A 72,089-nucleotide genomic window follows, 5' to 3' on the forward strand; every position below is an offset into this window, starting at 1 on the left:
TAGATGCCCGAGAGCGCTAGACTTGGAGCGATAGATAGCTTAGTCACCTTGTCTAGACGTTGTGTTTTGATGGCATGTTAGCCTTTTGAGCGGCCTGTGTGCCTTGACTCTTTATACTTTGTTGAATGGTTTAGTTTTCCCTCTTGTGCATCTTTAGTATTTAAGATGTGGCATAATGCCTCCGTATAGACTTTCTTCCGCTTAATGAATATGGATGATTAGATTGTTTATCTCTTGCATTTAAGTTTTTAAAATGTGGTAAAAATCGAGGGTGTTACAGTTGGTATCAGAGCCTAGGTTTGAGCCTAGGATGTTAGAGTCTGGACTTTAAGAAGTTAAGTGTGGTTTGAGACCATAAGATGACCTTTAAGTATCTAAGTGTTTAGGACTTAGGACTTCTAGGACGCGTGGTGAGCTGTGTGTTTTTTACCGTTTGTTCTTTTTGCTTTGTTGTTTCTGCTTAGCTTAGCATTCTTGTAGTTAGCGCCAGGTAAGGGTGTGTTGTTTTTTTGTGCCTACTGTAACCCTGTTGTTTCTGTAGAAGTTTCGTCATGGCTCTGCCTCGTCACCGCGCCTGTACGCCCGAGACGCCGACCAACGAGCAGTTGGCCCAGAACTTGCAACATCTAACGCAAACGATGAAGGCCTTGAGTGAAGCCCTTCTGCACAACAACCACCATGCTCCTCCGCCGCATCCTGCCGGGAATCGGGATGTGGGGTGTTTAGTCTCGGGACATAGGCCACCGGTGTTCGCTGGAGAGGAGGATCCAGTGATACTCGAGGAGTGGATCTGTTCCCTCGATAAGATCTTCACCGTTGTGGGTTGTCCCGAGGATCGCAGAGTGGAGCTGGCCTCTTTCTACTTCAGTCACGAGGCTGATCTCTGGTGGGTACACGAGGACCCCGCGTGTCAAGAAGAGCCCGATTTCGACTGGACACAGCCTTGGAGGACAGGATAAGGGAGAGGATTTATCCATCGCACGTCCGAGCCGCCATGTACGAGGAGTTCTTGCACCTTCAGCATGGGCCGTCATCTGTGGTGGAGTACCACAAACGCTTCTTGGAGCTTGCCCGTTTTGCAAGGATGCTGGTTCCCACCGAGCTAGCAAAGGTGGAGAAGTTCGTGGCAGGGCTCAACTATGAAGCCCGGAAGGCGTTAACTGTGAGCAAGCCTAGAACCCTGAAGGAGGCTTACCTGAGCGCGGTCAATCTGTATCGAGTGAAACAGCTGCAGCGAGGGTCGTTTGAGTTCGCTAAGAAGAAGAATGAAGGCAGTGGGTCCCACAGTTTCAAGAAACTGAGACAAGACTTCCGAGCCAGACCCGCACCCACTCCGCCTCAAGGATCAACCCGAGTAGAGTTTGGAGATCAAGCTAAGGCTTTTGGATGCAAGAAGTGTGGAAAGGATCATGTTGGGAAGGACTGCCAGGGACAAGCGCTTCGATGCTTCAAGTGTGGGGAAAGAGGCCACAAAGCTTTCGTGTGCGCTCTCCAAGCTAATTAGAGAGCCTTGCCATCCGGTGTGAGACCTAGTGGATCCTCGGGAGGGAGTGCTGGCCGAGGTGTAGCTGGAGCAAAGCCTTCGGGCCGAGTGTTCGTGATGGGCCGGTCTCAGGCCGAGTCTGAGGGTTTGGTGGAGGAAGAGACGGCAGGTAACTCTCCTTAATCCTACCTTTACCTTGAGAGTGTGCTTTTCTTGTGTTTTCCTTACCTTTGTTGTGTGATTCTCTTGCATCTTTCAAGTGCGTATTCTCTTGTGGTGTGCTTGTTGATTCTGAGTGGTTTAATGTTAATTTTAATCCCGAAGCCTTACGAGTGTACTTTTGATTTTGATTCAAACCTCGTTCCTTTGGGTCATCCAAGCCTAAGTTGTTAACTTAAAATTTAGATAATCCCTACAAGTGAAGCCTAAAAAGCTAAAAGAATTTAATTCGTAGCCATTAAGATTCAAACCCAAGTGTCTAAGTTTCTAACCTAATCCTTGAACCATCTAAACCAATTGTATTTCTTAAACCTTATCCCACTTAAACTCCTTTTAACCTATAATTTCTAACCTACCCAAAATCCCCAATTAAAATCTTTTTCCTCCCAAATTTCCCCAAATTCCCAAAACCCTTTCCCTCTTGTCTTCTCCCCCACCCGCGAGTAGCAGCTGACCCATCTCCACCCGTCGACAACACTCCACCCGTCGACCACCCGCTTGCCCGTCGCCGACCCTCCCCGTCGCAGCCGGAGTACGCCGCCGCCACGCCTGCCCATCGCCGAGCCTCACCGCCATGACCTGCTGTCGGATTCGCCAAGAAGCCGAGCGAGAAGAAGAAAGAGAGAAAAAAAAAAAGGAAGAGAAAGAAGAAGAATTTTTGGGTCATCTCAGAATCATGCTTAGGAGGACTAATTTGATGAGAAGAGTGGAATGGGTGGATGCCCACTACCTAGTTTTAGAAGGTAAAGCTTTTGACCCTGACTCTTTTTCGAGTTCGTTGTTGGAAATATTGAACTACCAAGGGTTGTTGGATGGGTTTCTCGCCAATAGGACCGAGACTTACCCAAGCTTGGTGAAAGAGTTCTACCGTCACATGAGTGTGACTAAAGATAGTGGAAGGTTGGAGGTTACCTCTAAGGTGGGAGGTGTAAAGCTTGTTTTGACTGAGAAAAGGTTGGCTCAGCTTTTGAGTTTAACAACTACAGGAGTCTCGCAATATAGTGGTGACTCTTGGATTGAGACGGATAACATGAGTTATCGGAATTATCTGAGTTACCTTTTGGGAAGAGCTAGTGGTTTTACTCAAGCCACGGGACGGGAAAGAAAGTGGTTATCTACTGAGCAAAGGATTTTGGTCATGCTCATTTCTGACTGTTTGTTGCCCAATAATAATAAGAGTCGTTTGTTGGGAAAGTTGGAGTGCACGTTTGTTTTTTGTCTGAAGAATATGGTGAAGTTCAACTTGCCTGCGCTAATGCTGCAACACATGGTCTATTGTCGAGATCATAACCGCAAGAGTTTGCCTTATGGCATGGTCTTAAGTTGGATCTTTGCTAAAAAGAGAGTGAGTGTTGTTGGTTGTGTGCCTAAGCCGGTGGGTAAGATGGTTTTGGATGCCACAAACCTCCCCAGTTGCAACCTGTTTCAGCTGGATGATGGTGACTACATTACTCTTGAAGAGGTCACCAGAAAAGCCCCTGCCGAGAGGAGTTTGCTGGTTGCAGAGCTCGAAATTCCTGTTGGAAAGTTGAACCTAGGGGTCCAGAGCTTGGGAGGAGATGATGGGGGTGCAGGTGAAGAGGAACGGGAAGAGTAAGAAGGTGGAGAAGAAGCCGAAGAGGTCGAGGAGAGCGACTCTGAAAGTGAAGAGAACATACGGAGAAAGGAAGCGAGAACCAAATCGGAGCATGATTCTATGACACACGAGGAGCGTGTGGTCACCCTTCTTCGTCAGCAGAACCGGATGATTGAGGAAGGTTTCGCTTTCATGAAGACGCAGTTCGTCACTGTCAACCAGAGGTTAGACCAGTTGGAGGCCGGTTCTAGCCGTGGTGGAGCTAAGGAAGACTCGGACGAGGATGCCGAGGAGTCGGAGAGTGAGTCCTTCTAGATCGGAGCTGGGGTATGCTTGTTTCTTTTCTCTTTTGTTGTTGTTGTTGTTGTTTAGTAGTTGTGATGGTTGGCTGTGTTTGCGACTCTTTCTTGCTTATCCTGTTTGTTAGTTAGCTGCTTGGATAGTTAGTTTAGTGTTTTGCCTAGGTAGAATTCAGTTGCTTGAGTTTAGGCGTGGTTTAGAAGACTCTAGTTGTCGTTGTCTTGGCCTTAGTGTTTGTGTTGCTCAAGGAATTCCTTTTGTGATCTTATTGAAACCTTGCAATGTCTTGACCTTTTGCAAACCATACACCATTTGTATCCTTGAAGTTTTGGTTAAACAGTATTCTTGTTTTCCCTTTTGTCACAAGGTAGATTCGTTGTTACCCGCTTGTTTGAACTCGTCGTGCCCAAGCTTCGGGGACGAAGCTTCTTGTTAGGGGGAGAGGATGTGACACCCCGTAAATCCAAACTCTAATCAAGGATTAATTAAAGAATTAATCCTAGTCTCTTTATTAATTTATTCCCAAAAATACTGAAATTCAATAGTCGAAGGACTAGAATTTGACTAGTCATTCAAGGTCAAAGGGTTATACCTTATGCTTCTTGGGTTGTGCCCTTGTTTCCTTATTCTTCCAACTTTAGTAAGGGTAGAGATGTCTTTCTACCTAAGGTTTGTGGTTCAAGCTAACCTAGCAACATCCCTTCATTTCATTCACCTACAATCTAAACACAAAATCTCTAGCTTCTCTCTAGAAAAGTGTGGCTTCTTCTCTAAGCTAGAATTTGGGCATCCCAAATCTTGCAAGTTGTCTCCCAAGATTCCTACTTTCTTTACCTTGAGCATAGGGGAGGGTAAGATCCTTGATCTTTTGGTGTTTTTGACCTCCTTTTAGATATCTTTTTCTAAAAATAGAATCTTTGTTGTCTTTTGGTTTGTGTATGAAGTTGGTGTGGAAGAAGAGCTTTAGGAAAGACTTTCTAAGGGTGAGAAAGAGAAGTGTTAGGCTACAATGGTAACCCATGCTTTACAAAACCTATTTTTTTACTTATATGGTGATTTCTTGGCTTCTACTTGTGATTCTTGTGTTGATATGTGAGATTTGATGCCTTATCTTGTGGTGATGCATGTTTAGAGCTTGTTCTTAGGGTTCTTGAATGCCAGTGCTTGCCTATTTCTTGGGTTCAAGTCATATTGTTGTTTTGTGTGAGATTTTGGGTGTTTTGGACTTGAATATGGACTTGTTGTTGAAAATCCCCGAAGGAATTATTTTGGAGTACAGGGTGTACCCGCGGGCGGAACGGCGGGCAGAGGACTACCCGCCGCCCCACCCGCGGGGAACAGATGACTCGTGGGCTTGGTACCCGCGGGTGGTTGTCCACCTGTGGCCCCACCCGCGGGGAACGTTGTGGAATGTGGCGGGGATTTGTTCCCAGTGATTCTTTGACTCGGTATTGATGTTTTGACCTCCCGATGTTGCTTTATTGGGCTATTTGTGAGTCTTCTTGATGTTTCGTATGTCTAGAACAGCATGTTAGGAATCCATGTAGGATTTGGTGTCATGAATCGTGTTAAGGGTCCGACTTTGTGATTCGTTGGGCTAATGTGAGTCTTGTATGTTCCTTGGAACTACTTTTGGTTTACCCGTTTGATAAGCATGCTAGTTTGATGTTGAAATGCTAGTATGTGCGGTTTGTTCTTACTTGAATTCTTGTTGGGATTGGCAACTTGTGTTGACCATCGTTTGGTGTCGAATTGTGATCCTTCGTTGTTGAGTATGGTTTCATATCTTTGTTGTGATCCATTGATTGATTCCTATGATGTGAACGTATGTAATCGTTGTACCCTTTGATTGATGCTTGATTAAGGTTATTGTTGAACCTTAGTCTTCTTGGTAATGATGATGACTTGTGTGATTGTGATTGAAATTGTTGGTGTGTTACTTGAGCAAAGGCTCATATGTTGGAGGTTGTGTGATCGAAATTAATGGTACCCTCGTGTACTGAGAGTTCGGCGGTGAATATGAGATGTTGGAGGGGGGACGACGGTCCTCGGAGGCACAAGGTTGGACTCAGAAGTACAGGGTGGCACTAGGAGGTAATGGTTGGAACCGAAATAAGGTCGGGGGTAGCCATAAGGTTGGAACAGGGCATAAGGTTGGAACTATGAAACTTGTGACATGTAGTTGTCACTATGGCATGTAGTTGCCAATGTGTGAATGGGTACTCTTCGCTAATGAGCATGTCTTGATGTATTCTACTTTGTGATCAGTAGAATGCATCATGAGTTGTATTGTCTTTCAGGATTCTTGTCTTGTTGTTGTAAGGATGGTGATTCCTTTTCCTTTTGAGAGTGTGAATGAGTCCTTGAAGTTGACTTCTCTCTATGGCTTTTGAAATGATATATACTGTATTCCGTTTCAAAATGGTTTTGACTTATACTTATCTATATATGTTATTTAACGTGTATTGATGGGTTACCAGCAATGTTCGCTGACCGGGTGTCATCCCCATGTTATGTTTTCCTTGTTCCACAGGTTTTGAATAGATGTCCGAGAGCGCTAGACTTGGAGCGATAGATAGCTTAGTCACCTTGTCTAGACATTGTGTTTTGATGGCATGTGAGCCTTTTGAAAAGCGGCCTGTGTGCCTTGACTCTTTATACTTTGTTGAATGGTTTAGTTTTCCCGCCTGTGCATCTTTAGTATTTAAGATGTGGCATAATGCCCCCGTATAGACTTGCTTCCGCTTAATGATTATGGATGATTAGATTGTTTATCTCTTGCATTTAAGTTTTAAAAATGTAGTAAAAATTGGGGGTGTTACAGGTTGTTCTGAGGGGGCGAAGTCCGCTGAGTGGCATTAGCAGTTGCCAACAACAACTGGCGTGAATCATCTGCATCCTTCAACTGACGTTCATGGTCAGTTAGGACATCGGCTAACTTTCCCAACGAGAGGAGTTTTTCACGAAGGCGGACTGCAGAAATAATGGGTTGTACTCCTCTCCTAGCTGAGTCAGGATGTACACGAGCAAATCTTCCTCAAACACCGGACACTGAGGCAAGGCAAGATCGTCAGCTATGGGTCGCATGTCATTAAGATATGCTGAAATAGACCGAGAGCCTCTTTGGTTTCTGGTTAGCTTTCCTTAAGAGAGATAATACGTCCTAGGGAGGCACTAGCATAACCTGCAACAAGGCGTTACCAAGCATCATGAGCCGTCGTGGCTGACGAGATGAGCGGCTCAATTGTATCAGTACAGCTTCCTAGAAGTGCACTAACAATAATTTGGTCATGACGGTACCAAATTAAGTTATTAGGATTGGGGACGGATTGAGCAGCATCAGAGAATTTGGCCGGTTCCTTGGTGGAACCGCCAATGTAGCCTAAGAGATTGAGGCCAACAAGGGTGGCGTGAACCTGTCGGCGCCAAACTAGGAAGTTGGTGGTAGTGAGTTTGATAGGAAAGTGTGTGGAAACATTTAGTTGAATGATCTCATTGGTGTTGGTAGTGGTGGCAGGAATCCATTAGGAAAAAAAAATTTCTTTCGTAGGAGATTTCAAGCTCTGGATACCATATAGAGTTTATGAATTGAGTAGTTTATTAATGTAAGCTCGGACAACAATAAATAGTGTACAGAGGAGAAAAGATAGAAAAGAAGTTACAACAACTAATCAAACTTATAAACCTATTCAACAGGCGCTAAATTAGAACAAATACAAAGATGAATAATGTGAGCCTCATATGTCCTTAATACGACCAAGTTTGACAATTAACAAACAATTAATATTTTATAGAATTGTTTTCATGCTTTAATTTAACAGACAATCGCCGGCCAAATGTTTCTTTAAAATTTGCTTTTCCGCAGGGGCAGCAAGGAAGGAGAAGATTTAGCATAAAATGACCATTTTTGTCCCTATGAATAAACAATTTTAAAGAAATTACATTTTTCCGGCAACATTCGGCCGGGAGGACCAAATGTGTTAAAATTGCATAGTTACGGGACTAAATTGATAGTTTTTATAGTCAAGTACTCAAATTAATAAGAACACAATAGTTACAGGACCAAAAGTGTAATTTTACCTTTTAATATAAAATATAATTTTTGAAATAAATAATAATATTTTAAAATGGGATTTCTGTTGGGAAAATGACCTTTTTCCCCATGAATTATATGGTTATAGCATTTTTCCCTCAATTATCCAATGTGTCCACATTAGTTAGCCCCTCAATTATTTTGAAATATCGATTTTCCCCCTATCTATTAAAAATAAGGACAAATATGTAAGAAAGTAAAAATAGAATAGAGAGAAAAAGGGGAATCTCATATTCATTCTTTTATTCATTCTGTACAATGGTACATTATATATAGGGTACAAGATAATCTATACAATAAATTCCAGAAACCGTTTCAACCGTTACAAGGATAAATACTAATAATGTCCATTAATAATATATATTTGTAACACTCCCCCTTGGACATTATTTGTCCACAACCTTGCCTCGTCAAAAACTTGCTAGGAAAACCCTGTGGGAAAAACCTAAACAAGAAAAGAGTACAAGGTATATCGATAGTATATTTAAATACATTCATGCCTCATTAAAAACTTCACTAGGAAAACCACGTGGGAAAAACCTAGTTGAAGAAAAGAGTACATGATATATGTAAGAACATATATTGTACTGATTGCCTCATTAAAAACCTTAAGCTAAGAAAACCCAGTAAGGAAAAAGCTTAGTTAAGGAAAAGAGTACAATCGTTAGTCGTCAAGACCCAATCTTCAGGATTGATTCATGTAAAATGATACTCCCCCTCAAGATAACAATCTTTAAGTCCATACACTAAATTTCCAAAATATATAGAGAAATTTAGTGAATAAATATGTACAATTGTCAATACAATGAATATACTCTATAATAATCTTGTGACTCTTCTGGAGCTCACGTAGGTATAATATTGACATCATAATGTCTAGTCAAAAGGATTTCATTATATATCCTGTTATCATTTGTGCAATACAATCTTTATTGTTCCTTTATAGGACAATGGGGTAAATATAGTACAATCAGTTTTGAAACTTGGCATTATGGGGATACAAAAGTAATAGCTAGTACCCAAGTAGCCCATTTTATATTGACATACTGGTGTATAAAAATTCTTTAAAGAAAAACTCGATCTTCAAGTCGATATAATACTTATAGTTTTCACAAGCTTTTTATTTCAAAATCTCAGTCTTTAAACATGAACTGACATCATCAAGTTCTTTATATATTTCAATGATGTTTACACCACAAATATTGACTGAGATAATAAGTCCATTATCAACTCTTTGTTAAGCACATAATGGTACATATTATTCCTTCTATATGAGGATAATAACCCCATTCGCAACTCTTTAAAGAGTAAATAATGACACTTAAATAAATCCTCATTTCGGGAATTATAAATCCATTAGGGCTTTTTCAAGATAAACTAGAGGATATATATTTAGGATATTTTCAAAAGGAAACAATATTTAAGTTTCCCAATCACATATAACATTACTTTGTTCTTGGGGAGAAAATACCTTTAGTCAATTTATTGACTATAAGAAAGATCGTAGTTAGTAACTTACTAACTTTTATACTTCTTATTTTTGTGATTTTCATTCACCACATTTTGAGAAAATCCATCAAGGATTTTAAATATAAGTAACAAGTTACCGATATAAATATGTGATAACTATAATTGTTAGCTACATATCTAATTTATTTGCTGTTAGTTTTATTGAATAGCGGAATATAAAGCCATGACTAATATTGGGTCTCTGCGAAAACCCTCAACTTGCCTTTTATTAGCGAATTTTGATTTGTATGCCTTAATTGTTGTTTTCTATCAAAACAGTTAGCACGCTTCGGGCGTTATACTACTGTTTTAATTTCTGGATCCAGATTTATGAGCAATAGAGGCAAAATATGTTGTCAACAACTGTAACAGCTTTGTAAATATCTTTTATACACATGGCAATTTTGTAACAACCAAATATATGGCATTTCCCTAGAGTATTTGAATTTGGTTGTTCCGCTTCCCCAGTATTTTAGTTATTTGGTGCACCTATAATTTGACAGGGGGTTTTCGCCTTCTAGACGAATATCTTCAGGATAAAATTTCTATATTTTTGGAGTGACGAAAATTCTATACTAGATCTAGTTTTGTAAATTCTTAAACCAATACATGCTTCTGGCATAATGGTAGAGATGTTTAGTCATAGTTGGGGATTTCAACTCTTAAAATATTTTCTATGGACTTAGTCACTCCTTGGGATTTCTAGCAGATAATTTGTTCAATGTCTGAACTTCTGGTTCTATAAGGCTAGTACATGGGTTTGAAGATTTTTATCAATTTCTCGGCATTTAATTAATTAGAAATTTCAAATCTCCCCCTAATGCCGAGAAAAGATCTTATAATGCAACCAACATCATTGTTGATTTCTCATGATGGGATATAGCTAGAAGGGTTGCATACTAAAAAAAATGAACGCAGATAGGGAAATGCATCATGTACTAGCGTATGTGATATGTAGTGGATCACCATATTGATTTTTCAATTTTGAAGGTCCCCAAAAAATATTTCCTCCAAAAATGCTTAATTTACTTTCTGAAAAAAAAATGTCATAAATAATATGAGCAAAAATATGACCTGCATACATGGAGCTAACATCTCGTAGTATGTTGATGAAATTAGACACCAAACATTCAAAAAAAATCTTGTCGAATTTTCACTTATGGTGAAAGAGTACCCACAACTCTCATAATATAATCCCGCTCCATATCATTGTTAAAATTTTTGCTTGAGCAAAGCCAAGAGCGTTGTACAATGCTCGAGCAGCAGTACGCCTAACAAATTTTATGCAAATAAATTTAACAGGTCATAGTAGCATTTAATCACATGTAATCTAAGGTTTAGCAACGACAGGTGCACCTTAATAGAACTATCTCACTGTTTTATGATTTAAAGCTCAATAATACTAAGCCTTTAAAAATATTTGTCTTAAAAGTTTGCTTCACGTTGTAGCATTCATTCATGGCCTATAGCAAATATTTGTTATCAACAAGAGAAAACAACAAATCCTCTTTGTTTTATGGTTCACATAGCTACAAAGCAAATTTGAACAAAAAGAAGTTCTCAAATTCTGAGCACATTATGAACAAATGAAACTGTGTTGCTAACATCATAATTTGTTATCCCAAAAACCAATTAGGCATTCAAATACCAAGTCTGATGCAATGTGAGTATTGCTATCATCATGCAAATATATGTGTATATTCTCAAATAATCAACTTCTCAAGGTGCTCAAATAATTCAAGATACTGAAATTGATAGCAAATTTCAGCAACTTTGACCCAAATTGCAGAATTTTCTGGGGGGGAAACGGTAACACATTTTGGCAAAAAAAAAATTGAGATACGAAGTTCAGCAAATCTATAATGTACATAAAAATTTTCATACCAATCAAAGGTCTGGAAGTATTTTTTCCAAAACATTTTCCAACACTGCGCCAAGCAGAAAAATAACTGGCAGGACACTGTCAGAACTTTACAGAATTTTTCTGGAACAACCAAAGCATATTTTCGAGAAAATATTTTTAAAGACATCAAATATCATAAGTGTAGGTTCTCCAAGAAAAAATTCATGCCAAAAGGAATTCAACAAGTATTTTTCACGAATTTAGTTTTCAAATTGCGCCGGATCAAAATTTTTTTATGGCAATGATTACCATGTGTGAAGATCGTTCTTTCTAGACACCATAAAATCAAAATGAAATCATCATAATCTTTCGAACAGGGATCTACTCCACTCCAAATGTAAACCAAAGCATGTAAAGCAGTCATACTCTTCACAGTTAACTTGTCAAAACCTCCTAACAAGCAAAACACACACTTGTGCACAATTTCAATCACATTTTCAAATCCCCATGTTCAAACTTGTCATATAAGCCTTTTACTACTGATAATTGAACTTTGGCTATATCTATACACTAGTTTCTGATGCACACAAATCATATGCCATTGTAGCAGTACTACCATACATAGACAAAAATCGCACAAGGAAGCTATAACATTCAAATCATTAACAATATGCATAGATATAATTATATATCACCAAATATAATTATATATCACCAAATAGCATTCCAAAATTAGATAAATTGATAAGAGGGAACCTGGTTGGCTTCTCAATTGCTGCATACAATTGGGCCTCCTCCTTAGGTCACTGGATTATAGCATTATAACATTTTGTGATGGTGTATTCAGGCTTCCCTTTCGCAGGTTCACCAGACCAAGGAGAGGCAAAATTCTTATGAAGATTTTCTGGGGCAGTGATGATGCCGCTGTGCTGCAGTCCTGCAGTCGCAATGAAGAGGCAACGCCATCCCCGGGTGTGACCTGCAGCCGTGCTGGTCTTGATCTCCACGGAAAAAGAAGCCGATCATGAGTGCAGAGAGGAGACAGATCTGGTCACCGGATTGTGAAGTCCGATTGCCGACTGCGGAGAGGTCGATGATCTGGTCTGGTCGTTCACCGGGGGGTTGATGGAGAACACTCAATCGATCGAAGAGTCGCCTGGAACGGCCAAGCAGACCTCGCTGATCGCTTGTCGCACGCCTCTTGCCGCAGTTGTTTACAGAGAACAGATTCTCATCCCATCGCCGGTGATCCGGCCGTCGGATTAGGGAGTGGGTGATGGCCCTGGGTTCTCCTCATCAACCGGGTAGTTGGAGAATTATCACCGCCGCCCTGGATCGCGATTTGATAGTTGGGGAATTGATGATTGCGATGATGTTGTTGGCTGTTGGTGACGCCTGTTGACTGTCTCGGACCTTCATCGCCAGCCAGAGGCCGACGGATCGCCAATGGAGATAAACGGACGCTTCTACGACCCAAGTCTGCAAGAATGTCGCGAACACGATCTAGGTCTTGTTCCACCGAGTTGGGAGGCAGCTGACCCACCTCCATGATGGCCTCGACAAGACGAAGCTGATCGCCGATTTGAGGCCTGCCGACGCCGGAAATTGCGGCGACGCGTCTCGACCGAACCGAGATTTTTAAGGGAGAAGAGCCAGTGTTTTTCTGGTAGAGCAAAGTGTCGATAACGTGTTAGAAAGTAAAAATAGAATAGAGAGAAAAAGGGGAATCTCATATTCATTCTTTTATTCATTCTGTAGAATGGTACATTATATATAGGGTACAAGATAATCTATACAATAAATTCCAGAAATCGTTTCAACCGTTACAAGGATAAATACTAATAATGTCCATTAATAATATATATTTGTAACAAAATAGGTATTTCAAGTTACTTCCCTTCTCCAACAAATTATTATGTATATGTAGGAATAAGAATAAATGTGAAGAATAACAGACACCATATGCATTCGGATAATGTTTTCATGTGCATAATTAGTTATTTGTGAATACACAATTAGACATTACAACTAAATACATAATTAGTTATCTGCAAATGCACACTAAAAAATTATTATTATTATTATTATTATTATTATTATTATTATTATTATTATTATTATTATTATTATTATTATTTATAAATGACAGTCATCCCATAATTCTTGTCCAATATTATTTATAAATGACAGCTGATGGGGTAAGAACCCCGGCCCAAGAGATAGGGGCCCAAAGAAAATAGAAGTGGGCCAGCATCGAGAGGAGCCCAAAGAGCAATCGGGCCGAGTCCAGGAGTCGGCCGAGGCCCAAGCCCAGGAAAAGACTCGGCTCGAGGAGCCATTGAGGGCATTAAAGGGGTTCCTTTAAAAGAGAGTCGTTGAGGCATTGAAGGCAGGACCCGGTCGGGCTGTTACAAGCCTAGGAGAGCCGTTGGTCGACCGAGTAATGGCGTCCAACGGCTCCATATCTTAATTAGCCTTGAAGTCGGCCATTAAGGGCCTTCAAGTCGGCAGAGGAGGAGTCACTATATAAAGGCTCCTCCATTCTTGTAAAAGGTAGACATTTTCGGACACCCGGGAGAGGGGTAAATAACAAAGAAATTTCGAGCACTAACATTACCTCTGAGTTAGACGTACATTTTATTGAGAGGGGTATCCTCCGACCAAAGGTTGTGTTGGACCTCCTTGGGCCCGAAAACCCTAAAACCATCACTGGCGCCGTCTGTGGGGATCGAAACGAAGAGTCACGTGTCCTCTTGAGTGAGGCGAGTCCGAGGAACGACAACTAGAACCTCAGTCGAATTAGGAAAACTCCAGACATGGCAGGAAGCGAGGAACAGTCGAGCCGCCATGACAACGGACGGGAGGCTGACCTGAGAAGCCAGCTGAATCGGAGAAACGCTCGGAGCCAAGAAAACGAGACGACACCGCCGCCGACGCCGCAGATAAACCGGCAATTGCCTCAGGTGCTGCTCACCCCGGAGCAGTTACGCGCAATCGGACGCGCCTGCGCCGAAGCGAGCCTAGGAGTGAGAGAACAGTCCGTCACTCGCCAGCCGCAACGCGAGTTGCAACCACCTCAGAGGCCCGACAACCGGCAATTGAGCCGACGGGCTGAAAGCCAACCGGTACAATCCGTTCATTCCCGGCTGGGTCCCAGCGTTGGGCGTCGGTCGGCAAGAGAACGATTAGGCCGGAAGGAGCCCAGTCGTGCCCCACTAGCCGCCCGCGATCGACAAGCTGCACGAGAGAAGAGCCGAACCAAAAGAGCCAGGACTGAGACTCGTCGCGTGGAGCAACCCCCCCGCAACCCCGTCCAACCGGCTGAGTCTGAAGTCGGCGAGAGCACGGAATCCACGGGAAATCGCACCCGGGAGAGGGTCGAAGTGGCAAACTTAGTACAGGAGGTGCGAAATCTGAAAGAACGGATGGAGGGAAAAGCCAAATCCCCAGGACGTACGTTACTGACCGCCTTACCCTTCTCAGACGAGGTTATGGCTTTTAAGATACCGAGTGACTTCAAGTTCCCGGAACAAGCCACGTTCGATGGAACCGGCGATCCCCGTGAGCATTTGTTGAGCTATCAGGCTAAGATGCAGGTTTTGGGGGTACGAGATCCGGTCATGTGTCGCGCTTTCTTACCCATGTTGAAGGGGTCGACACAAAGGTGGCTGGTGGCGCAGCCCTCAGGGTCGATTCACAACTTTGAAGAGCTGGCAGACCGCTTCATGAGCCATTACGCCGCTAATATCAAGCCACAAAAGGACCTAACTCACTTGGGTGACATCCGTCAAGACGAAGGCGAATCTTTGAAAACCTATCTGGCCCGCTGGCAGAGAGAAATCCAGTCCATAGAGGAGGTCGAGGACCAGACGGCGCTCACCTTCTTCATCGAGTCGCTGCGGTCCGGCCAGCTGTACCGAGACTTGAGGGACAATCGTCCGGCCACCTATGCGGAAGCCATTCATATGGCTAACAAGAGGGCCAATACGGAGCAGGCTATGAAGTACAAGCGACAGCGCGAAGTCGGCGGATCCGGCAGCGGAAAGAGAACGCGAGCGGAAACCAAAGAAAGGCGCCCGGACGTGGCTCGGCGACCCGAAGTTAGACGGCCGTACGACCGACCAGTGGTCCACGCCTATCGGCCGATTCCCGAGCGTCCGGCCCACGAGGTACAAGCGGTTGCCCCGCCTCCGCCTCCGCCGACCGACGATCGCGCGACAAACGAAGAGATGGGTAAGAACTCTAAGTATTGTCGTTATCATAAATCTTATACTCACAGTACGGAGGAGTGCTTCTACCTGAAGAAGATCATGGAGGGTATCATCCAGCAAGGAACCCCGCCTCCTAACCAATGGAGGCGGAGGCCGGGCAGTCGAGGGGATGAGGAACCCGCCGCCGTTGCCGAAAGCAGTCGAGGCAAGCAGCCGGTTCCCGAGGAGGAGGAGGCTCAGTGGCGCCAGAAACCGGTTATCAACATGATAGTCGGCGGGCCTGAAGGTGGTGATTCAGCGAACACCAGAAAAGCTTGGGCCCGGCAGTTGTACGTCGGGACAGTGTACGGGCGTGAGGAGAACTCTAAAAAGGTGTGTCGAGAGCCCATCGTGTTCACCGACAGAGACTTACCAGCCGGAGAAATACCGCATCGAGATGCGTTGGTTATAGCCATGGACATCAACGGCATCGTCGTTCGGCGAATCCTGGTGGACACCGGGAGCAGCGTCAACGTGCTATATCTAGAAACCTTCACCAAAATGGGGCTGACTCGAGAACAGCTGAACCCCGTCAAAACTCCCCTCGCCGGCTTCACAGGGGACTCGGTGGAGGCGGAGGGGTCAATCACACTTCCAGTTGAGATTGGCACGTACCCGGACGTACAGAGACTCAGCATGAAATTTATTGTGGTAAACCTGGCCTGCTCGCATAACGCTATACTCGGTCGACCGGGTCTTGAGGATTTAGGAGCTTTGATCTCAATTGAGCATCTCTGCTTGAAATTCCGCACACCAAATGGAATAGGTACGGTGCGCTGTGACCGAAAGGTCGCCCGCGACTGCTATCTGCAGGCATGCAGAGGGATGGGCAAACGCGAGATGCAGATCCATGAGATCACTGAGAGGCCCCCGAAGAAGACGATACTACCTCGCCCAGAGCCTGCTGTCCAGTTGGAGGAAGTCGAGATCGACTCTACGCAACCGAACCGACGGGTCCGAATTGGAGTCGGCCTCTCTGAGACATTGAAAAAAGAAATTGTAAAGGTGCTCCGGGAGCACCGGACGGTTTTCGCCTGGGGCCCAGAGGACATGCCTGGCGTCGACCGATCAATCATATCGCACAGACTTGCCGTGGATCCGGAGCACCGACCGGTCGTACAAAAGAAACGAAACCTGGCCAACGACCGGAGGGAATTTGTGAAGAAGGAAGTTGGCACGCTACTAGCGGCCGGGCACGTCCGCGAGGTTAAGTACCCGGAGTGGTTGGCAAATGTGGTCCTCGTACCCAAGCCCCCGACGTGGCGAATGTGCGTGGATTACACCGATCTTAATAAGGCTTGCCCGAAAGACCCGTTTCCCCTACCTCGGATCGACCAGTTAGTCGACGAAACGGCCGGGTCGGCGCTACTGAGTTTCATGGACGCCTTCAGAGGGTACCACCAAATATTTATGCACCCGGCGGATGAGGAGAAGACCGCCTTCCTGACACCGGACGGAGTTTACTGTTACCGAGTCATGCCCTTCGGACTTAAAAATGCCGGGGCTACGTACACCCGAATGGTCGCCCGGTTGTTCCAACACCTGCTTGGGAAATCGATGGCCGCGTACGTCGACGATATGCTCGTCAAGAGCCAGGAGGAGGACAAGCATGCGGAGGACCTGGCCGACTGCTTCAAGGTAATGATGAAATACAACCTTCGGCTGAACCCCAAAAAGTGCGCGTTCGCCGTCCAAGGTGGCAAATTCTTGGGCTACATGGTCACCAAACGAGGCATCGAGCCTAATCAGGAGAAAATACAGGCCATCATCGACATGCAGCCTCCTACCACCGTCAGGGACCTAAAACGGTTGACTGGCCGATTGGCCGCCTTTAGCCGCTTCTTAAGCAAAGCGGTGGATAAGACCGTGCCTTTCTTCGAAGCCATGAAGAAGAAGGAGGGATTCGCTTGGACTGCCGAATGCCAACAATTGTTCGAGGAGTTGAAACAGTACCTCTCAACGCCCCCAGTGCTGTCTACCCCCCAGGTGGGTGAGCCCTTATTCTTGTACCTCGCCGCCTCAGCCAAAGCAGTGAGTTCGGTGTTGGTCCGAGAGGAGGACCGAGTCCAGCACCCGGTTTATTACGTAAGTCGCTCGCTGAAGGCCGCTGAGACGCGGTACACCGCTCTGGAAAAGATTGTGTATGCATTGGTAGTCACCGTGCGCAAGCTGGCACCCTATTTCCAAGCCCATACCGTTCGAGTTTTGACAGACCAGCCGCTCGGAATCGTGCTAAGAAACCCCTTGTCCTCCGGCCGACTTGTAAAATGGGCCGTAGAGTTGACTCAGTATGGGATTGAGTACCAACCCCGGCCTTCCATTAAGGGTCAAGCCTTGGCCGACTTCCTGGTCGAATGCACAGCAAGTGAGGAAGAAAAGGAACACGCCTCGGAGAGCTGCCCAGGCGAGTGGTGGGAAATGCACTCGGATGGAGCATCGAGTCGACAGCACTGTGGAGGCGGTGTCATGCTCATTACTCCGGAAGGATTCCGGCTATATTACGCTCTGAGATACTTGTTCTCGACATCAAATAATGAAGCCGAGTACGAAGCGGTATTAAACGGCCTCCGACTCGCCAAGGCCCTGGGAGTCGAGCGGCTGCGAATCAAGACTGACTCCAGACTGGTAGTCGGACAGATCTCGGGTACGTGTGAAACTAAGAATGCAAGGATGGTACTATACAAAGAGCGTGCGGTCGAGATGTTAAAAGGGTTCGGGGCTTACGAGATAGAGTGCATACCCCGAGCGGACAACATGGAAGCCGACCTATTGTCCAAAATTGCCCTGGAAGGGGTACCGGACCACCTGATAAAAATTTGCCAGAAGGAGGAGCTAAATCGGCCGAGTGTTGAAGAGACACCACTGGAAGTCCAGCGAGTAGATATCGAGGAATGGGATCGAGGAAAAAATCCCGAAATGTTCTGGATAGAGGATATCCGGCGATTCATAGAAAAAGGCGAGTTACCGGAAGACCCAGGAGTCGCCGCGAGAGTTCGGCGGAAAGCCCCTTCCTTCCAGATCATCGACGGACAGCTATACAAACAGTCGTTCGGAGGACCCTTACTAAAGTGCCTGCTTAGACCTGAGGCCGAGAAAATAATGGACGAAGCTCATAGAGGCATTTGTGCCGCGCACCAGGGCGCCCATACACTCGCCCGGAAGTTAGTCGTTCAAGGGTATTATTGGCCGACCATGATGCGAGACTGCATCGAATGGATGTCCAGGTGCGGCGTTTGTCAAGCATTCGCCAGGAAAGACACCCGGTCGGCCACCTTTTATACACCGGTCACCACTACCATCCCCTTCGCCAAGTGGGGAATAGACTTGTTGGGGCCATTGCCCGTCGCCCCGGGAGGTCTGAAGTTTTGCGTCGTGGCTATCGACTATTTCACCAAATGGGTCGAAGCAGAACCATTGGCTACCATCACTGAGTACCAATGTCGACGTTTTCTATGGAAAAGGGTGATATGTCGCTTCGGCCTGCCCGAGCACATCGTCAGCGACAACGGGCGACAGTTTGACTGCCAGGCCTTCGCTGACTTCTGCCGCCGACACGATATCAAGCATACCAAGGTATCAGTGGCGTACCCACAAGCCAATGGGCAGGTCGAGAATGTAAATCGAACGTTGGTCGATGGGATCCGAAAGAAGCTCGAAGACATCCGAGGAAGATGGGCGGACGAGCTTGACCGTGTCCTATGGGCTTATCGCACTACCCAGCGGCGAGCGACGGGGGAGAGCCCGTTCTCACTCGCATACGGCTTCGAGGCCAAGGTTCCAGTCGAAGTAGTCGAGCCCACCCACCGGGTTCGCACCTACTCGGATGCAGCGAACGAAGAGAATCTGCGGATCGAGAAAAATTTCCTAGAAGAAAGGAGGGAAGCCGCGAGTGCACGGATGGTTGAGTACCAGCAGGCGGTGAAAAGATATCGCGACCGGAGGACTCGCCCGCGAACCTTCCAGGTCGGCGACCTCGTGTTACGCGATCGACAGGCCAGTCAGCCCACCGAAGGGGGCAAGTTTGCGGTTAAGTGGGAGGGGCCATACCGTATTGCAGTGGTGGTCCAAGCCGGAACCTATAAGTTAGAGACTATGGGAGGTAAGCCCACAGATCGCATATGGAATGTCACTCATTTGAAAAAGTTCTATCAGTAGAAAAGGATAGGCCGTGTACGGGCTCGAGGATTCCAAAAATCTAAATAAAACACATGGGTTACAGCTAATCATCCCAGGGACTCGGCAAGAAAAGATAGGAAACAAGGGCCCAGACCCTTAGACGTTTCCGAGAAAAAGCCTACAGGAGTCGCCTCGACTGAGGGACTCGGCGAGTATTGAGAGAAACGACGGGGCACTGACCCTAAACTGTTTCTGGGATTGAAAAAGCCTAATGGGTCGCCTTGACTGAGGGACTCGGCAAGAAAAGATAGGAAACAAGGGCCCAGACCCTTAGACGTTTCCGAGAAAAAGCCTACAGGAGTCGCCTCGACTGAGGGACTCGACGAGTATTGAGAGAAACGACGGGGCACTGACCCTAAACTGTTTCTGAGATAGAAAAAGCCTAATGGGTCGCCTTAACCGAGGGACTCGGCAAGAAAAGATAGGAAACAAGGGCCCAGACCCTTAGACGTTTCCGAGAAAAAGCCTACAGGAGTCGCCACGACTGAGGGACTCGGCGAGTATTGAGAGAAACGACGGGGCACTGACCCTAAACTTTTTCTGAGATAGAAAAAGCCTAATGGGTCGCCTTGACCGAGGGACTCGGCAAGAAAAGATAGGAAACAAGGGCCCAGACCCTTAGACGTTTCCGAGAAAAAAGCCTACAGGAGTCGCCTCGACTGAGGGACTCGGCGAGTATTGAGAGAAACGACGGGGCACTGACCCTAAACTGTTTCTGAGATAGAAAAAGCCTAATGGGTCGCCTTGACCGAGGGACTCGGCAAGAAAAGATAGGAAACAAGGGCCCAGACCCTTAGACGTTTCCGAGAAAAAGCCTACAAGAGTCGCCTCGACTGAGGGACTCGGCGAGTATTGAGAGAAACGATGGGGCACTGACCCTAAACTGTCTCTGAGATAGAAAAAGCCTAATGGGTCGCCTTGACCGAGGGACTCGGCAAGAAAAGATAAGAAACAAGGGCCCAGACCCTTAGACGTTTCCGAGAAAAAGCCTACAGGAGTCGCCTCGACTGAGGGACTCGGCGAGTATTGAGAGAAACGACGGGGCACTGACCCTAAACTGTTTCTGAGATAGAAAAAGCCTAATGGGTCGCCTTGACCGAGGGACTCGGCAAGAAAAGATAGGAAACAAGGGCCCAGACCCTTAGACGTTTCCGAGAAAAAAGCCTACAGGAGTCGCCTCGACTGATGGACTCGGCGAGTATTGAGAGAAACGACGGGGCACTGACCCCAAACTGTTTCTGAGATAGAAAAAGCCTAATGGGTCGCCTCGACCGAGGGACTCGGCAAGAAAAGATAGGAAACAAGGGCCCAGACCCTTAGACGTTTCCGAGAAAAAGCCTACAGGAGTCGCCTCGACTGAGGGACTCGGCGAGTATTGAGAGAAACGACGGGGCACTGACCCTAAACTGTTTCTGAGATAGAGAAAGCCTAATGGGTCGCCTCGACCGAGGGACTCGGCAAGAAAAGATAGGAAACAAGGGCCCAGACCCTTAGACGTTTCCGAGGAAAAGCCTACAGGAGTCGCCTCGACTGAGGGACTCGACGAGTATTGAGAGAAACGACGGGGCACTGACCCTAAACTGTTTCTGAGATAGAGAAAGCCTAATGGGTCGCCTCGACCGAGGGACTCGGCAAGAAAAGATAGGAAACAAGGGCCCAGACCCTTAGACGTTTCTGAGAAAAAGCTTACAGGAGTCGCCTCGACTGAGGGACTCGGCGAGTATTGAGAGAAACGACGGGGCACTGACCCTAAACTGTTTCTGAGATAGAAAAAGCCTACAGGGGTCGCCTCGACCGAGGGACTCGGCAAGAAAGAGTTAGGAAGCAAGGGCCCGGACCCTTAATCGTTCCTGTGGAAAATCCTTGAAGAGTCGCCTCGACAGAAGGACTCGGTGAGCAGTTAAAAGAGACTAGGTTAAAGAGAAAAGCGTCGAGCTCAAGATAATACGAAATGGAAGAGAAAAGGGGAATTTCATTAAAAGAGGCCCGAAAAGGAGGCCAGCCTTTACAAAAAGGGGGCTATCCCAAACAGAATAGCCCTAAACTACTGGGGAGGGGGTGTCGACATCAATCCCTTCGACTTGGGCCCTTGCCGTTGATCCAGTCAGGGGAACAGAAGAAGGGTCCTCGGCCTGAAGAGAGGACTCGGCGAGCTCAGGAGGTGTTGCTGAAGGAAGAGTCGTTGGGTCAGAGGCTGCCGGAAGAGCTGCCGGGTCCCCAGCCGCCGACTGTCCTTCAGTCGCCGGAAGAGCATCTATCACGGGCTTGAGGCCCCAGCTCTAGGGAGTGAAAGAGGAGTCGTGGACCAGCAAGGCAGAATGGATCTCTGTCTGCGCCTCGCGAAAGCCGAGGCGATAGTCGCGCTCGCCCAAGTCCAGGAGGAACTCGTCACCATCCGGCGTCGACAGCCACTCCTTAGCAATCTCTTTTTGGCGAGCCTCTATCGCCGCCTTCACCTCTGCCTCGAAGGCAGCCGACTTCTTGTACTCCTCAACAGAGGTCGCAGCAATCGTCGCCACCTTGTCTCGCTCTTCCTCCCACTGACGGGTAACTCTCAACATCTCGGAGTTGTGCACCTCCACCGCCTTGAGGTGCTTCGCCTGCTCTTCCAAAAAGGCCTCCTCCGTCTGACGCAGCTTGAGGGCCAGAGACCGCATGTCGGTCCTGTAGTTCTGCAGCCGCTTACTCATCTCCATCTGGAAGGTGAGGTTCTGCGAAACGGACACGAGTCAGATAAGGAAAGGGAAGGACGAAGGGAAAAAGTTAAGTGGAGAACACTTACGCGGTACGACTGGCGCAGTGAGGCCTCGAGGATGTACGCGTCCCCCAGAGCATGAGTCGCCTCCACGTCCTTAGGCAGAAGGACGTTAGCACACCACTTACGGACGGAGGAGGTGCCCATCCAGATCTGGGCATCCTCCTCTACCTCATGGCACAGCCGGATCCTTTTTGGAGCCGGCTCATCAGTTTGACCAGCCGGGCGCTTCGAGCCGGGACTCTCTGTCTGAGGAGGAGGTGGTTGTCGAGTGGGCGACACCACTGGCGACGGGGTCAGATCCACCACGTTTCGAGGTGGAGGAGGAGTCGGCCTGGGAGCCGGAGACGGTAGGGAGGAAGAGGCAGCAACAGTACCGGAAGTGCGTTGGATCAGCCGACGCCTCATCTTTTCGGCTCTATCTGCCATCTCGGGAATCGGTTCAACCGCCTCGTCGGAGCTGGAGGAGTCGGAGTCGTATGGACCTGTAAAAAGGAAAGAGAAACCATGAGGTGTTTCGAGTCGGAATATGGCAAGACAGGAAAAGAAGAAGAATGAGGGGTAACAAAGACTACCTACGGTGGCCGCACCCTCCGGTAGCAAGCCACGCTTAGCCATGGCCCGGACTCGGGACTAGTACTTAACAGAGTACGGCCCAAAGCCCTTCAAGAACTCGCCGCCCAGGACCGCATCATCAGAAGGAACGGCACGTCGAGAGCAAGGCTTGAATAGAGCGGCCGGCCACAAGGTCGGAAAAGTGAAGGAAGAAAAAGCAGGGCGAACGAAGAAATAGAGGAGCTTCCAATCCTTAATGGAATCAGACAGCCCCTCGAAAAGCTGCCGCCCCGGGCGAGCGGCGACTTGGACGAAGCCCGGCGAGTGCGAGCAGACCTTGTTCACGGTAAAAAGATACCGGAACAGGTCAAGGTCAGGCTCGCACAACCACCAGTGGCAGAGGTTGACGAAGCAAGTGAGGAGTCGGTGAGAATTGGGCACCAGCTGGCCCGGAACTAGGTTGTAATGGCGGTAAAAAAAGGGAAAGAAAAAAACACGGGGGAACTCGGAAGCCAAAAGCGACCGAGTGTAAATGAATACCGACATAACCCTCGGGAGGGTCGTAAATTTGCCGGCCCTCCGGGGCAAGGACTACGGCAGAAGGCCCAAGAAAATATCGGGCCATTTCCAGGTCCACCGCATTAACGACGGATGGTGACCCAGAAGGGCGGACGATGGAATCGAACTTACCTCGCGGCCGTCCGACGCCACCCGGCAGAGCCGCCACCGTCGTTAGAGGAGCGGGGCTCAGCGGAGTAACCGCCCCCGAAGAAGAGGGGGTCGGTGGAAGAGAAGATGTCGATGGAACGTCCGCCGGAAGTTCCATACGACAAGGAGAGGACGTCGATGGAATGTCCGCCGGAAGTTCCATACGACGGGGAGGAGAAGAGGAAGACGAAGAAGGAGAAGACGAAGAGGGAGAAGTCGTCTCAAGGTTATCGACCGAGTAACGACGAGAAGAAGAAGAATGTGAGGAAGAAGACATTACCTAAGTTAGGAGAGAGATCGGAGGAAATACTGAGTGGCCGGAGAAGCTCAAAGTTGAAGCTGAGAAGAAAGACTGGAGAAGAAAAGGGAAGGAGAGACGAAATGGCTATTTAAAGGGGAGGAATTTCAAAGGACGGCCACGTGCCGCCTTCTCATTGGAGGAAGAAGAGGTGACGAGACGTGAAGGGACGCCGCATTTAATGCCTCAAAAGGCGGGGCGACGGTTCAGGACTAGGGTTAGCCTACAGACGGCGCCTCTGTCATAGGTTAAGGGTCGAACGTCAAGCGACCCGGCCTGCTAAGCCGGAAGCCCGTAGTGGGCCATGGCCTCCGGGCCCATGTGATACGAGCTGGAAGCTTCCAGAAGGACCCGATAGAACCCGGCTCATCGAATGATATCAGCCGAGTTCACGAAGAGACTCCTGTAACCAGGTCGACGATCGGACTCGGCGACTCCCCAGCAGGAGGACCTCTCCATAACAAGACTAGGCGTTGGTCTCATAGATCCAAGGTCGGGCGACAAAATAGTAAGAAATTGCGGGGTCAGATAGAAAAGCACACAGTTTATTTAGTTAGTACGAAGATTACAAGGCCCAAAGCTCGGCCGATGCAAACTACAAAAGAAAAACAGAGTCATGGCTTGGCTTCCTTCTCTGTCGACGAGCGGGCAGCCAGAGGACCCTCTAGAAAGTACTGGGGGCGGAATGGTAGAGGACTCGGCTCAGGCTCTGGCATCTCGTCTAGATACACGGCCGGCTTCCCATCGTCAATCATTTGCAGAGGCCTCTCCAAAGCGCTCGGCGACATGGCAACACCAAAGAGGGGAGGAGCCTCCCACTTCTCTTCCACCATTGGTTCTGGATCCTCCACCACAGGCTCCATCTCCACATCGATAGGCTCCCTACACATCAGGTCCAGCATGTCTGGAGGCACCACGATGGGGTCTGAAGCCGAGTCGCCCACCAAACGACCTCCGTTAGCCAGCCTCTTCTGCCTCAACTGCTCCAGTCGAGCATGCTCCTTGTTGCGAATGGACCAGCGGCGATCACCATCCCTGTAACTCATAGCGCCGTGCTTTCGCAAAATGAAGAGTGTTGCGATTTGCATCAACTGTGAAGGGTCTTTATATAGCCCAGGGAAGGCGAATATCTAGGCGATAATCACGGAGGAGACTGACGTAACTGAGCCTGGTTGGACGGATGACGCGAATCTTTGTCAGAGATTAGTTCCATCAGATCCGCCCGGGAAGAGCAAGATTCGCACGCCAACATAGAGAAGATTGGATTTACCCGAGCTATGGGGAATCTTGCAGGTGTCAGACTGAAAAGAACCTGATGATGTGACCGACTCCTTGACCAGTCGTCCGGATGGGTACGCAACAAAACACGACAAAACATAAGGCAAGACGAAAATAGCGCTTTTATTATTATTATGGAAAAGGAGGGTACAAGCAGCAAGGAGCTTATTACAATAAGGAATATGAAAATGCTCCTAAAAGAGATTCCTCCGAGCTATGACCGACTCCGGTACATAAGATCACTCGCCAGGCGAGGAAGAGTCGCCCCCAAAGAATCCCCCCGATGGTCCTGGGGGAGAGGGGCAGAACGAGTCCCAGAAAGCTGGCATGAGCGGTGGCGCAATGGGTTCCTCATCATCCGGATACGCCTCCAGGTAGCGGGCGTAATCCTCGTCATCCATTAGGCCCGTGACCGGCCCGTTCAGGTCGTCCAGCGGGATGGAGAAAGTCATTTTGAAGGTAAGTTGTTCTGGAACCGCCACCTCGACGAAGGACCCGTCTGGGGAAGTCACTCGGGCAGTTGTGGGCGTAGACGTATGGCGTGAAGGTGGAGCGACCTCTCGTGGAGAAGGGGTCGGCGGCCGAGAAGCCGAAGAAGCAGCGCCAACTGGGGACCTCTGGGAAGCTGGGCGAGGAGCCTTCTTTTTATGTTCCCTTTCAGGCCGGGTCCGCTTAGAAGGCAGCGGACGCCAAGGAGACCCGAAGTCAATTCGCTTTCCTTTCAAAGGAGAGCGACCCATGATGAACTTGTGAAGATAAGAGAGAAGGGAGGAGGCCATTTATAGGTACCAAGCCTAGACGGAAGAATCCCAACGGCTCCGCGAGATCCGGGGAGAATGACTGACGATCCGGACGTTACAAGGGGCTATTCAGGGCACGGATACGGTAATTAAAGGAGACGAGCGGTTGCTACTTTTCCAAACCCAGGTTGGAGGACCGGGTATGGAAAAGTGAGGGACTAGTTGATGGGGTAAGAACCCCGGCCCAAGAGATAGGGGCCCAAAGAAAATAGAAGTGGGCCAGCATCGAGAGGAGCCCAAAGAGCAATCGGGCCGAGTCCAGGAGTCGGCCGAGGCCCAAGCCCAGGAAAAGACTCGGCTCGAGGAGCCGTTGAGGGCATTAAAGGGGTTCCTTTAAAAGAGAGTCGTTGAGGCATTGAAGGCAGGGCCCGGTCGGGCTGTTACAAGCCTAGGAGAGCCGTTGGTCGATCGAGTAATGGCGTCCAACGGCTCCATATCTTAATTAGCCTTGAAGTCGGCCATTAAGGGCCTTCAAGTCGGCAGAGGAGGAGCCACTATATAAAGGCTCCTCCATTCTTGTAAAAGGTAGACATTTTTGGACACCCGGGAGAGGGGTAAATAACAAAGAAATTCCGAGCACTAGCATTACCTCTAAGTTAGACGTACATTTTATTGAGAGGTGTATCCTCCGACCAAAGGTTGTGTTGGACCTCCTTGGGCCCGAAAACCCTAAAACCATCAACAGCCATCCCATAATTCTTGTCCAATCGCATCGCATTACGATCAACTCACTATTATATCTTCAACAAATCATTAAGGTAGGTATATTAAATCACTAGTACAAGTTTATCAAGTCACTACTATAATAATAATAATAATAATAATAATAATAATAATAATAATAATAATAATAATAATAATAATAATAATAATAATAATAATAATAATAATAATAATAATAATAATAATAATAATAATAATAATAACAATAATAATAATAATAATAATAATAATAATAATAATAATAATAATAATAATAATAATAATAATAATAATAATAATAATAATAATAATAATAATAATAAAACGGTTCTCTCTCTAGTTTTCTCTGGAGAATTTTCTCCCTGTCTTCGAGGGTTGTTTCATCGTTGTTTCTCGCTTGATTTCCATCATCGTCATCTAGTTTCTTCTTCCGTTGCCTATGTTTTATGGATGTTCAAACTTTGGAATCTGGATGTGCTAGTATAACCCTCGCCGAGGAAGAGTCTGGAGGGTTGGATGCACCCGATTCTGATCATGCAAGTGGCAGTATTACCTACTGGGAATTGGTTGGGCGACTTCAAACTGATCGACCTGTTAAGTTTGACCAACTTCAACAAGTTCTAGCGTGTGTCTGGCGACCAGTAATGGGGGTGAAAATTATCCCAATTTCTGATAATCTCTTCGTGTTTCAATTCCCACATGCACGTGACATGCAACGTGTTCTCGGCCAAGGTCCATGGTCATTTGAGAATCAATATCTTGTGTGCAAACAAATCTCACGTGGAACTCGTCCAGAATCTGTTCTGTTGGACACTTTGGATTTCTGGGTCCAAATCTTTGATTTCCCTTCGATGCATGCCAAACCAGAATTCATTGAACAGATAGGGAATTATGTCGGTAAGTTTGTGAAATCTGATCCCAATAATTTTAACCGATCTTGGAAGAGTTCTTACTTTCGCATTCGTGTGACGCTTAAACTTCATGAACCTCTTAAGCGAAAGATGAAGTTGCGTATGCGGGATGGCAGTTATCAGTGGATCACTTTTAAGTACGAACGGTTAACCACTTTTTGTTTTTGTTGTGGCTTAATTGGACACTCTGAGATGTTTTGCCGTAAGGTCTATGAAGAAGGGGTGGATCCTAAGGACTATCTTTACGGTGCATGGTTGAGGGCTGGTTCGCGAAAGCAAACAAAGCCGGTTGGTGCAAATTGGCTCCTTGCAGATCTCCCGGCACAACTAGTATGTGTTCCCACAACGCCGGCAATCCCTTCGACTTCCCATGCAACTGTGGAAAACTACTTTACATAACGGATTTGAAACGTCGCCGTGAAGGAAATGATTTTGTGAATACCTCTTCTACATGTGATACTGTTATGTTGGAAGGTTCAAAAAACTCGGATGTGGCGGGTCTAGATGGCCAGACTCGCCCGAATCAATGAGTACATTGTCTTTGAACTACCGGGGATTGGGTGGCCTGCGGACAGTTCGTGAATTAATGGGCTTCGTGTCCAATAAACGACCCAACTTCGTTTTCTTAATGGAGACGAAGGCTCGCAAGGCAAAACTGGAATAGGTTCGATTATGATTGGGGTATGAAGGTTTGATCTCTGTGGATAGAGTCGGATTAGGTGGTGGATTCGCTCTGTTGTGGGAAGAATCTGATATGGCTAAATTAATTAGCTTCTCTAACAATCATATCGATGTGGAGGTGACTATTTCTGATAAACCGCATGGCGTTTAACATGTTTTTATGGGCATCCTGAAAGATCGAAGAGACAACAATCATGGGACCTTTTACGTGAATTACGATCTCACTCATCACTTCCCTGGTTGGTAATTGGGGACGTCAATGATATTGCTGCTCATACTGAAAAGAATGGCTCCATCGCACACCCTCATAGTCTTATATGGGGATTTAATGAGCTCTTAATGATTGTGACTTATCTGATATTGGCATGCGAGGTCACCCCTACACCTGGGAAAAGGGACGGGGTACAGATTCCTAGATTGAAGAACGTCTATACCGTACTGTGGTCTCCCCAGATTGGCTGGATTTGTTCCATGATGTTATACTCAATAATATTCACGCCATTTCTTCAGATCATAGTGCGATTTTATTAGATTTACAAGGCTCCCCCATACGACGAGGTATAAGAACTTTTAAATTTGAGGCGTCATGGCTTCTTGATGCTAATTGTAAGCAGGTGGTTGAAGCTTCTTGGAGGCAAACACGCGGTTTAGAATTCCAGCAGCGATTGCTTAAATGTGGCCAGAGCTTAACTCATTGGAGTGGAGACCATTTCAAGAGATTTGGTCGACGTATTTCCAGATTAAAAGAATCACTTGAATTTATGAGGGGTAGTCGTTCGCCTGCAGATGTCAATGCGTACTATGAAGCCAGCGTAAGAGATTGAATTATCTACACAGACTGAAGGATGATAATGGTAATTATGTTGATGGCAAGTCAATGCATTCTGTGGTCTTGGAGTATTATAAAGATATTTTTCGCAATTCATCATATCATGCTAGGCTCATGAATGGAGTGACATCACGAATTTCTCATGATATGAATATACAATTGCTCCGTCCGATTGAACATGCAGAAGTTAAAGATGCCTTATTCTCAATGGCCCCCGATAAAGCACCAGGTCCAGATGGTATGTCACCAGCTTTCTATCAAGCATTTTGGTCGATTATTGGTTATGATCTCTGCAGACTTATAATTGATTGGTTTGCCAATTGTCACTTACCGGTTGTGATTAATGAGACGAATGTGGTTTTAATTCCTAAAAAACGGGTGCTTGATCGTGCAGACTGAAGATATTGCTTATAGACTGAAGATGGTTCTGGAGCATTGTGTAGCGTTGTGCAGCGTTGCTTATAAAATTCTGGCAAAAGTGATTGCTAATAGACTGAAGATGGTTCTAGATGTTGTTATTTTAGCTACACAAAGCGCGTTTATGCCGGACAGATTAATTACTGACAATATTATTATAGCTGGGGAAGTTGGACATTATTTACGTACTAAGAAGAATTGTCTAACCAGTTGGGCTGTTTTGAAACTTGACATGGCTAAGGCATACAATAGAATGGAATGGCATTATCTTGAGGGGATGTTCTTAGCACTAGGTTTTGATGTTGAATGGGTTAATCGGGTAATGTTATGTGTTACCACTATTAAATATAATATTCTTGTGAACGGAGAAATGGCAGGTCATGTGACACCGGGCATCAGACAAGGGGGGCCTATATCCCCATATCTTTTCATAATTTGCGCTGAGGGGTTGTCACTTATGCTACAACGTTAGGAAGCAATGGGTAATGTTCAAGGGATTAAATTGGCAAGAGGAGTTCCCCCGGTCTCGCACTTATTTTTTTGCAGACGATAGTCTGTAATTTTTCCGGGAAAATGTTAATGAAGTACAGGTTATTCAACAGTGTCTACACACTTATGGAGAAGTTTCTGGACAACGAGTGAACTTTGATAAATCTAGTGTGACTTTCAGTGCTAATACTACTGTCCAAGTTCGTACTCAATTGACAGCCATGTTAGGTGTGCGCCATGCAAGTGATTTTGGGAGATACCTTGGCCTCCCGTCTTTTTTGGGCCGAAATAATACTATGGTTTTTCGTTAAATAGAGCAGCGGGTGAGGGAACGAATAACTTCCTGGAACAAGAAACTGTTATCTAGGGCTGATAAAGAGGTATTGCTAAAGAGCATTGCCCAGGCCATGCCAATATTTACTATGTCAGTATTCTTACTGCCTGCTACGATATATGATGCCATTGAGAAGCTGTTCAACAGGTTTTGGTGGGGTAACTCATCCAACAATAATAGGGGTATCCACTGGCTAAGCTGGTCGAAATTATCAACGCCAAAATCCAACGGTGGTATGGGATTCAAACGCTTGCATGATTTCAATATTGCCCTCTTGGCGAAGCAGGGCTGGAGATTGCTAATAAATCTAGATTCCCTTGTTAGACCCATTTTGAAAGCTAAGTATTATCCACGTACCAACTTTTTGGAGGCCTCAATAGGCCACAACCCAAGCTTTATATGGCGTAGTATTTTTTCTGGTCAAGACTTACTCAAAACTAGTGTAATACGCAGAGTGGGTAATGGTCTTGATACTCTTGTATGGGGTTGGCCATGGCTTGTAGATGATAACCCAAGGCTGGAAAATGGTTGCATCGATGAACTAAAGGATGCCAAGGTGTGCAACTTATTAACGGACAATGGCGAGTGGGATGAAGAGCTGCTACGAGATATCTTTGTGGAGTCTAATGTGGTTCGTATTATGCGCACACCTATTTGACATGAGTATGCTGATTCGTGGAGTTGGAAAGGGGACTTAAAAGGCTTATATTCTATCCGTACTGGCTATCGTCTTCATGTTTCCAACGACATAAACTCCCAGAGTTCACGAAATGGCAAAGGCTTTGGAGCTTAAGTGTACCACCTAACATAAAGAATTTTCTATGTCGTTGTATGCGAGATGTGCTCCTTGTACGAGAAAATCTGCGGTTAAAGCATGTATTTGCAGGTGGTGGCTGTCTGTTGTGCACGACTAGTTCGGAAACTGCTGTGCACCTCTTCTTTGACTGCCCAGTTGCTGCTCAGGTATGAAAACGCAACAACATTTCGAATGGCCGATCCATAATGGCAGTCGTAGAGGATATTTTCAGTATGAATGACGTGGATCAGGATTTGCATTTGGCAGCAAGGTTGTGGAGCCTATGGAAGGTGAGAAATGATATGCTTTGGCATTCTAAGGAGTAGACTATTAATATGATATTAATGCATGCGGATAATTTGGTTGCATTATGACACCAAACTTATGTCAGTGCTCCAGTTGTTAGCCACAGCTTGCCTTCTTCTTCTTCTTGTTCATGGACTCCACCTCCCGAAGGGCGACTCAAGTGCAATGTGGATGCTACTATCATGGCGACTGGTATGGGGTTTGGGGCTGTAATCTGGGATCATTTAGGTAACTTTGTGGCTGCTTATGGTGGAACTTTATGTTGTAATCTTGATCCTTATATGGCACAGAAACATTGGCTATTAAGGAGGCTCTGACTTGACTTAAACAGCGCATTTTATCACATATAATTCTGGAGACGGATTGCTTAAACTTCTGCACCAAAACTATAATTCTGAGTCTGTAGATTTATCATATGTTGGATTATTATTAAAGCAATGTAAGGTTCTTGCTAGGGACATTGACGATGTTGTTGTATGCCATGTCTGAAGGTCAGCGAACCACGTTGCTCATGCGATGGCGAGAGCAACTATTTCACCATCTATCTTTAGTGTGTGGGATATTATCCTAAGTTGTATTTCGGGTTTGTTATGATGAATGAAGTTGTTTGGTTTTTCAAAAAAAAAAAAAAAAAAAGTCATTACTATAGATTTATTGAATCATTATTACATGTTTATTAAATCACTACTGTAAGTCTATTATATAATTATTAAAATGATATATTAAATAAACATATGATTACGAATTTTAAATTATCTTGTTAATGATATACTTTTATACATTAATTTTATTTATTCAACAAGAAATAGAAAAAAAAAACATATTTTAAGTAGATGAATTTACAAATTGTTTTAATGAACCTAAAATTATTATGTGCAATCTATTTGAATTCTTAATAAACCTACATTAGTATCCATGATGCAACATGGACCTAGTCCGCGATATAATGGGGAATCAAGTTCTACTTTCACTTCCTTTTCACTGTATTACAAAAGGAAAGATGCAAATGAGAAAACTTCCATGTTATGAAAATCTCTATATGAATTGAAAGCTTTTGATTTTATGATGTATAATCTCTCTCAATCAGAAACTCTTAAGCAACCTCCTATGAATTGTATTTGCAAATTCAGCAGACCAAGGGGAACTCTGATCAAATGTACTGGGAAAATGCACCCCCTTCAGCGTGTATGTTATCGTTATGTCCATCACTCTCGTCCATCGTGGCAAGCATTGACTGGAAGGGTTGTGATTCTGGACGTGGGAACAATAGCTTCAGTCGGAAAGCATCAACCCCGTTGAGGTAATAGCGGAAAAGCCTCTTTGCTCTAACAAACCCGAGACGCCCATATAATGCAAGTGCACCTTTATTGGTAACTTCTGCTTCCAAAGTCACCTGAACAAGTTCAAATTATAACTCAAACACAAGTTGGTGGATGAAAGTATATGACTGAGTGAATGCACATAACTGAAAATGAATACATCCAATGAGGTTTGTGGAACTAACAACAAATCTTATGCATTTTTGAAGGTGATTGCGGATATTAATTTTCTCTGCTCTCTTGTTTTCAACCCTATGGTCTCTAAATAAACTGTCAACATAGAAGCGTAATTCTATGCTCCTTCTCACAGGGTTCTAAGATCTGCTCTGCGCATACTCGGTCTAATAACAAAGAACCCCAACCAAGAAATGGGAAAAGTGATCTATCAATGAACAGGCAAAATAGTTCATGCATTGCAAACTTTTATAGCACGTGCTCTCTCTAGAATGTTGCTAACTAGAGCATCGTTAGTGGCATACCTCTTCACAGCCAGATTCCATCATTACTGCGATAGATCTTGTGACAAGTTCTGTGGCTAAAGCAAGGAAACAGTAGGTTAGAAATACACAACATGGTAAAACTCAAGTGTATAATAAAACAGAATTTGAAATTTGATAGTGTTATGGTTGAAGAATTTACATTATGCAAAATACAATTCCAAAGTGCATTCCGATTTTATGCAGTCCATTGCTTTAAACTTCTCAAAGTGTCCATGAACACTCATGTATGTAATTAATATATGCACTCTGCAGTGGCAGACAAATTAAATTCTTGCTTTGTTTGCAATTTTCATCTTGGAAATTCTATTTCCCCATTTTCTGATATTGGGCCTTCAAGGTAAACATAATTTTAAAAATAAAATTTTCAGGCTTAATGTGCAATAAACAAAACCTAAGCTTTAGTCTTGAATTATTAAAGGTATAAAACAGAGTATTAGAGCTAAGATTTCATTTTCAGATTTTTGCTCCATTAGTCATATATCATGACACCCTACATATAATACAAGAGAAAACTACTGTCAATCATATAGATTATCACCAAAGTGGCTATAGCATCCTCTCTAACTCCCAACCTTTTTCTCCAGTGTCTTGTCCTTTCTTCGTCTAAATTCATGCTCTTCACTCCCTCAATAAGAGAACAAGTTATAATTACAAGAAACGGCTAAGATCAGGAAAATTGTTTAAGCACTTTTAGTTAACAAACAGAAAGGCCCAGAAAACAACAAAATATGAAGCACTTCCTCTTGCACATCATTCAACCCCATCCACCCTAGGCCATTAATTCCATCTTAGACCTCCCCAGCCAACCACCACCCCACTTAAGCTCCCTTTGGCACCCCATCTTAGCCCAACCACCTGCCTGATTCATCGCACCTCCACTTTTCCCTAAGCTAAATCCATCCTACCTCTTATGACCGAACCACATCCACCACACACAACTGTATGCTAAACATGTAGCAAATATTTGTCCAGTGTGTGTTCCTATGACGCTACCCCAAGCACCTATCCTTGACAGACACCGACCCCAAACTATTTGATAGGTTTTGGAAAAAAAAAAAAAAAAGTGAAACCAAATATGATGTCGGTGCCATCCTTTAAACAAAAAGAAAGTTGAAAACTTCTTTTTCGTTTTTAAAGCAAAAGAATGCAAACAAAATAAAAAGATTACAAAATAGGCCAAAAATATAAATGTGTTTAGAATTTGGCATGAACCTATAGTTTTTAATCCAGATATTAACTTTATCAACAAAAACTAAATGTGTCAATCACTCTGGACATTACAAGAAATAAGAAATCCTAGAAACAAACACCACCAATTTCAAAAAAAAAAAAAAAAAATCAAATACCCAAACACCAAAGAAGTCTAAAATTGAGTGCCTACAGTTACTGAACAAGACCTCCCCCATGTAAATTTCTTTTCAAACTACCATTCTTAACACCCAATAAAAGCAAAGAAAACGGGGAGTAAGGACACTCACCAATGCCTTTCCCTCTATAAGGCTTGAGAACCACAAGCATTGCAATGTAGCCTCTGAAAGTCCCTCTGTGCTCACCCATCTTGCAAACCACAGTCCCCACACATTTTCCCTTGTGGAAAGCCTAAAGAAATTCAAACCCACCAATCAAAAAAGCAAAATAATAATAATAATAAAGAAAACCTTCTACCCATTACTGAAAACCTCAATCTCCAAGAAAACTTTAAGGGAATTTAAAGAACAAGGAAAAGAAACGTAAAATCTTACGAGAAAAGAGAGGTGAGGCCAGAGATAGACGAAGTAGCGGTAGGTAAAGATGGAGTAGGGTTCGCTAAGCTCTTCATCAACAAGATTCATGATGAGAGGTAAATGATGCTCGCCCCCATAGCTCTCGTACTCTATTTCTGACGCCTCAAAATCGACTTTGCCGTCTTCCTCCTTTGCCTCCATTTCTTGCTGACTGGTTTGGGTTTGGGTTCTGATCGGAATTGGGGTTTTAGACTTTTAGCAATGGAGGGTTATTATCGAAATCTTGTTTGTTTCTTAATTAAGAGGGAAAATGGTATATTTAGTCATCAGTTTCTTAATTAAGAGGGAAAATAGTATATTTAGTCATCAGTTATACATTAGGACCCGAAAAATACTTTATGGACTCTCAATAATTTATTCTCAACTTTTATTTTCATTTATGTTTAATGAGCAATCACATATCAAATTATAGAGGTAGAAAATGGTAGTAAAAATTAAGAGTAGAAGTAAAATTACTCATCATTCAATTTTTTGGTCAACCTAAACCTAAAACAAAAAAGTAAAAAATAAAGTCAATCAAGATAAAAATTAAGTACGAAAAGGAAAAAAAAAAATAAAAAATAAAAAATAAAAACTAAAGTGTCATCCCGCACTATGAATAAAGGATTCTTCATGTCGCATCATGACCTTTTATAACTAATGTTCCGATCCACAAATTATTAAATTTTTTAAGGGCCCACACCATGAAATGTACGGATTCTTCATGCCACACCATAACCTTTCATAACTGATGTTTCGATCCACAAATCATTAAATTTTTTCATCTAGAATTTTTTACAGATTTCTAAGTCACTATGATAACATGACATAGGTTATTAGGCTATTAGTTGATGTGAATCTTCTTTTTAAGTCAACCCCCAAAATCAAACTTGATATGTTTTCTTCTCATCAACACTTCTGAAAATTTTCAAACACGGTTAATAATATTCCAAGCTATGGCGGATTCTGGCCAAAAAGGTTCAATAAGATTATCAAGAAATGACGGCAACATATAAACACGTAAACAATAAGTGAAATAAGAACATAAGATGAGATGCTACAAGCTATGCGCCTATGCTAATGCACGTGAAACGTTACAGTTTTGGTATACCTTCCAACTCAAATTAAAGTACAATCAAATGATCAATTTGACCAGCGAAATAGGAGGCTAATCCAGAATCATCAGGCTAAAACAAGAAAACAGGTTAAAATGTTAACTGAATCAAACTTACAGAATTTTATCAAGTAATGGAAGCATTTTATATCCCCACTCACTTTATCTGATCCTTCAAAGTTTTTCAAAGTCAGAAATGGTGGCAGAGTAAACCAGCATTGAAGAGGGGAGATTTAACTCGATAATGCAACTTCATTCTAAAGTTGGCAGCTAAGTTAAGGACAATGGTTCTTAATTCCTCTATAATTACGATATGATGCTCATGGATATAATAATTACACACATGTTCTTAATATCAGCTTAGCTTCTCTGCGGCCCAACCTTGGGGTGTCAACAGTAAGAGCTATAGCCTTGAATCCTGCCCTTTCAGCTCTTCTAACAAGTTGAGCAACAACATTCTTGTCCTTGTAAGCCTGGGCATCAGAGAGAATACATTTATTAGAAACACATATCCAGATTGTCACATTTAAATGAGTTTCATGCTTACATAAAGCTGGAAAAAGCATATGCCCGGTCCAGTTGAAGCCACCTCCTCAACACTGGACGTAGCCCAAGATGACAATTAATGTCTGAAACAGATTTGAAATTCATAAACAAATTGATATATATATATATATATATATATATATATATATATATATATATATATATATATAATAGTATATGCTGTTCTAGATTAGTTAGAATTCATAGTTTTATTGATTAGATTGCTGGGGAACCTTATCTGCTAATAAATCCATCATTTTTTGTACTAAATTACTACATATACAGATAATGAGAGACTTACCATAGTTGTTCCAGCTACTAATGCAGCACGTGTAGTAGGATATTCGACGTTCATGGCGGTGAACCTCGACATCTGCTACGTCACCATCTCTGACGGCCTCCCATCGGAGTGGGATAGGGCGGTGAACCACGACCAGTTCATGACCGCGCTCCTGCATGGCTGGAGAATGTGTTATAAGAAAAAAAAAAAAAAAAAAAAATCCATGTTAGTATATATTACCTGTAACCTGTACAAAATTCGGCAAAAAAAAAAAAAATTAATGCTTTGTGGATTGAAACATCAGTTATAAAAGGACAGGGTGCATTATGTAGAATCCGTTATAGTTCATGGTGCATGATGACAGTTTAGCCAAAAAAAATTACCCAAAGTCAAAAGAGTTGTGTTTTGTGAATTTTCCCAACTTAGATTGTTGGGTGGAAAAATGAGTGAAGGACCAAATGTTAAAAGAAATTAAATAGTCGTGGACAAAAATTTAAAATCTTGAAAGTTAGAGACTTAATTTGGGAGAGTATCATAGTCAAGGGTCTAATTTTTTTTAAAAAAATAAAATAAAACTTTTAATAATTAATTAATTATCATGTCTATTTTTAATTTCTCAATTATTTTTGAAGTGATAGTTTTTGTTTTTATTAATATTCTAATAATTTAGACTAAATTTTTTTAAAAGAAAAAAAAAAAAAAAACTTAAGGATCATGCTACCGAACCAAAAATTAAAAAAATAATAATAAAAAATAAAAAACTACTAAAATCATTTATCATCTAACATGGTGATATAATTAGATTTTGTTTTTAATTAGGATAGAATCAACAAATTAAAGTAATCAAGGCATAAAAATAAATTTTTGTCATATCAAATGATGAAAAAATTTTAACCTGAAATTTTATTCAAAACTTAAATAGTGGGAAAAACATGAAGATTTGTTGTTCTTCATTCTCAGAGAGCGTTATGCCCTGGACCCGTGTCCACTATGTGTATGGTGGACACATTGTACATTCATAATTTTTATACTATACATTTATAATTTTTATACTGTAGATTCATAATTTTTATACTGTAGATTCATAAAATTTATAATGTAAATTCATAATTTTTATACTGCACATTCATAATTTCTATACTGTAGATTTATAATTTCTATACTGTAGATTCATAATTTTTATACTGTAGATTCATAATTTCTATACTGCACATTCATAATTTCTGTACTGTAAATTCATAATTTGATAACTATGTGTTCATAATTTGATACCTATACAGTTTAAAAATTATGAATCTACAGTACAGAAATTATAAATATGCAGTATAGAAATTATGAATCTACATTATAAATTTTATGAATCTATAGTTTAGAAATTATGAATGTACAGTATAGAAATTATAAATGTACAATATAGAAATTATGAATATACAACGTGTCCACCATACACATGGTGGACACGGGTCCATAGCATAATTTACCCATTCTCAGTAGGAGAAGTGTTATTAGTGCTTCAATAAATTTATTTGACAAACTTAAGTTTTTGTTTAAATTTCTTTATGGCAGAAGTGTCAAATAGGCCCATCTACTCCTCTGTAATGCTCAATTTACACCTTCATCTAAAATATGTTGTAATTAGGCACACTTACCCTCTAATTTTGTTCAATTAGACTTTTTTGTAGGTTACCATCCATTTTTGATGACGTGGCACGGTTACAATTACATGTCATTGATTACATGGCATTACAATAATAAAAATAAGAAAAACAATTAGGCCAAATCTGAATTAGTAATTAAAAACCTGATTTTTCCTAAAATTTATTTCTCAGTGCAGCGTCTTCCTCGACTCCTCCGCATCCTCATCCAACAGCTTCAATGTCTTCTGCAACTCCGTCTATCACAGCCTCTCCTCCAGCATCTATCACTACCGCCGACGCGTCGGAGCTTCGCAATTCATTATGTCTGTCGCAAATCCTTAAAACCGCCGCTGCGAATTCCTCTAATATAATAACCGCTACTCTCATCGTCGTCGTCGTTGCGGCGGCTGTTGCTCGAGCCCGTCTTCTACCGCCATCATCGAGTCGACGACTTGGATATGGGAAGGCGGGCGGACGGCGTTAACGGCGGGGTGTTATTTCCTCCTGGTGTTCTTCTTCACGTCGCTGCTGGAGTCGATTTTGGCGTGGGCGGTGGGGGGCCGCCGTTGATGATGAAGTCGCTGCTGGCGTCGATTCCAACTCGAATCTCGATCTCATGACCCCATACTCTATTGCTCCAGGGACGCTACGATGAACATCGCAGAGGGTATTTTGCCTCACAGCTACGGAAAAGTGATTTTTTTTGAAGAAAATTCACTTTCTTCCCCCAATCCCACCTTCCCTTATCTCTCACTGAACTTGAACTATCTAATCTCCCATCTCTGGGTTGGGTGTTTTTCTTGTGTCAAATGGTTTATTTCTTCAGATTTTGAGTTTGCTGGTTTGGGAACTGTGGCGTTTTGAGATTTCACCATTGCCCTGCATGTGAGAGTATTTTTTCTTTTATGTATTTCCCCTTTTGGTAATATGAAGCTAAGAACATGGAAAACTGTGGGTCTTTACTGGTTTTAAAGAAATAGCAGGAACAAAAAACTGATGAAGAAGAAAATAGCGATAGTCATTGTATACTTAATTTGATTAGAAAATGCTTGCTTAGATAACAACAAATGGTGGGTGTGTTGATGATGAAGGCGGGGTCGCCATTTATTCTGGTGGGTGTTGATGATGAAGGCGGGGGTGGAGGTGTCACCACAAATTTTTTTTTTTTTTTCATTAAATTTCGTGTCATTCATTTTGACTGGCAACCGGACTCAAACCTGTAAAAAATGCTATTTCAATAATTTTAAGAAGTTAATGTGCCTAATTGCAACATATTTTAGATGAAGGTGTAAATTGAGCACTACGAAGGAGTAGAAGGGTCTATTTGACACTTCTGCTTTTCTTTATTGATTGAAGAATGGTTGACACTTGACAGTTCTATGTTCTAAATAGAGATATTCAACTCATACAACAATTCCTATACAAGTCCATGCTTAAAGAAGAGACTTGTGCAAATCTAGTTTTCAAAATCTATTGGACCTTTCTAGGCAAATTATACTGTGGACTATAAATAAACAATAATTTTTAATATATTGAAAGTACATTATTTGTGTAGTGAATGTTTATTATTTGGTATATTACTAAATAATGAACCTTTAGTACACACATAATGTACTTTCATGAAAATAAATATTTAGTGTATTAAAATGTACTTTTAATCATGATTGAAAAAATCGCTAGGTACTTCTCGGGCACTCGGGAGGAGCCTAGCACCTAGGCGGCAATTTATATCGTGCACCAGGGCGCACATTGCATTGTGCGCCATGGCGCAAAACGACGTCGTTTTGTACTTCTTTTTTTTTTTTTTTTTTTTGAAATTCCGCTTTCCGTCTCGGCTGTTAATTTTTTTTTTTTTTTAAAAAAATATCATGTTTTGAAAATGTACATAATTGTATAATAGAATGTACATAATTGTATAACATAATGTACATAATTGTATAACAGAATACACATACACTTTTTTGAAAAGATAATACACATAATCTAACATAATACATAATACACATAAATACTTAACATAATACATAATACACATAAACACTTAACATAATACACATAAAGTCTTAACATAATACACAAACTTTAACTCTTAAAAAAAATTCTCTGTTTCAGATGTACATAATTGTATAAAAGAATGTACATAATTGTATGAAAAAATGTATATAATTGTATAACAGAATGTACATAATTGTATAACATAATATACATAATTGTATAACATAATACACATACACTCTGTCGCGTCAACTCCCGAGTTTTTTGCACTTTTGGTCCCACGACTATAGTGGCACTATCAGAATTGATCCACGACTTTCAAACTTTGCAATTTTAGTCCACGACTATTATTTTTTTGGCAAAAATGGTCATTCCGGCCACTTTTCCGTCAAAATTTCACCGGAGTAAAATTTATTCATTTATAAGAAGGCTAAATTTGACATTTCACTTAATAAGGCAAGACCTACCACTCCTCTACGATTACCCACGAACAACAAACAGAATAAAATCTCCAATTCCCTGGTGAACTAACAGGGCAGTGAATCTAGTATTTCTGCCATGTAGACAACTAAAAGCATATGTTTTTCAGTGATTTCAGATTGCACAAAGTTTAGGGGTATGCATTGTTAGACTAAAATATCACATGCACCATATAATATGTGATTACAGGATCGACTAACCTCCAGCCATAGCTCTTTACACGGTTGAGCGATCCGGACTGTTGCAGAGATAACGAGTATTTTGTCTCTCACTTTACTCAGCTCTCTCTAGATGGTGTATGAGGTATGTAATGTGAGCAGTGAGAGGACTAGTGACCTTATATAACCACTGGCCATCATTGTGGTTGATTGTCTTTAGGTCTCATAAACCCTAACCAGACTCCTAACCATAATGGTAGTCTAGTTATTAGGTTATTAGTGTTGCACCACATATCAAATACTGAATATTATCATAACTTATCCTAATGTTATAATAATAGTAACGGATAAACGTTACATTCTCCCACTTGGTGCAAGCACTACCACTCAACAACAGAAAAACACCAACCATAATGATATGTTCTCATTAGCACGAGTAGTATCCATTATGATCAAATGCAAACTGCCATTAGCACTTAATTAGGAAACAAAACCCAACGAAATAAACCTTATGTTTATTCCAAGTCCCTGAAGTACATTTTCTCATCAATATGAAGCAAATGAAGGTGTACACACTTAATTGAGAAAATGTCTGAATGCCAAAGAATTTTAAATTGAATGTATATACAAATTCCATAGTGGGAAAAAGTCCCATTTTCTGAACCAGATCCTTGAATTTAACTGAAGGCATGCATTTAGTCAAGGGATCTGCTGACACCAACTCAGTATGAATGTGTTCAAAGAATACAACTTTATTTTTGACACGATTCCTAATTGCTAAGAACTTGATGTCGATGTACTTAATTCGACTCCCACTTTTGTGGTCTTAGCTAGGAAGACTGCAGCTGAGTTGTCACAGTAAACTTTCAATGGCTTAGATATGGAATCCATAATTCTAAGCCCAGAGATAAAATTCTTTAGCCAAACACCCTATGAAGTTGCCTCGAAACTGGAAACGAACTCGACTTCCATGGTAGAAGTAGCTATTAAGGACTGTTTAACACTTCTCCATGAGATAGCCTCACTGGCCATAATAAAGACGCACCCTAAAGTTGATTTTTGAGAATCAACACAGCCAGCAAAGTCCGCGTCTGAATAACCGACAACATCTAAATTGTCCGTCTGTCTAAACCCAAGCTTGTAACCTTTGGTTCATCTTAGATACCTTAGAACCCTCTTTACAGCTCTCCAAAAGTCTAACCCTTAGCTATGGGAGCAACATTAGATGAACAATTTTGCACATGAAATCTCTCTAAAACTTTGTTTATATAGGTTTCTTGAGATAAGCTCAGTATACCCCGGGACCTATCTCTACGAATTTTAATGCCGATAACGTAAGAGGCATCACCCATATCCTTCATATCAAAGTTCTTAGAAATAAATTGTTTCACGAAGCATCCCCTTATCATTGGTGGCAAGTAAGATGTCATCCACATATAAAACAAGGAAGCAAATTTCACTCCCACTCACCTTCTGGTATATACAGTTATCTGAGGGATTTTCAACAAAACCAAATGAAGAAATTACCCCATCGAATTTGATGTACCATTGACGGGAGGTTTGTTTTAAACCGTATATGGATTTCTTAAGCTTACATACTAAATGCTCACCACCCCTAGAAGAGAAACCTTCAGGTTGTTTCATAAAAACCTCCTCTTCTAGATCACCATTTAGGAAAGCGGTTTTCACATCCATTTGTTGCAACTCAAGATTAAAATGTGCAACTAATGCCAGAATGATCCGAAGTGAATCTTTCTTTGATACAGGAGAAAATGTCTCCTTGTAATCGATTCCTTCTTTTTGAGTAAATCCCTTGGCAACAAGCCGGGCCTTGTATCTCTCAATGTTGCCTAATGAGTTTCGTTTAGCCTTAAAGACCCATTTACAACCAACGGCCTTGGCCCCATTAGGCAACTCAACAAGATCCCAAACTCCATTGTCCTTCATGGAATTTATTTCATCCTTCATGGCTTCTAACCATAAGTCAGACTGTGCACAATTTGTGGCTCGAGAGAATGTTTCAGGATCATTTTCTGCCCCTATGTCAGATTCTTGTAGATACGAAACATAATAACTAGGAACTGTTGATCGCCTTATCCGAGTAGACCGTCTTAAGGTTGGACCTCCACCGCCTTGCACAGGCTGCAGGTCAACTACCTCTTCAGGAACTGGTGGCAGTTCTTGAATTGGTTCAGTCTGCATCGGCTCAGAATCTTGCTGTATATCCTGAGTTGGTTCAACCATTGGTTCGAAATCTAGTTCAGGCGGTTGCTGTAAGTCCTGATCTGGTTCTTCCAAAGGTTGATCCTCAACAGTTTGTGGAATCTGAACGGTAGGTGGTATATCTGCAGGCAGAACTAAAGGAGCACTGCGGATAAGTACCACCAGATGACGTAGAAGGGTGAGAGTCAATATGATCGAAAGAAGGAACTAAGTCCTTGAACCGATCACTCCCACTAATCAAGTCACCTTCAAGAAATTCAGCATTCCTTGATTCCACTATCCTAGTAGTATGAGATGGACAATAGAACCTATAACCCTTAGAAGATTGTGCATATCCAATAAAGAAAGCACAAATCATCCTTGGGTCAAGTTTTTCTCGTGTGGGTTATATATCCTCACCTCAGACGGACATCCCTAAACACGCATATGTTGCAAACTCGGTTTCCAACCTTTGAATAACTCAAAAGGTGTCTCAGTGACAGCCTTGGTTGGAACACGGTTTAATATATACGTTGCCGTCTTAAGTGCTTTATACCACAACGACTTAAGAAGCTTAGAGTTGCTAAGCATACTCCGCACCATATCCAGAAGGGTCCGATTTCTTCTTTCAGCTACACCATTTTGGTCCGGAGAACCAGACATGGTGTATTGGGCAACAATCCCATGCTCTTGAAGAAACTTAGCAAATAGACCAGGTGCTTGCCCATTCTCATTGTATCTACCATAGTATTCACCACCCCTATCAGACCTAACTATGTGTATTTTTCTGTTACATTGGTTTTCAACTTCAGCTTTAAATGATTTAAAGGCATCCAATGCTTCATGTTTATGATGAAGTAAATACACATAGGAAAAACTTGAGAAGTCATCAATAAAGGTGGTGAAATATTTCTGACCAGGTATTGTCATATCAGGACAACATATGTCAGTATGAATAATTTCCAACAACGTTGAACTTCTGTTGGCACCTTTCTTTGACTTGTTTGTCTGCTTACCCTTAATGCAGTCAACGCAAGTCTCAAAGTCAGTATAGTCTAGAGTAGAAAGTACTCCATCCTTTACCAACCTTTTAATACGCTCAAGGGAGATATGACCTAATCTCCGATGCCACAACATTGAGGAATTGTCGTTAATACTGCACCGTTTGGTGCCGTTTTGAACATGTAAAGAATTGTAAACTGAATCATTCTTTAATTTAAGACGGAAAAGACCATTAGACAATGTACCAGTACAAACACAAGTATAATAATGAAATAACTTGATATTATTGGTATTAAATTCAAAAGAATATCCGAAGGGTACAAGTCTAGATACTAAAACTAAGTTCCTAGAAAAACTAGGAACATAAAATGTCTTTTCTAACGTCATTACAAAGCCATTGTCCAAAACTAAATTGCAAACTTCGACAGCTTCGACTGGTGATGCAATCTTGTTTGCAGAGAAGATGCTACACTCAGTTCCCGTTGGCTGTCTCAATTTTGTCAAATCCTGCAAAGAGTTTGCAATGTGGATTGTTGAACCAGAGCCAACCCACCAAGAATTAGTATTAACTTCTGACATATTAGATTCGAAACAAACAAAAGAAGATGGAACATACCCAAGCTTAGCCACAAGCCTTTGTTCCTCCATTGCACACATGGTTATCAACTCATTGATAGACTAGTCCTCTTTATGTGTGATATAGGAAATCTTAAAAGGATTGTACTCCTGAGGGAGGGTATCAAGTGCAAAAAGCACCAAATAATCATCTGGTAGAATGATTTCCAACTCCTTTAATTGAGCCGCAATATCCCTGAGTTGCATAATGTGTTCACGCGTTCCCTTGACAGTGGAAAGACGCAAATTTCTCAACTTCATGATTAGAGTCATTGCCAAAACTTTCTTTGATTCAATGAAGTTATCATCGATAGCTTTGAGCAAGGGTTTCGCTTTCTTAATGTCCTCAAAGCAAAAACGAATTTTTCTGGAAATTCTTGACTTAATGAAGAGCACACATAATCCATTGGATTTCTCCCATTGTGCGCGAAGCTGCTTGGCTTCGCCAGTGCTTTCTTCAGTAACCTCAGGGGGTTCCTCATTGAGAACAGCGTAATCCAACTCTAATAATCTTAATTGCAAGAGAATAGCATCTTTCCACTCTTTGTAGTTATCTTCATTAAGGATTGGAACATTAATTTGTGTTTGGGTGACAGGATGAGTTGCTGTAAAGAATAATAATTAATGCTTGGTTAGAATTTTCGAGGCACAAAAAATTAGAGAGAGATACTGAAGTACATAATATTACCAATGTAAAATTATGCAAAAAATAAATTCGGATGCCATAAAAATTGCCTGTGGGCTAAATTTTTACGCATAATGAATTTACCAAAACTGAATGGTGGAAACGGAATGGGTGCGATTTTAATTTTTCCACTCTTAATGACAAAACTACCAAAACTATATGCCGATACATAATCCCTGTGGGCAAATTATGATCATAGTATGGTATTTCATCCTAATTAACCCTACAAATATAACAAAATTGCATGTGGGCTAAATTTTGCCATATCACGCAGAGTGAATTACAATATTCTTGCATTAACTTTATGTGAGTAAAACTTAATATGTAATTTTGGAAAACTAAAGATGTTGTGGCTACTCTTTAATTAACCAAAGAACATAATCACATTAGCAAGAAAGCCTAATAAACAAACAGATTAAACCAAAATATGATAGACAATCCTTAGGTATACTCCCAGGAAAGTTGGGCGAGACGAAGCTCGGTTAAAAACCAACTCCTTAGACAGAGTAGCATCGCAAGGGGACTAGTAGCAACAAGGCTTTTAAGCCAGGGCCATAGAACTAGTATTCCTCCCCAAGAAACTTCCCTAATTCATGTGTTCTCATTTTTTGAAGTAAAATCGTTTGAGAGATCTAAAGAGTAGTTTCACCTATGGATAAGGCTTTGAATAGGGTAAACTACGAATTGTTTATGTACTTTATGTGCTTTAGGAACTTTATAAAACACGAGTGGAGTAATGACTGAAGATTGAGTAATAATATGCATAATCTAACCTGAAAGGCACTAATTCACCTAAAAGGCACTAAATCATGCATAACATATAATTTATACCTAAAAGGCTCTAAATTTTTCTTAATGAACATGCTTTTCTATAGGCATATAATTATAACAATCAAATAATTATTGCAATAAAGACATAAATAACATGCTCAGATTATGCATATTACTCACAAAATACTCCACAATTAAATTGTAACACTTAATACAATTTAAACTGAAAAACATTATTAAATTAAAATTCAACTGAAAAATTAAAACTGAATAATTATTCAAAGTTGAATAATAATTTAATAATAGACTTAATAAAAAAAATTTTCAATTGGATAATTTAATTAGAAGAAGTCCAAATATGATGAAGATGTTAAACTGAATGAATTGATGTAGTCCAAATATCAATTCAGGTTTGACCCAAAACCGAAACAGGCCCAAATTTAATTAAATAATATGAACCAGGTCTGGCCCAATTGGGCCAAACCCGGCCCAATGACTTAATCCATCATCTTCTATTCTTCTTTGTCTAAAAAAACTACAGCAGCGTACAGATAGAAGCAGGGCTGACCAAAATAATTATCCAATATAATTTTCTTTTTCTTTTTGTTTTTAATACTTAATGCAGAAAAAGAACACACCAAATTTCCAGCAACCCCAGATAATTTAATTGTGAACTCAAGAATATTCACATAATCTTAATTATATAACAAAGTATATAAAATATGCAAATATTTAAGCAATTAAAAAAAAAACTAGGCAGAGATTATTTATGGCGACTGATACCAACTGTTAGACTAAAATATCACATGCACCATATAATATGTGATTACAGGATCGACTAACCTCCAGTCATAGCTCTTTACACGGTTGAGCGATCCGGACTGTTGCAGAGATAACGAGTATTTTGTCTCTCACTTTACTCAGCTCTCTCTAGATGGTGTATGAGGTATGTAATGTGAGCAGTGAGAGGACTAGTGACCTTATATAACCACTAGCCATCATTGTGGTTGATTGTCTTTAGGTCTCCTAAACCCTAACCAGACTCCTAATCATAATGGTAGTCTAGTTATTAGGTTATTAGTGTTGCACCACATATCAAATACTGAATATTATCATAACTTATCCTAATGTTATAATAATAGTAACGGATAAACATTACATGCATATCAATCAAGCTTGCATGCAGTGACCCAGATTTCTAATTGCATTTTTTCCTGCTAGATTCACAATACAAAATACACTTAACACTTGTATGGTAGCATATAGCAACATGTGATGGATCTATTTGATATAAATTTTATTGCAGTGCCATACAGACCTAGCAATCATGCTTCAACATGACAAAAACCTTTGTTAAAATGTACATTCATTCAAGCATAAACAAGCTCTGTTAAGCAAAAGGCTACAATCTGGGAAGGTGTGGACTGAAATCAATCTGAAACACCACTGCACCAGAGTTAATCCATACTGCAATTATTTGGCTCTTTGCCATTGACATATGCCTTTGTTCAAATGAAGCTATGCATATATACATTCTCAGGAATAGACAAAAAGTCACTGGGAATTTTCCTCTTAGTTCGCAGATTACAGTTCCTCACCACGGAATTGGGGATTTTATTATGCTTGTTGTTCAGCGGTAGGTATTGCCTTATTAAGAGAAATGTCAAATTTAGCCCTCTTAAAAATGAAAAAATTTTACTCCGGTGGATTTTTGACGGAAAAGTGGCCGGAAGGATCATTTTTGTCAAAAAAAACAATAGTCGTGGACTAAAATTGCAAGGTCTGAAAGTCGTGGATCAATTATGATAGTGCCACTATAGTCGTGGGACCAAAAGTGCAAAAAACTCTCAACTCCCCACACAACTTAACAAAACGACGTCGTTTTGGGAGGAGCGCGGCGCACATTGCTATGTGCGCCGTGGTGCACGGTATAACGATTAGCACCTAGACGGCGATTAATCGGCGCCTATACGGCCGTGTATTTTGTATTTTATTTTTATTTTTTAGAAATTTGTTTAAAATTTTTAAATTTTTTAAGACTTGTTTAAAATTTTTAAATTTAATAAGACTTGATAATTATAAACTATTTAACTTTAATGGTTAATACTAAAATATTAAATATTAACCTAAAAAACATCTAGAGTTTGAACAATTTAGGTTTATTTCGCTCAAAACAATTTTATTTTGAGTTGAATGACCCATTTAAAAAAGAAGGGAACAACCAGGACTATGTGGTCTAATGGTACCCCGGTTGGACTTCCATTTAGAATGTTGTAAGTTTGAGCCTCAGTGGAAGCGTTATTAGCTCTTTGTGAAAAAAAAAAGAAGGGAACAATAACTAGGCGGTCGGCTAGCGCCTTATGCTTAGGCAGCGTTTAATTAGTGCCTAAGAGGATTTTTGCAACTCTATTTTTAATATATATTATGTTCGAGATCCCTTTTACAAAGTGAACCATGGTCCATCATATCAATTGTTATGCCATGGATCGGGGTCCACCTTGCAAGGGTCAAGGTGGACCCTAGTCCAAAACGATGCAGTTTGCGTGTTTGAAAATAACAGTGCCGTTAGTGGCACCGTTTCCTCAACCAATGATTTTTTTGTTAATTATTGAAAACAACTCTGCGAGTGAATATTCAGTTCTGTAATTGTGAATATAGTGTTCTGTAATTGTGAATATAGGGTTATGAAATCGTGAATATAGAGTTCAAAAATTGTGAATATAGAATTCTGCAATTGTAAATATTGAATTCTGTAATTTTGTATATTGAAATTTAAAATTGTGAATATCAGTTCTAATATTGTGAATATAGAGTTCTTAAATTGTGAGTATAGAGCTCAAAAATTGTGAATATAGAGGAACGAATTCTGAAGACAAACGGCAAGTTAACGACAAGGAATGAAGTATTTTTATTTTTTTTATTCAGACGCCGTCTTTTTGAAGCAAAACAACACCAGTTTGGACCTGAGTCCACATTGCAAGGTGGACCGGGTCCACAACATAATTTGCCCCATCATATAATGAAATTTAATAACATATCTCATTGTAATAAGACTACTTTATGTATAATGTCGAATGAAACTGTAATTGAAACAAAATAAAACTTTAATTATGCTAGAATGAAACTATAATGTATATAAAATGAAATCGAATACGTTATACTAACAAAACTAATTACACGGAACGGGTTAAAAAGAAACGGCACCGTTTTGGACCATGGTTCACACAATCCACAGTAAAATTTGCCGTTGAGCTTTGCACAGGCCTACATAATACTCAGTCGCAAATTATGCTGTGCAACCGAATGCACCTTGCAAGGTGCATACGGTTGCAAAACGGCGCCGTTTTGGTTAAAAAAAAAAACGTGCGTCCCACTTAAAGAAGAAATCAGGTTCGATTCTCGACAATAGCATTTTTATATATCCAGAAATTCATAACTATATATCCACAAATTCATAACTATATATCCACAGTGAATGAATGAAGTAAAAATCCACAATGAATGAATGAATGAAGTAAAAATCCACAATGAAAGAATGAATGAAGTAAAAATCCACAATGAATGAACTAAATATCCACAATGAATGAACTAAATATCCATAAATTCATAACTATATATCCACAGTGAATGAATGAAGTAAATATCTACAATGAATGAACTAAATATCCACAGTGAGTGAATGAACTAAATATCCATAAATTCATAACTATATATCCACAATAATGCTATTGCCGAGAATCGAACCTGAATTTTTTTTTTTTTTAAGTGGAACGCGCGTTTTTAGTCAAAACGACGTCGTTTTGCATCGTATGCACCATGCGCATGGTACATTCGGTTGCACAACATAACTATTGATACTCAGTGGACGCGTTAAAGAACTGCTCTTTGTACAAATTAAAGATTGTACCATATGCTATGAAGAACTGAACATCATATTAACTGCACTGTATATTTATTTAAAATGTACACATTGTTCTTAGGAATGCAAGTCAAATACCATACAATTTATAATAGGAAAATTTATACAAGCTCGCTCAGAAGAGTTTATTATGTTATCCTAAGCTCCTAAGACCTAAGAGATGAAAAGAAATTAACAGTAGAAAACGAGAAATTGCAGCTAAAGAAGACTCAGGTAGTGGAGATTGTATGTTTAAACAGGGACCATCACCATCCTACTCCTAAGGAGATACATACAGGTAAGGTAAACACTATGAACTGATCATATCCTTCTTCCCAAAGGCTTGCAAGGATTGGAAGATTTAGATTGGAGAATTTCAGCATCTTTCATTTAGGGAATAGAATACCCATTTTCATCAATCACCTGCACCCAAGGCTTCTGTGTAGATTTCACGACCCATGCCTATTCTGGATCCCTACAGAGACACTACGACAACGCTTTTTCTTTGTTGTTACCTGAAACATACAATAATTAGAAGCAGAAGACTCGGCATAAGTATTTATCAGTGAAACCCACATGTATCAGCAGCATTCTCATAATTCACAATTAGTAAAAAATGTTTGATACCTTTGATGATGGAGGAGGCAAGGATGCCTGCCGTACTGCCTTTCCAGGTTCTGTAAGCTGCCGAATCTCTCGAAGCTGGTTTGCTATATCCTCCAAAAGCTTCAGCTGGAACTTTTCCCCCTCTCTATTCTCCACTGATGATAGGTTGAGTTTCTCTCTCCCTTCTTGAACCGTCTTCAACCTTTCTCTTAGCCTTTCAACTTCATAGTCAAGTTTCAACCTCTCAATGTCAACAGTAGACATGGAATGCCTACGCACATCACAAGGCAGGACAGATCTGGGCTTTGGGCCTAATGGTGGTAGCTGATTACTTTGATCTATACTGCTTCTCTTGCCTTCCATCTGTGCACCACAACTGCTAGTACTTGGAGTATCTTTGGTAACATCAATCATTGGAGCAGCAGAAGCTTCAGATGAAAGATTACTATTTATAGTACTGTTTGTAGACGATGGTTTTACTTTGCTTCTTCTACCCTCATTGCAGACTTTAGATCCATCATCTATTACATGAACATCATGGACATTAAGTTCTTTATCAAATGATAAATTTGATGAGCAATGGAATTCCTGAGATACATCTTTACCATGAAGCTTCAAACATTCATCATCATGTCGAATACAACTATCAACTCTACCACATGTTTCCAAACCTTCTACTACCATCATCCCTTGATCTGGGATATTTTCTCCTTGTTTAGATCCTTCCCCTTCATGTTCAGAAACATCTGATTTGCACGACTCCCTTTCTGCATGTGCCCATGAAATGTAAGAATCATTGATTATAGTAACCATCTCTTTCACCTGAAACTCTTGATTGCCACAAGGGTGGCTTGCCAGGTCCCCTTGTTTCAGATAGCTAGCATCTTCATTCCATTCTAACATCGATGATTCCATCCCAGGAGGAAGAACAGGATTTTGCCTATTGATGGAGATGAACTCATTTGATGTCTTGCTTTTTGCCATGACCTTCTTGTCAATAGATGCACTAAGTTGATGAAGCATCAAGACAGGATCTTCACTTTCATCAAGTGAAGAATTAAAAAGCTGTTGTCTTTCAGTGTCCAATATGTGCTCATCACCAACACCTGATTGCCCATTTCCAAGAGAAATCATCTGTCTATATGTTTCCACTTCCTTTTCTAAAAAGTGCTTCTCCCTCTCCCTCCTCACCAGGATCTCTTTTAGAATGTTCATTTCTTCTTCATCATAAGCAGATTTTTCTTCAATTATCCTTTGATACTGCCGAGCTTCCATTTCAATTGAAGCCTTCTCTTCTTGTAGGCGCAAAATCATAGCCATAGCCTCATCAGCTGCTGTTGCAGCAGCATTTCTCTCCTTCTCAAGCTCAAGGTAAAGAGCAGCACGAGAAGCCTGTTCTTCTTCAAGTGCTAGTTCCAAGAGATGTATTGCATTTTTGTCATCAGTACGGAGACGCTGCTCCATTTGAGCATGGGCTCTTAGCTCTTCATTGGATGAAACATTCTTCTCAGTTTGGTCATCATCATTAGGAAATTCATTCAATTCAAAACTGTCCCTTTGTCCAAAAGCTGTGCCTATAGGAGGCTGCCAGTGCCTCAGCCCTAAAATTCATAAAGCATATATAATAGCATTAGAAAAGTTTCCAGCATAGGTTTAATAGAGGCTCATATAGCATATATGTAATACAATTTTAGCATACATGCACCACTATCTCTACTGAAAATAATAATAATAATAATAATAATAATACTAAAAACTCTGTTTCTGTAAGTAAATGTGCCCAGAATTGGTAACTATGTACAGTACGTCATAAGAAAGGAAACACAAGTAATGGAATAATGTGTTCATCCATACAAGAGTTGTATTTTCCAGTCTGACTACACACATGAAATGAGAAACATTTCATAAATTCATATTTAAATTCTCAAGGAAGGACAATAGAAACTCACGGTTGGAACAATGAGCTTCAACTTCATTCCCATAATGCTCTTTGCTGTCTTCTTCATTCCTAGGACTAATTTCAACTCTTTCCTTGTTGACACTAGGAGGAGATGATGGACCACTTTGAAAATCTACAAACTTAGGATCATAAGACGAAACTGATGATGAAGTCCAATGATCAACCCGTTTTCTACGACGACGTATCCAACCTCTGCTCTTATAGTTCATTACCCCTTTACCCTTCACCACAGGCACAGGCCTTTCCTCTCTTACAACCCCAATCTCACTCTTTGGCTCAAACTCAATTCTAGGAACACTGCATGATTTCCTCACATCTACCACTGAACTACTTGAAGCCTCCTCCACCTCACCTCCAATTTCAACAACCCCACCATGAGTATAGTTAGTATCCTCTTCCCCAATTAACCTCAAATTCACATGGCAATTCTTCTGGTCATTAAAAGGGAATTTTCCCTTCACTGAAACCTGAACATTTGACACTTTCTCATTAGGGAAATCAACCAACAGCCTCTTCAAGCAGAGGCTTCTATTTGGGGGTGTCCCAAACAGCCCATTACAAGGGCAAGGCAAGTGCAACCCAAACAAGGCTAGAAATTTTGTTCCTAAGAAAACTACTGATGATGCACAGAGCAAGAAATAAGCTATAGCTAGATCAAGAAAAGCACCCACTAAACTACACAGACTCCACAAATAATTTACCTCACAATCCTCAAATCCCATTTTCCTTCCACCAGAATGTACCAATTAAGATTCTATTTTGCAAGAGATCAATAATTGTTCCCGGAGAAAGTACCAGCTTGTTGACTCAAAACCTGCACTTTACCACCGTAAGAAGATAAATATTTCCGCCTTTATCTTATCTCCTTTTGGCGATAGACTCGAGCTTCTCTCCAACAAAATTTCTTTAAGCAAAGCTGAAAGCCTGTGGAATCTTTAGAAATTTATAAGGAAAATATTTGGAATCTATTGTTCTTGGATTGAAACTGTAATGATGAAGGCATAATCATTGGTTTCCTTATGGGTTTCTGAATTTTTTTAAGTTCCGCAGCTAATATGAATTTAATTCGTATTACTGGCTCGGTGGAAATACACATGGCTGCACAATTTCTACAACCCCAAAACGATGTCGCATGTTTATCCAAACGGTCAGATATGACCCAAGGCCAATCTACTCTGGTTTTGCGCCAACAGCTTTCAAGCTTCCGAATTCAACACGTGAACTGCTCCATTTTTATTATTATTATTTTTTTTTTCACATATTGCCTGTATTAAATTTTTAGTCTACAAATTATATTAAAAAAAAAGAAGTAAAAACTAACAATAATAAATTTCAAACAAAAATAGTTTGTGTAATCTATAATCGGTTATAGTGATTATTTTCACATGTCATGTTTACTATTAATTGATTAAACCAATTATTTCTTCTTTAATCTTTTTTAGCATTTTTTTATTTAAAAATTTATTTTTTAAATTTAATAGTATTTTTAATATAGTTTTTAAATATATACATTTTGTATAGTAATACAAAACTTAATACTATTAAAAAAATTTGAATTATAAATGATTTAAGTCAAGCATTGTAAACCAAACCAAACACGAAATGAGATTGATGGGGTGTGAACTCCGTGGGCTCGGGGCCCAAGAAGAAAAGAGATCCAGCCCAAGAAGAAAATGGAGCAAGCCCAAAAGATACGAGTCAAACCGAGGAGTCGGCTCGACCCGGGAGTCGGCGCGAGTGCGGGATCGGCACGGGTAGAAGGTCGGCCTAAAACTAGTCGTTAGCCCCTATTAAACTCCTAATTATTACCCCTCAAATTCCAAAACCCCCTGAATTAACCTATCACTAAATCTCATAAATAGCCCATTATTCCCCTTCCGTTTTCTAAAAGCAAACCCAACTCCCATCTCAATTATCTACCCATAAATTCCCTATTAATTGTTCACTTCATGACCCAACGTTCACAATCTCCAACCTCATGCTATAAAACCAGGAATGCAAAGAGCAATGGGGGGGACCATTCCTATATACTACAAGGACTCTTCCACCCACAATGCACAAGGAAGACTCCATCTCTCCTACACACTAGAATACCTCCTACTAATCTTTCATCTCCAAGAAGACCACATGGAGAAGACTCCATCCTTGAGCCCAAGAGAAGACTCCATCACTCTTCCCTACTAGAAGATGCATGATCCATTCACTACAAGAGAAGACTCTACCACTCTTTCAACAAAGAAGGTCAAGAAGAATACTCCCTCTCTATCTACAAAGTATAGCTCTTTCCCTACACAATATTACATATACAAAATAGCCATACAACATGTACAAAGACACCTACAAAATACATAGTGGAGTTAGACTTGGCACCGCCCAAAAAGGCCTGTGGTTTTCCTTTCGGTTTTCACGTACAAAAAGCATCGAGTTATATTTTGTTCTACTTATTTTTCTATAAGCCGCATGTGAAAGGTGTATCCTCCAGCCAAAGGTTGTGTTGGACCTCCTTGGGCCCGAAAACCCAAAAACCAACACTGGCGCCGTCCGTGGGGATCGTGACAAAAGGTCACGTTTGCCTCTTTATCTGAGCAATTTCGGAGAGCGTCCGGTCACTACGGACGGAAGATTGAGAAGGTTCACGGAGAGCCGTGGACCAAGAAGAGAACTAGAGGAGAATCAAGTAAAGAAGATGGCGTGTCGAGGTCTACAAGAGGTAACCATTATCATCTAAATTAGATGTAGTATTTAAATTAAAGTACTCAAAGACCAAAGAGTAGTCGGTCCATCACACTGAGGGACTCGGCCGGGGGAATCAAGAAATCGGGACGCCGAATAAATGGTTCCCCCACCACGACTTTAACGGTTAACACCGTAGTCACGATTATTTTTTGTTCTACCTTTACTCTTGATCATGTGAAAAGCTTTGCTATGTTGAAGCACATAGACAGTATGATTCTAAAAAAGGGGCTTGTAAAAAGACTCTCCAATATATATATTGGATGTTTCTGCTTCGCCACCATGAAATATGAGGAATAAATGTTCTACCTGGCAAGAATGGGTGCAGAACCTGACATGAAGATTTGGAATTCAAAAAGAATTTCAATTGCCAAGGCAGTCTACTTGGCAAAGCCAAGACTCTTGTTGAAAAAAATAAAAATAAAAAAAAATAGAAAAAATAGAAAATAAAAGAAAAAAATAAATAAAGGAAATAAGCCTTGAGTCGGCGAAGAGAAAAACTCAAAAGGGAGACCACCGTCTGCATTGCTTGAAACAATCGGAGAAGTCAGAACTCTTTTCAGCTCCGCTTGATGGTAAACCGTCCTTTTGTCGCGTCAATGGTGACTAAAACTCCCGATCTGCAGCGCCCAAATGAACATACCGAAACGGACGAGTCATAAGGAACAACTGTAAACTGCCCAACATTTCACCAAAGGCATCCGAATACCAAAATTCTGGAATATCAATTGGCAAGACAGAAAACTTCATCTGTGATGATCAAAATATCAAATACCAACGTGTGATAGCAGAAACAAAACAAGCATCATTCCGGAGTATGGATAGAGCGCCGATAAGGTGTGCGAGCCCCAGAAGTGACTGAATTCACCCCAAATTGCCAGACTACTCCAACTACTTGTTCTACACCAATATCCTCCCTGCCGACTGCCGTAGTCGGCTGTAGCCCCCATGAATACGTAACAGTCGAAAAAGAGGCTACTAGTGCACTGCATGGGTGACGCCACCTTACTTGATTCCTAGTTCGGGCGACTCTTGGACATCCCACTATGATAACTACAATAGACATAGTAAATGACTCGTCAACAAACAATACAGCTGCCAACAGCCATCAGTTTGACGGCACGTGGCGAGTAGGGGGGACTCGGCACATCAATTTGACGAGAATCGAGACCATAAGAAGTCGGCAGGATGGTGCTCGGCAGTCGGGGTCGGTTCCCAGAAATCTGCATGTCATGCCTCTCCATACTCGACAGGCAGTAGATGGGTTTCATGTGCACTGGTGATAGTAAAAGATACGGCTGACAGTGGTAAACTCCAAAACTGGTAGGTGGCAATTAAAAATCCATGGGAAGAGGTAGCGTCTCTACATTGGAAGTCACAAACAGAGAGTAGATGCTCGCAAGCCTTCTTCTAGAATTCTACCGCACTGCTCGAGAATCTCACCGCGGCCGAGCTCAATCGTATACATTCTACAATATATCCGGATGAGCGTCCAGGAAGTCATTGTTATCGGCAACAAGAATCCGACGGAGCCGCAAACCGCCCCCACTCCTGTCAGCTATCCGGTTCCTCGGCACCGTCGTCGTCGGAAACACACGCCTCTGGAGTAGGTCGTGTCACCATGTACTCTCTCTTTGGTCGCCGACCAGCGTCATAAACCAACACCAGTGGCCGACTTCTTGTGAGAAGTTAGCAGCCGCCGCATACGACCGGACCACGAGTTAATGAAACCACCAAGCGGCCATGAACAGCCTATAACTCTGAAGGTTATAGCTCGTGAGATACGTGAGTCAGAGGAAACCCCTACTCCAAGGACTCGGACTCGAAGGAAGCGATCTACTGGGGACCGCCCGCTTCACGAACGATCGGTCTCTGACCGTTCGTTTACACCAATGTTCTCCGACTTCTGTAGTCGGCTGCAGCCTCCATGAGTACGGGAAAATCCGGAAACGCGCAGGTAGGCAGTAAGAGAGCCTGCGAGAGGAAATCGGCGAAAAGGTAGTCGGAAAAGGAAGAAGTCGGCTACCCAGTTGGACTCGGGTATTGTTCTCTTTCCGAGTCAAAGTCGGATTCGACTATGAAAACAAAGGAGGCGACTCCAAAGGCATGACTTCAGCGAGAATAAAGATCGACCATAGATTATGCTCATGGGTGTTCCGTCGAGTCACTGAGTCCTCCGAGTCGCTGAGTCCTCTGAGTCGCTAATCGACATTGATTCTACTCCAAAAATCGCCGACTCCTTACGGGATGCCGTCAACAGTCGACCAACATGTGGTCGAGAAAATCAAACCCGCATGGAGTCGGAGGTCGGTCATTGAATATATATACAGACACCCTATTCAAATAGACTTGGTCGAGCGGGGGCTAGTAGAGGCTGCCTCTTCCCTTACATGGGTTCCTTAAGTCTACTGATTACTATTCATTATGGATTTCCGTCTATTGCTCCTGAACGCCTAACACCATAACCTGCAATTAGGAGCATATGAGCTCTCTCTATGTTCTGGTCTTTTTGGTATCAAAGTGGCAAATCCCCCATCTCATCCGAGTTATTTAGCTGACTCACGACTCAGACCGGTGATGATGAGCGAATGGGAACTCGATGGGGGGCGGCTGAGTACGAGCTTGGAAGATTTCTGAAATAAAAGTGGTACTCTGCTCTAAAGACGTGTGGCTTCTGTTACTGCTTGCTACGTGGGCACCGTGAATTGCAACATGTGAAGTCACGCTTGATAGACCGCTGATCTCGGGTAGGCGAATTTAAGAAGGGTCGACGATGGCGGATTCCGACGACCAACACGAGCTCGGACGAAGAGAATGGAGCTCTAAAGCTCTCCGCTATTTGATCGCCAACACGCACCACCGCTCGCCATAACCATCGGAGATTCCGGCTCGGCCACCACTCACAGCCCCTCTCCGCCAGAGTACAAATGACGAGACTGCATTTTGATCATATTCCCCATGATCTCTTTATCATCGCTCTCTACAACCGATATCAAGAAGCTAAGGATTGGATAACGAGCTAGGTTATGGAATATAGTGATGACCGAGTTGGAGGAATGAAGGAGTCGGCTTAGTCGGCCAGAAGGCAACCACTTAAGGAAATATAGTCAGATGGAGGAAAGTAGTCGACAAGTTGGCCAGATCAAGAAAAGTCAAGAGAAATGCATGACAATTTGGGTAAAAGTAAAATGGTGGAGACAAGCTACTGGCAGTTTTGCATGAGGCATGAGAAGATGAAAATAGTATTGCCTGTGGCTAACACTCGTCAGTAAATGTACTTAGAGCTATTGCACAAGACAAAAACCATCTTGAGTACGTTTTCCCAAAAACCAAGTAGGCCAAGTACAAGGTGAAGAATGAAAACATCTCCCCGAGGCCGGTGCGGTGGCTGATCCTGTGGTCGAGTCCTGCTCCCACGGTCGAAGGCAACGCGTGGATCCTGTGGTCAAGTCCTGCTCCCACGGTCGAAGGCAACGCGTGGGTCCTGTGGTCGAGTCTTGCTCCCACGGTCGAAGGCAACACGTGGCGAAGGATGGATTCTTCTGCACACGGGGCAGGCTTAATTTCCATTCACATGTGCCGCACAACCCGAGAAAAACTTTTCCAAAATTTACTTGCTCATGGAATTTCTCATCTACCAGCGGCTATATAAAGGGAAGAAAAAGTAAAGCTACAACCGAGAGTCACTCGAGTTAGTAAAAGAACCAAGAGTCCAAGAGGTTTACTCAGAGAAGAAGAATCATAGCAAGGAGTCGCTTCGAGCAGGGACTCGGCGAGAGAAAAAGAAAAGAAACAAGGGCTAGGACCCTTAGAAAAAGCCTAAAGAGTCGCCTCGACTGAGGGACTCGGCGAGTATAAAGAGAAACGACGGGGCACTGACCCTAAACTGTTTCTGAGATAGAAAAAGCCTAAAGGGTCGCCTCGACTGAGGGACTCGGCGAGAAAAGATAGGAAACAAGGGCACTGACCCTTAGACGTTTCTGAGAAAAAGCCTACAGGGGTCGCCTCGACTGAGGGACTCGGCGAGTATATAAAGAAACAACGGGGCACTGACCCTAAACTGTTTCTAAGATAGAAAAAGCCTAAAGGGTTGCCTCGACTGAGGGACTCGGCGAGAAAAGTTAGGAAACAAGGGCCCATACCCTTAGTTGTTTCCGAGAAAAAGCGAAAAGGAGTCGCCTCGACTGAGGTACTCTGCGAGAAAGAAAAAAGGGGAAAAGAAACAAGGGCGCTAACCCTTATACGTTTCTTAGAAAAAAAGCCAACAAGGGTCGCCTCGACTGAGGGACTCGGCGAGAAAAGAGAAAAGAAACAAGGGCCCAGACCCTTAAACGTTTCCGAGGAAAAACCTACAGGAGTCGCCTCGACTGAGGGACTCGGCAAGAAAAGAGAAAAGAAACCAGGGTTCCAACCCTAGCCATTTCTTATAGAAAAAAGAAGCTATCACCGGAAGTCGCCTCGACTGAGGAACTCGGCGGGGAAAGAAAGAATCAAGGGTCCAAACCCTTAGAAGTTTATCAAGGAAAGGAAAAGTTACAGCCGAGATTCACTTCGACGGCTAAAGAAAAAAGGGGCTCGAAGTCAGAGGGTCACATCCACTGAAGCAGTCGGTCATATGGCAAACGAAGAGGAGTCATGAGGATGGAGTCGTGTGGGATCTTGAATAAAGACTCGGCAAAAATCAAGGGGGCTAATTTTGAGGCAAGACAATATACTTTTCCATGCCCTGCTAAGCGCGAGACATAGAAAAGTGAGGGACTAGTTGATGGGGTGTGAACCCCGTGGGCTCGGGGCCCAAGAAGAAAAGAGATCTAGCCCAAGAAGAAGAGAAGCCCAAGAAGAAAATGGATCAAGCCCAAAAGATACGAGCCAAACCGAGGAGTCGGCTCGACCCGGGAGTCGGCGCGAGTGCGGGATCGGCACGGGTAGAAGGTAGGCCTAAAACTAGCCGTTAACCCCTATTAAACTCCTAATTATTACCCCTCAAATTCCAAAACCCCCTCAATTAACTTATCACTAAATCTCATAAATAGCCCATTATTCCCCTTCCGTTTTCTAAAAGCAAACCCAACTCCCATCTCAATTATCTACCCATAAATTCCCTATTAATTGTTCACTTCATGACCCAACGTTCACAATCTCCAACCTCATGCTATAAAACCAGGAATGCAAAGAGCAAGGGGAGGGGGGGGGGGGGGGGGGGGACCATTCCTATATACTACAAGGACTCTTCCACCCACAATGCACAAGGAAGACTCCATCTCTCCTACACACTAGAATACCTCCTACTAATCTTTCATCTCCAAGAAGACCACATGGAGAAAACTCCATCCTTGAGCCCAAGAGAAGACTCCATCACTCTTCCCTACTAGAAGATGCATGATCCATTCACTACAAGAGAAGACTCTACCACTCTTTCAACAAAGAAGGTCAAGAAGAATATTCCCTCTCTATCTACAAAGTATAGCTCTTTCCCTACACAATATTACATATACAAAATAGCCATACAACATGTACAAAGACACCTACAAAATACATAGTGGAGTTAGGCTTGTCACCGCCCAAAAAGGTCCGTGGTTTTCCTTTCGGTTTCCACGTACAAAAAGCATCGAGTTATATTTTGTTCTACTTATTTTTCTATAAGCCGCATGTGAAAGGTGTATCCTCCAGCCAAAGGTTGTGTTGGACCTCCTTGAGCCCGAAAACCCAAAAACCAACAGAGATGAATGGAAAAACATGTACATTATTCTTACTTTTATGCACATTGATAATTTTTTTAAGTTTTTAATTTAAAATGTATTGACTATTTCTATTATCTTATTTCTTTCCCTATAATTGTACTGTTTTTCATATATCCAAACACAAAATGAGATGAATGGAAAACATGTACATTATTCTTACTTTTATGCACATTGATTATTTAGAGAGAGAGAGAGATTGAGTGACTAGGAGAACCCGCAATCACTATTTGAAAATGTATATTATGTAAACCTGTCTTATGACCTTAATTGACAAAGGATCACAATGAGGTTAACCAGCTTAGATTGTCCATAGCTGGTCGGTTCAAATCAAGAAGACTGATAAGTCGCTCCCACTAGGAGACGAACTTTGAACCTTGTAGTTACTAAGTCAAGAGTCCGACTAATTTGGTTGGGATTGCCCACAAACTGATATATTTTTAATGATTATTCTTCTTAGTAAAAACTGTCACAAAATTTTTCTAATGTAATTTACCTTTAATGTATAATTTACAGATTATAACACATAAATAAAATTTACCTTGTGCATATCGATCATGAGTTTCCTCACTACAAAGAAAAAGTGATATATTCTTATTTTATTAATTATGTAATTCACTTTTAAGTAAATAACACATAATACTCATAAAGCCTATTTCGAAACATTTCAACATAAGTATGCTTGTATTTTTAATGTTTTTTTCTTTCTTGCAAATTTTATTGATTTTCACGTGAAAAAAAGTCCACTAATTATGCAATATTCTAATTAGGGATAAACTACAAATAAATCATTGAACTATTTGGAAAACATCAATTAAGCCATCAAACTCAAATAATTATCAAATAACTCATTGAACCTGGAAAAAAAGAGCAAATAAGTCATTGAACCTGAAAAAAAAAAAAAAGAACAATTAACATTTTTAACAGGTTTTGTTGATTGGATTGCCAATTGTTTATTTTATTTATGTTTCTTCTTATTAAGGGTCAAATAGGCCATCGAACTGCACAAGATAATGCAATTAGGCCACTGAACCTAAAAAATCAACAATCGGGTCCCTAAACTAACCAAGTTCAAACAAATCTTCCAATTTGTAGGTTTCCAACAGGTTAACAGGTCATCCTCCCAAATTAATTATTTTTAAAAAAATAAAATTAAAAAATTAATTATTTAATTAATTAAAAAAAAAAAAAAAAAAAAAAGAAACGGCTGGAGACGAAGAAACTTCTTCGTCTCCGGCCAGTTTCTTCGTCTCCCCGGCCGGAGACGAAGAAACTCTTCGTCTCCGGCCGTGGAGACGAAGAGTTTCTTCGTCTCCGGCAATGGAGAGCAAGAGTTTCTTCGTCTCCAGCCATGGAGAAGAAGAAACTCTTCGTCTCCATGGCCGGAGACGAAGAAATCTTCGTCCCCGGCCGGGAAGACGAAGAAACTGGCCGGAGACGAAGAAGTTTCTTCGTCTCCGGCCGTTTCTGTTTTTTTTTTTTTTTTTTTTTTTAATTAATTAAATAATTAATTTTTTAATTTTATTTTTTTAAAAATAATTAATTTGGGAGGATGACCTGTTAACCTGTTGGAAACCTACAAATTGGAAGATTTGTTTGAAATTGGTTAGTTTAGGGACCCGACTGTTGATTTTTTAGGTTCAGTGGCCTAATTGCATTATCTTGTGCAGTTCGATGGCCTATTTGACCCTTATTCCTTATTAATATTAATATTATCCACTTGGATAGTATTATATTTTAAAGTAATTATAATCAAAATAGTGTTGTCTTGTTGAGATTTGATTTATTTATTATTATTATTATTTTTTCACTGGATCTTCTATTAAAAATAATAATAATAAATAAATAAATTAGATCTAGCCAAGACAAAATTATTTTGATTATAATTACTTTAAAATATATTAGTATGTAGTGATTATAATAATAAAAAAAACGTAAATAAAATAAACATTTGGCAATTCAGTCAACAAAAACTTAGAGTTAACCTGTTAAAAAATGTCGATTGCTCTTTTTTTGGGAGTTCAATGGTTTATTTGGGAGTTATTTGAGTTCGATGACTTAAATTGATGTTTCTCAAATAGTTTAGTAGCTTATTTGTACTTATCCTTTGCGATTATGCAATATTCACTTTTCCAAAAAAAAATAATAATAATAATAACCATTTTCCATTGTCCAACGGGATTTATATTTTTGTCTTGTTCTCTGACATAAGAAAAAAATATTTATATGTTTAGTATTTTAAAAATATTTATCACACATTTCTTTTCTGGAACATACGCTACATTTACGAGGGAATTCCTTTTTGGGAGCGTTATGTTGTGCATCAGATGCACCATGCATGGTGCTTACGGATGCAAAAACGACGTCATTTTATTGAAAATGCGTATCCCACTTTAAAAAAAAAATCAGTTTCGATTCTCCTCAACAGTATTATGTGTTCATAGATTCTGAAATTTTAGTTCATAGATTCTGGAATTTTAGTTCATTGATTCTGAAATTTTAGTTCATTCATTCTGAAATTTTAGTTCATTCATTCTGAAATTTTAGTTCATAGATTCTGGAATTTTAGTTCATCGATTCTGGAATTTTAGTTCATTGATTCTGGATATATAGTTCAAATTATGCACAATATAATGTTGTTGCTGGGAATCGAAACTGAATTTTTTTTTTAAGTGAGACCGCGTTTTTAATAAAACGACGTCGTTTTTGCATCCGTATGCACCATGCATGGTGCATACGGATGCACAGCATAATTTGCCTCCTTTTTGGAATTTTGCGTGCAAGCATAAATTATGAACCGAAAATTTTTATTTTTAAAAATTTTGTTCAAAAATAGATTTAATTCTACCAGATGTCTTTATTTTATTGACAATTTTAAATTTAATCTCAGACTATTGTTTTTGTAATTTAACATCCCAAACTATTATTCTTTGGATACTTTTAGTCCTTCTTATGACTTTTTCTATTTTTAGTAAGGAGATTTTTGTCTTTTTATATTTTTCTTTTGTTATTTTTCGATTTCAACCGGTTTAATTAGTTTATGACTTTAATAAAAATTGGGTGAAAAATATAGTTACTAGAAATTAGAGGTTACCTATAATTCTAAACCAATTAAACCGGTTGAAATCAGAAAAATAACAAAAGAAAAATATGAAAAGACAAAAATAACTTTACTAAAAATAGGAAAAGTAATAAGGATTAAATATGTTCAAAAAAATAGCTTAGGATGTTAAATGACAAAACGATAGTTTATGACTTGTCACCAATGACAAGAAATCACTAGTGAAATTAACTCTAAAAAATATGTTAGAAATATAAAAGTGTTTAGCTTCAAATTTTATAAGTAATATAATAAAAGGAAAGTATTCAAATAAGCTCTCGAAAAAGTCACATGGCATATCTACATACTCAGCAGGTGGTACTAAGTGCTAATTGCATTTTCTTTACATGCATGTTTAAGGATCCAAAATTTTTTTTTTTTTATAAGTTTAATGGTCTAGTTTTTTTTTTTTTTCTTTTCTTTTGTTCAAGGACCTAATTATACTATTGCTACTAGGTCAAGGGCTTATTGAATCATTTTCCTTATAATAAATTAATAAGTATATAGAAATATAAAAATGAATCATTTTCCTTATAATAAATTAATAAGTATATACAAATATAAAAATAGATAGTAAGCTGGTAAAGTTGTTGAAAGTTAAATTAATAAATTGGGATGGATATATATGTTGTTAAAAATTTGACATAAATTAATATTTGAGTGGTCATTTTGAAACATGATTTTGAATATATGATTTACTATTTTACTAATGATTTAAATTTTATTAAACAATGAGATAAATTTTATAGATGAAACAATCCTTCAACATAAAGGATAAAGTGATAAAATGCGAGAGTATATAACCTTGTCTAAAACCCTTGGTAGGAATAATAGTACGTATACGTCCGTCATATCACCATAAACAAGAAACTGATATGTGACCGAGGTAACACAAAACATAATCAGATTGATGAAAGTCATATCAAAACCCAATAAAATCATCATTTCACGAAGGAAATTCTCCTCCATATTATCATACACATTCGCCATGTCCAATTTAAGAGCACACGAACCACAGTGCCTCATACATTGCAAATTCCATATCATCTATTGATCTGAATCTCACCAAAAAATAGTCGTTATCTAGTGCGATTAGATCCAGGCTACCTTTTGATGATAAGCGCCTTCCTCCATGGTGCCCGGGTCATCTCCACCTCCCTCTTTGGACAGCCTGATTGTGGGGCACAGGGGATCGTCATCTTTCTCTGCGGCAGAGTTGTCATCTTCCGCCTCAAGGGTTGTTGGATCACTATGTAACGCTTGGCCAGCAGCGCTTAGTCCAGCCACACTCTCCGCGTATGTCCACCGTGGTGTAGCCAGCGATCGGGTTGCCACAGGTGCCACCGGTGATAGTGCAGAAGCCATCGCACATAGGTCCAATGATGGAGACGCCTCTCCAACCTCCACCATCGCTTCCGCCGGCGTTTCTGGCACAATCGCCACCTCATCCGCCATCCGGATATTCGGGCGCGCCATCGATGCATGCTCCTCACACATCGCTACGGTACGCTTGGACTTCTTTGTGCTTCGTTCCAGAAGATACTGATCTTCGGGAGAACGCTGAGACGAGAGATTTTCTGTTTCTTCCATCCTCGCTGTAATTTTATAGTTTAACTGATTAAATAAATAATATTAAAGGTTAACATGTATATATTTTTATTTTTTTGATCATACATGGAAAATTTTTTTAGTACTATAATATATTTGTAGTCTATTCCGTTTTTATTAAAACATCTTAGTGGTAATGGATGTATGAGACTTTTATGTTGGGAAGTTTGAATATCATTATTGTGTGCATGATTGAAATATGCAAATTTTAGGGAAATATACTTTGAAAATCAAAGGGACAGAAATGCTATAGACCTTTTATTGACTTAATGAACTCAGATCACATCAATGAATATGTAGAAGTAATTTAATGACCATGTAGTTATATATGACTTTTTTTTTTTTAAGTACTACTGACTCTGTTACAGTACAGTATATGTTAATAACTACTTTCTCAACCTACCGAAGCCTAAAAAGTCAATAGTACTCCCACCACAACCTCCTATATAGAAGAACAACTTGGTGTCACTATACCACAAGGTCCTTATATAGATGAGGATACGATATATCTGAATGAATAATAATGAGTCTGTACAAGAGTATATATAGTAGTGAATAGTAAACCTATTACAAGACGAATACTAATAATAATAGGTAACGAATACTAATGATGATAGAGTCCTAATACTCCCCCTCAAGCACAAGGTGGACTAGCAACAACATTGAGCTTGCCACATAGAGTAGAGAAACGCGGACCAGGGAGAGCTTTAGTGAACACATCAGCCAGCTGATCCTCTGTGGAAATGAAGCTAACCTGCAAGTCCTTCTTCGCCACTTTGTCACGAACAAAGTGGTAATCAATTTCCACATGCTTCGTACGAGCATGGAACACCGGGTTGGAACATAGATAAGTCGCACCCAAATTATCACACCAGAGAGTGGGAGGAGCAGCCAATGACACTCCAAGCTCGTGCAACAGAGAAACCAACCAGGTGACCTCCGCAGACACATCAGCCAGAGCCTTGTATTCAGCCTCTGTAGACGAACGAGCAACCGTGCGTTGCTTCCAACAAGACCAGGAAATCAGATTGCCACCAAGAAAAACCACAAAACCACTAGTAGACTTCCTGTCAGCTAGATCACCAGCCCAGTCCGAATCCGAAAAGGCATGAATCGCAACAGAGGAGGAAGGACGAATAAAAAGACCAAAGTGCAGAGTTCCTTTTACATACCGCAGAACACGCTTGAGCATAGCCCAATGCTCAGTGGTTGGAGAGTGCATATGCTGACAAACCCGATTCACGGTGAAAGAGAGATCCGGACGAGTAACAGTAAGATACTGTAGAGCCCTAGCAAGACTGCGATACTACGTGGGATCCGCATAGGGAACCACAGAATCAGAAGAAGGTCGGGACACAGGAACCGGAGTAACCAACGGTTTACATTCCACCATACCTGCAAGGCTCAAAATATCTCGCATGTATCGCTGCTGAGAAAGAAACAAACCACCATCCTAGGAGACCGTCTCAATGCCAAGAAAAAAAGACGGAGCACCCATGTCACGAATCTTAAACTCCGAGGCTAAGTCAGTAAGAAGCCGAGTAACACACGAAGCATCAGACCCCATAACAAGGATATCATCAACATAGACAAGCAAATATAAACAGACAAAGGCACGAGTATAGATGAATAAAGAAACATCAGTCTTGGAGGGTGAAAAACCAACCGACACCAAGAAAGCATGCAACCTATTGAACCACGCTCGAGGAGCCTGCTTAAGACCATAGAGTGACCTCTGTAACAAACACACATCATCCGGCCGTGACTGGTCTTCATAACCGGGCGTCTGTCTCATGTAAACTGTCTCTGCAAGATTACCATTGAGGAAGGCGTTGTGAACATCCAACTGCCGAATGACCCAACCGCGAGAAACGGCTAAAGAGAGAAGAAGCCGCACGGTGGTGGGTTTGACAACAGGACTGAAAGTCTCAAAAAAGTCCTGCCCAGCGACTTGATTGAAACCCTTTGCGACCAATCGAGCCTTGTGCCGCTCAATCGTGCCATCGGCCTTGCGCTTCGTTCTGAACACCCATTTGCACCCCACAACATTCATGCCAGGTGCGCGACTAACCAGACGCCAAGTGTGATTCTGGAGCAAGGCATTAAACTCAAGATCCATGGCCTCACGCCACTCCGGATACCGAACTGCCTGAGAATAACAAGTCGGTTCAGGAACAGTCATAAGAGCCACATGCTGCGTCAGTCCTTGAGAACGGGTTGCCATGACATGAGACCGAGGCTGAACAGGCTTCGCCGTACGGCGGCCTCGCTTGGGCGCAGTAGGAGCACCCGAGACCGCCCCTTCCGGAGCCGTGGCAGTCACGGTGCGAGAATCTGAACCAGCTGCGGCAGCCCTGGAATCCGCGTCCAACTCCGGATGAGGATCAGGTTCAGTGGGACAAACATCGGAGCCAACACCAACCCGAACGGCACCAACACCCCATGGCTCAACCGGGCGAGAGCTAGAAACCTAAGAAGGCATAGAAGAAGCAAACGGATATACGGTCTCATCAAACCGTACATGACGACAAATGAATACCTTGTTAGTAGCAGGATCTAAACAACGATAGCCACGAAACGAAGACGGATAACCAAGAAACACACACGGGGATGACCGATACTGCAACTTGTTACGATTGTACGGGCGCAACAGAGGATAACAGAGACAGCCAAACACACGCAAGAAGGAATAAGAAGGATTAGAATGATGCAAACGATAATGAGGACTGACATTGTCTAGAACTCGAGTAGGCATTTTATTGATGAGATATACTGCAGTCTCAAAGGCATAATCCCAATATCGCTGTGGAACCGAAGCCTGAGCCAAGAGAGCCAGACCCGTTTCCGCAACGTGACGATGCCGACGCTCAACTCTACCATTCTGCTCATGGGTATAGGCACAGGATTGCCTATGATTGATACCCAAAGAGACAAAAGTACGGTGCAATCGTTTATACTCTCCCCCTAAATCAGATTGTTTAGAGACAATCTTACGACCATATGAACGCTCAACTAGTGACCGAAACTGCTCGAAGATAGCATACACACCAGTTTTTAATCGCATAGGATAAAACCATACATAGCGTGTGTAGTCAATCAACAAACAAAACAAAATAACGAAAACCATTGACAGAAAGAAAAGGCGTTGGGCCCCAAATATCAGTATAAATAAGCTCTAAAACATGCGACGTAGTAGTATTGACACGAGGCAAGGGAAACCGAGATGATTTTCCAAGCATACAAGCACGACACGACACCGAACTATTACTAAAACTAGAATCAATGGAACACGAATTCAAAATCTGCCGCAAGACACGAGGATGAGGGTGACCCAACCGACCATGCCAAACGTCAGAGGAGACACGCGAAGCCACTAACGCAGCGGGACTCGAACGAGAAACAAGCCAAGAATAGAGACCCCCCGAAGCCTGCCCTCTATACAGAACTTCCCTGGTTGAACGATCCTTCACAAAGAAATAATCAGGGTGAAATTCAAAGAAGACATTATTATCACGGGCAAACCGTTTCACAGATAATAAAGACGCAGAAAGCCCAGGAACAAAAAGAACATCAGACAACCGAAACAGTGTTTTAGAAGAGGCTACCGTAAACGAACCAGTACCAACAATAGGTAAACACTTACCGTCACCAACACGAAGATGATCCGGACCGTTATAAGAGACCGTCGAGGATATCAAAGACGGATCTGGGGTGGCATGGTTCGACGCACCAGTGTCGGGAAACCATTGCTGAGTGCTAACCGAAGCCGCATCGTCCACAGGATACGCAACATGCGCTCTCGGCCCCGGAGCTCCATCGTACCGGCGAAAGCACGAAGCGGCCGAATGGCCCTCGCCGGAGCAGATCTGGCACTGGACAGCCCCGGCACCGCCACGACCACGGCCACGCCCTTTGCCGCGGTTGCCGCCTCCACGCTACTGCCCGCCCGAACGGCCTCCACCTCGCTGAGCCGCCATGGCGACCGGAGCAGCAACAACATCACCAGCATCATCGGCACATATAAAAGCCTACGAAACAAGAAAATCGGATAGCTCGGGCAGAGACACCGGAGCACCCCTTGTGAGCAACGCCACCAAAGGACGATATTCGGACCGCAAGCCTCGGAATATATACATATTCTGATCCTCTAGCGTCACCAGACGGACGGCAAGCGCTAAACCCTCGATAAGCACCTGCGCACAGCCAAGATAGTCCGGGATCGAAGCATCCCCTGTCGCAATCCTTGCAACTCGCCCACCAACCGAAGGGCACGAGCCCGTGTAGTCGAACCAAGAACCTGTTCGACTGCCAACCACAAATGCCGAGAAGTGGACTTACCGATTGCGAGGTGCATCATCTCGTCGGATAAGGATGAGATTAATAAGGAGAGCACGACCATATCTTGACGGAGCCATGCACTCCGAGCAGCGGAAGACGAAGCCGACGAAGGCACGGCAGGAACGGCTCCCTCGGCAGGCGGCACGACAAGCGCGGTGATCGGCGGACATACCGAAGTACCATCGACAAAACCCAACAACCCTTGGCCATCCAGGAATGGAAGAAGCTGAGTACGCCAAAACAAAAAATTGCGGGATGTCAACTTGATGGAGACGAAGTGATGTGCCGAAGAGAAAGACACCCCCGACTACAGCGGTGCAACAAGCGCGGCCTCGGAAACGGTCCGTTCAGAACTACCAACAGAGCCGTCATCAGATCCGAGGTGCGCCATTAGAGAGAGGAGAGAGAAACCTGCTGATACCAGATGAGGATACAATATATCTGAATGAATAATAATGAGTCTGTACAAGAGTATATATAGTAATGAATAGTAAACCTATTACAAGACGAATACTAATAATAATAGGTAACGAATACTAATGATGATAGAGTCCTAATAATATATACCACAAGGTCCTTATATGACTTAATGCAGTTAATCATAAAAATAAAGATGAAAAAAATCAATAAAGATCAGAGTTGTTAATGTTATATTTTTGTATACATTAATTTTATTCATATAAAAATAAAATTATAAAAATTAAATTAAATTAAACAAGAATATAGGAGGATAATTATTAATTTATTTAAATTTAAATTCTAAATAATTTTAAAATTTTCTCAATCAATCAAAATAGGTTTGCAAACTCTTTTTTATTATAAGTATAATAGATTAGTGGATTTAATGGGTAATCTAATTGTTGGTGATAATGAACTACAATCGATTTAATATCCATAAAATAATATTTATATATATATACACACGAAATATATATAAAATATTATTGGATATATATCCGAAATATATATATACACACAAATATATATAAAACGGACCCAACGGTTATATATACATGTATATCTACGAAAAAGATATACCAATATATATCAACCAAAAGGAAAATATAATCCTTAGATTATAGTTCCAAATCAACAAGAAAGAACGGATTTTTGCTTAGAGCATAATCCAAAAACAAGAAAGAAGGAGAAGGAAGAAAGATTCGTACGAGTTAGGCAAAGTGCCTGTCTTTCCTTAAAACCTTATTTGCCACCTCCCAAAAGTGCTTGGAGCGTTGTGGCCTAGGCTTCCCAGGATAAAACGTACAACGGTTCGACGTTTGAGCACCCAAACGAACGAACCCGGCGAACAAGAGCATGGGACGAACACAGCTACAAGAAGGGAGTAGGAACAGAGATTTTGGAGCTGGGAAAACAGAATTTCAGTGTTGTGTGTGTTGTTTTCAGTCTCTCTTGTTCTTCCCTCACGTTCACTTCTTTTCTAACATTGTGTTCAAAAAGGTTGCTCCCACCACATCTTTATATAGGAGATTGGTACTAAATAGCATCATCATGACACATTAACCAACATAAATTCAATTTAAAAATTGAATTATAACGTTTGAAACGGTCGTACTTATTATCGAAATAATATCAACGGTCACGAACTTAATATCCGATTAATTCGTACCGACCATAACGACCCGTTTCAAATATCTGAGTGACCGAGAAGTCCGTACAAACCCGAAAGGTTAATGAATTGGGACCGAAAACCACACCCGAATGGTCCGCAAAGT

At 41.7% G+C, this 72,089-nt stretch overlaps 3 protein-coding genes across 5 annotated transcripts; all 3 read right to left on the reverse strand.

Annotated features, from left to right (window-relative positions):
• Positions 1–21,728: 21,728 nt before the first annotated feature.
• On the reverse strand, positions 21,729–24,553 carry LOC109174924 (phosphatase and actin regulator 4A-like). Its single transcript, XM_019324166.1, has 3 exons — positions 24,427–24,553; positions 22,232–22,689; positions 21,729–22,160 (listed from the first exon to the last, which is right to left on the reverse strand). The coding sequence occupies exons 1-3, from the start codon at positions 24,551–24,553 to the stop codon at positions 21,729–21,731; spliced, it is 1,017 nt and encodes a 338-aa protein (XP_019179711.1).
• A 7,705-nt stretch (positions 24,554–32,258) lies between these two features.
• Positions 32,259–35,163, reverse strand: LOC109174898 (N-alpha-acetyltransferase MAK3). The gene is made up of 4 exons (XM_019324135.1): positions 34,870–35,163; positions 34,606–34,726; positions 33,107–33,162; positions 32,259–32,701 (listed from the first exon to the last, which is right to left on the reverse strand). The coding sequence occupies exons 1-4, from the start codon at positions 35,050–35,052 to the stop codon at positions 32,459–32,461; spliced, it is 603 nt and encodes a 200-aa protein (XP_019179680.1). The 5' UTR covers positions 35,053–35,163; the 3' UTR covers positions 32,259–32,458.
• A 15,142-nt stretch (positions 35,164–50,305) lies between these two features.
• LOC109174953 lies at positions 50,306–53,925 on the reverse strand. 3 transcript variants are annotated; one of them, XM_019324189.1, is made up of 4 exons: positions 52,830–53,925; positions 52,655–52,661; positions 50,901–52,480; positions 50,306–50,788 (listed from the first exon to the last, which is right to left on the reverse strand). In XM_019324189.1, exons 1-4 carry the CDS (start codon positions 53,559–53,561, stop codon positions 50,723–50,725), a joined length of 2,385 nt encoding a protein of 794 aa, XP_019179734.1. In that variant the 5' UTR covers positions 53,562–53,925; the 3' UTR covers positions 50,306–50,722. The 3 variants fall into 3 exon arrangements, with proteins under 3 accessions (XP_019179734.1, XP_019179735.1, XP_019179736.1); XM_019324190.1 differs by lacking the exon at positions 52,655–52,661 and having other exon boundaries at positions 52,829–53,924; XM_019324191.1 differs by lacking the exon at positions 52,655–52,661 and having other exon boundaries at positions 52,825–52,997.
• Positions 53,926–72,089: the final 18,164 nt, after the last annotated feature.

The sequence above is a fragment of the Ipomoea nil genome, unplaced genomic scaffold (genome assembly GCF_001879475.1).
Source record: "Ipomoea nil cultivar Tokyo-kokei standard unplaced genomic scaffold, Asagao_1.1 scaffold0672, whole genome shotgun sequence".
Lineage (NCBI taxonomy): Eukaryota > Viridiplantae > Streptophyta > Magnoliopsida > Solanales > Convolvulaceae > Ipomoea > Ipomoea nil.

Coding starts and splice junctions, on each gene's coding strand:
- LOC109174898 (XM_019324135.1), bottom strand. CDS start 35,052: ATGGAGGCAAAGGAGGAAGACGGCAAAGTCGATTTTGAGGCGTCAGAA. Junction 33,163..34,605: donor TTATAGAGGGAAAGGCATTG/GTGAGTGTCCTT, acceptor TCCTTGCTTTAG/CCACAGAACTTGTCACAAGA. Junction 32,702..33,106: donor TGGAATCTGGCTGTGAAGAG/GTATGCCACTAA, acceptor GAACTTGTTCAG/GTGACTTTGGAAGCAGAAGT.
- LOC109174953 (XM_019324189.1), bottom strand. CDS start 53,561: ATGGGATTTGAGGATTGTGAGGTAAATTATTTGTGGAGTCTGTGTAGT. Junction 50,789..50,900: donor TGCCTCCTCCATCATCAAAG/GTATCAAACATT, acceptor TGTATGTTTCAG/GTAACAACAAAGAAAAAGCG.
- LOC109174924 (XM_019324166.1), bottom strand. CDS start 24,553: ATGTCGCCGAGCGCTTTGGAGAGGCCTCTGCAAATGATTGACGATGGG. Junction 22,690..24,426: donor CCCCCAGTACTTTCTAGAGG/GTCCTCTGGCTG, acceptor TCCTTTTTACAG/GTCCATACGACTCCGACTCC. Junction 22,161..22,231: donor CACTGCGCCAGTCGTACCGC/GTAAGTGTTCTC, acceptor TCCGTTTCGCAG/AACCTCACCTTCCAGATGGA.